Source organism: Lactuca sativa, chromosome 6, assembly GCF_002870075.4.
Source record: "Lactuca sativa cultivar Salinas chromosome 6, Lsat_Salinas_v11, whole genome shotgun sequence".
Lineage (NCBI taxonomy): Eukaryota > Viridiplantae > Streptophyta > Magnoliopsida > Asterales > Asteraceae > Lactuca > Lactuca sativa.
Genome location: NC_056628.2, coordinates 67,579,383 through 67,651,471, shown reverse-complemented (window position 1 = coordinate 67,651,471; position 72,089 = coordinate 67,579,383). Strand labels below are relative to the sequence as shown.

The following is a 72,089-nucleotide window of genomic DNA, read 5'->3' as shown; positions in this document are numbered from 1 at the left end:
ATCATCATCTTCTTCCTAATTGTTCTAGAACAAGACGCCTCCCCAAAGAAGACCCGTCAGAAGGAACAACGATACTCCGCCACCACCACCTCCTCAATTCGATCCTGCTATGTTTCAGGTAGTTGTTACTGCTGCAGTAGCTGCCGCAATGTCACAGATAAATTCTAGCGGCTCTAGCGGGTCGGGAAGTGGTGCCCAACCCCTCAATCTTGATGGAAGCCAGGGACACCAGAAGGAGTGTTCCTACAAGGAATTATGAACGCAAAGCCCAGATCCCTTGATGGCAATGGAGGTGTCATTGCCCTAACTCGGTGGATTGAGAAGATCGAATCGGTCTTCGAGATATGTGCATGTTCCGAACAAGGTGAAGTTCACAGCTTTCACCTTCACCGACAGAGCACTGACCTGGTGGAATAGTCGGGTCAAATCCTTAACCCTGCCAGTAGCAAATGCTATGGGTTGGCAGAGCTTAAAAGAGCTCATGCTTGTTGAATATTGCCCGAGGGGCGAGATGCAGAAACTGGAGCATGAGCTTTGGAACCTTAAGATGAAGGGCTCTGACATTGCCGCATACACAACTAGATTCTGTAATCTAGCTCTTCTTTGTCCGGGAATGGTCACCCCGGAAAGCAAAAAGATAGAAAGATACATTTGGGGATTGACACCCCCAACGCAAGGAAATGCCTTGGCCGCTAGGCCAGCCACTTTTGACAGCGCCAAGTGCCTAACGCAAACTCTCATAGATCACAGAGTTGATCTTGATACAACAGCAGCCGCTCCCGAACCAGCAAAGGCGAGTGGTCGGAAGAGAGTGTTCTGGAAACAGCGAAAGGGCCAGTCTTCGCAGGAGCCATCAAAGAAACAACAAATGGTGGCAGTCCACGCTGCTACCACTCCTACTGCTGTTTCGGCGACTCAAGCACCTACCAGTATATATGCTAGTACCCTTCCTCAGTGCGACAAGTGTAATTATCATCATAATCCCGGTCCATGACGTGAAATGCTCTGCAACAACTGTGGCAAAAAGGGACACACAACTCGGGTTTGTAAGGCACCGGTCCAACCAACCAATCAGGCATCTGGAGCAGGTGTCGGTCAAGACTGTTATGGCTGTGGTGAGGTCGGACACTACAAGAGAAACTGCCCCAAAGCAACAACAAATGGAAACACTGGGAGAGTACTAGCCATGGGTCAGGAGGAGGTAGTCACAGATCCCACAGTTGTTACGGGTACGTTCCTCCTTGACAACTCTTATGCATGCATTCTTTTCGATTCTGGTGCGGAGAGAAGTTTTGTTAGTCATGAATTTAAGCATCTTCTCAAACATAAACCCCAACCTCTAACAGAAACATTTACCGTTGAGAAATCTAACGGTGAGAAAGAGATCACTAACGACATATTCATAGGTTGTACCCTTACCCTGAACGATCATTCCTTTCCCATCGACCTTATGCTAGTTTCCATAAAGAGCTTCGATGTCATCATCAGCACGGATTGGTTGAGTCCCAATCGTGCTAATATCCTTTGCTATGAAAAAGCTATTCGTCTCAATCTTCCCTCTGGTGAAACCCTCATGATTTATGGAGATAAACTCAGCTCGAACCTCCGTATCATTTCGTGCATCAAAGCCCAAAAAAATTTCTACGAAAGGAGTGTCAGGCATTCCTAGCCCATGTCATTAACCAGAAGTAGGAAGTTAAAGACCTCGAGAGCATCCCCGAAATCTGCAATTTTCCTGATGTCTTTCCCGAAGAGCTTCTAGGAATTCCTCCTGAGCACCAAGTCGAGTTTCGCATCGACCTAATCCCTGGAGCTACCCCCGTAGCTAAATCCCCATACCGCTTAGTGCCAGCAGAAATGCAAGAGTTGTCCAGCCAGCTCAATGAGCTGCTCAGCAAGGGATTCATTAGACCAAGTTCCTCACCCTGGGGAGCACTGGTCTTATTTGTGAAAAAGAAGGATGGATCTTTCCAGATGTGCATTGACTATCGTGAACTAAACAAACATACCATCAAAAACCGTTATCCTCTACCTTGAATCGACGGTCTCTTCGACCAACTTCAGGGTACCATCATCTACGAGTCCACGAGAGTGATGTTCCTAAAATAGCATTTCAAACTCGATATGGTCACTATGATTTTGCAGTAATGCCCTTCGGTCTAACCAACACACTGGCGGTATTCATGGACTTGATGAATCGGGTGTGTCGTTCTTTCCTGGACAAGTTCGTAATCATATTCATCGACTATATACTTGTTTATTCCCGAAGTGAGGAAGATCATAAACAGCACTTAAGGCTAGTGCTGGAAACTCTAAGGATGGAGAAGCTTTATGCAAAATCCTCCAAGTGCGAATTCTGGATCCGAAAAATAACCTTCCTAGGTCACGTGGTAATCAAGGTAGGCATACACGTGGATCCTTCCAAAATCAAGGCGATAGAGAACTGGTCAGCACCAAAGACGCCCACAGAGATCCGTCAATTCTTGGGCCTAGATGGCTATTATCGCAGGTTTATCCAGAATTTCTCCAGGATTGCCAAACCCTTAACCACTATAACTCAAAAAGGCGTACCCTTTTGTTGGAGTGAAAAGCAAGACATTGCGTTCCAAACATTGAAGCAAGCCCTATGCAGCGCACCTATCATGTCTCTCCCAGAAGGGACGGAGGACTTCGTTGTCTATTGTGATGCATCCAACCAGGGCCTACGCTGTGTGCTCATGCAGCGATGAAAAGTTATTGCTTATGCCTCGAGACAGCTGAAAGCACACGAGGTCAATTATACAACTCACGAGCTAGAGTTGGGAGCAGTGGTCTTCACATTGAAAATATGGAGACATTACCTCTACAGAACCAAGTGCACCATCTTTACCGATCACAAGAGCCTACAACATATCTTCGATCAGAAAGAGTTGAACATGAGGCAACGACGATGGGTAGAGCTACCCAGTGATTACGAGTGCAAAATATGCTACCATCCCACCAAGGCCAATGTGGTAGCGGATACCCTCAGCCAGAAAGAGTACTCAGGTCACAGTGTGAAAGCACTAATCATGGCAATCCATTCCCACCTATCCACACAAATCAGATAGGCTCAGTTGGAAGCCCTAAAACCAGAGAACGTGGCGGATGAAGCCTTGAGAGGAATGGAGAAGAACTTAGAGGTCAACGGAGATGGAGTCTATTATTTCATGAACCGGATCTGGACCCCAAAGTTCGTTGGTTATAGAGAGGTTGTCATGAACGAAGCTCACAAGACTAGATACTCTGTTCATCCAGGATCGGACAAGATGTACCTTGATCTCAAGAAGCTGTATTGGTAGCCAAACATCAAAGCGGAAATCGCTACCTTCGTGGGCAAGTGTCTGACTTGCGCCAAGGTGAAGGTCGAATATCAGAAGCCCTCAAGGTTGCTTCAGTAGCCGGAGATACCTGAGTGGAAGTGGGAGAGGATTACCATGGATTTTATCACTAAATTACCCAAATCTCTGAGTGGGTACGACACCATATGGGTAATAGTCGACCGATTGACAAATCTACATCCAAGAAATAGTTTGACTGCACGGTGTGCCTGTGTCCATCATCTCTGATCGAGATAGCAGGTTCACCTCGAGATTTTGGCAGTCCCTGTAGTAAGCTCTTGGAACTAGGTTGGATATGAGCACAGCTTACCATCCTCAGACAGATGGGTAGAGTGAGAGAACCATCCAGACCTTGGAAGACATGTTGAGAGCATGTTTCATCGACTTCGGTAAGTCGTGGGACACCCATTTGCCCTTGGTTGAGTTCTCCTACTACAACAGTTATCATACCAGCATCAAGGTTGCGCCTTTCGAAGCCTTGTATGGATGTAAGTGCAGATCCCCTATGTGTTGGGCTGAGGTGGGCGATAAGCAGCTAGTCAAGGTACAAGTCCCCGACATCACTCTCATAGGCCCAGAGATCATCCATGAAACCACAGAAAAGATTATACAAATCCGGGAACGACTGAAAGCCTCACGATACAAACAAAGGAACTACGCCGATAAACGATGAAAACCCTTGGAGTTCCAGGTTTGAGACCGTGTTCTGCTGAAGGTCTCGCCCTAGAAGGGCATGACATCCTTTGGAAAGCATGGAAAGCTAAATCCAAGGTACATAGGACCATTCTAGATCCTTTCTGGGATCATTCTCGTAGCATACAAACTTCGTTTACCTCACGAGCTTAGCAAAATCCATCCAGTCTTCCACATCTCAAATCTTCAGAAGTGTTTATCTGACGAGACCCTTATGATCCCTCTCGATGAGATTGAAATCAACGAGAACCTCAACTTTGTGGAAGAACCAATCGAAATCATGGATCGGGAGGTCAAGCAAACAAAACAAAGTCGCATCCCGATAGTGAACATTCGCTGGAGTGCCAAGCGGGGACCTGAATTCACTTGGGAGCGTGAGGATTCAATGAAACAGAAGTACCCCCCATCTTTTTCCAAGACCATGATTTGTATCTCTATTCTTGAATTTCGGGACGAAATTCCCTCTAACGGGGGGATGATGTGACAACCTGAAACTTTTGTCTTGTACAATTAATAAATTCTATCAATGTTATACTCGATTCCGTCACCTTTTAACACCGTTTGAGGATTCGTCTAAGTGTTTTAGGCTTGTGTACAACCAAGGTTGAGTTTAGGGATGAACTATCAAGTTGTAAAGTAGCAAAACCGGTCCATACACCCTCTTGGGAGGAGTGTACAGTCATACACATGAGTGTGCGCCGCACACCCACCCCATGACCGCACACTCGGGTTGGTGGGTCACTCACCCCTATATATATATATATATATATATATATATATATATATATATATATATATATATATATATATATATATATATATATATATATATATATATATATATATATATATATATATATATATATATATATATATATATATGAGGAGACCCCCTTCCTTCATTCTTCTCTTCTTTTGGCTGCACACTACTACTTTCTCTCTTTAGAATCTTCATCCAAGAACCCTTCAAAGGCTTCAAAAACGTAAGTAATCCATCCCCTAACTAGTTATACTTGAAAAATCCCTTGATTCTTCAAGTTTTAGCATTGTTCTTCACCCCTTGAAGGTGTACGGCCGCACACCTTCATAAGGTTGGCCGTACATACCTTAAAGGCTCTCCAAAGTGAGAGTTTGGCCCCCATCTTCTAGTTGGACTTGGTATATGCCTTAATACACCTCAAAATCAACATCTTGGGCATAAGCATGGAGAGTGTACGGCCGCACACCCCTCTGTACGACCGCACACCCCTTTGTACGGCCGTACACACACCCTTAGGGTCGTACACCCACTTTGATGATCATATTTGGCCTCAAACTTGCAATACCACTAAGTATGGGACCTATAACACTTATTGGATGCTAGTTAGGACCTTGGAAACACCCCAAAAACACATCCCTTCATGAGCGTACGGTCGTACACTCATGGGTCGTACACCCATGGCCATACACACCCTTAGGGTGGCCGTATACCTCCCTCATTCGATCACATATGGTTTCGACACTGAGTTCAAGTATTCCCAGGTCCTTAGAGTGGTTTCCTATCATGTTTAGTCATGAAATACCCTAATCTAATACATATATGTGCTATTATATGTTAAATAGGATCCATTTGTGTACGAAACATCAGTTGACACTCAACATCCATACCGATCTTACATTCGAATCCTACATCAAATAGTGATTTCATACCCCTATGCTTTTATGATTTTTAAACGTTTTCAGGGGGAATACAAGCCAAACACAAAGTTTTCAACAAGTCAAACGTATGCATTTTATACAAATCAATGATTTTTATAAAGCATTTAGATACTTAATCCCTTTTGTAGTATGCGGAGCATAAGGGACGTTTTCTAACTTTAATTGCATAGTTTTCCGAGCAATTCACGAACATAACATTTCAGTCAAACTATAAAGGGTATAGTTTGGGGATTTCATTACCAGTTTTACAAATGCAAACTACTTACATGGTTGAATACATAAACTATGACAGATTTAGTTTATAACATACATTACTACGAGAGTACAACAGTAAATAATTATTTTAGTACAATTATTTTTACTCTACAAAACATACATCGGATTTACATACGAAAGGACAGTACGCTTATATATTATTACTCGTAAAGTCATTAACTTAATTGGGAGACACGTCCTTGGGCGCTTACAACATTAACTAAGTGGAGGACTGCCCTTATGAACCATAATTTCCTGGAGTGAAAGCGTGGCTTTTGTGTATAGATCTATACGGGACTGACTATCCCACACCTTGTTGCTAGCTACAGTCGGACCGGCAGGTCTTCCGGTGACAAATGTCATAAAGGATATCGGTGTCCGTTTCACGTCATATCAAGTTTAAGTATGGTCATAAAACTCGCCAATCGTACGACATTTTTACATAATAATATACTCATGAACAATTGCTTTAATAACATAAGTGTGACACTTATGTCTTTCTATTTCAGAACTATTAAAGCAACAAACACATACCAGGGAAAATATGGGATTTTCCCAGACTAAACCACATACTTTACATACTGGTGGTAGCCAGGGTTTTCAAACGAAACATACTTTACATACTAATGGAAGCCATGTTTTTCAAACAGAACATACTTTACATACTAGTGGTAGCCAGGGTTTTCAAACGGAACATACTTTACATACTTATGGTAGCCAGGGTTTCGATTCAAATCATACTTTCCATATAATGAAAATCAATCATTTATACAAATTCAGTGACTAGTTTTCATTACAAAGACATGCTTATGAACTCACTAGCTTTATGCTGATACGTTTTCAAAATCGCTTGTATTCTCAGGACAACAATAGGCAGGTACCCTCGCAAGCTTTTGGAGAAGACGGAGCATTTTGGAGTCTCGTCTTTTACTTTTGTCATATACTAATGTATACAAACTATGTTTTCAAAAAAATGTAAATATTCATATTATAATGTAATGGTTGTGTTTACTTTTATTCCTATGATGCAATTGTTGTGATACTACGCATGACGTCATCCACCCCTGGACGTTTCCGTCGTTTGTTTTACGGTTCGGGGGTGTGACAATATATATAAGTTGAGTCAGTCTTACTGTTAGTAGGCCTCATTCATGAAGCTGGTCTATAAGTGGAGTTTAAAGAAGCGGCCTATAAAATGGCGGCCATTAGGTATCCACTCTTACCCACCGCTCTTTTGACTAATGGAGGGTCGTTAGCCGAACGGGTTTTATAGGACTCTAAACTCTCACTAAAAGTATAATGAATTATAAAGTAACTAAACCATTTTCTACAAATCCCACTCTTAGTTACTTTACGAAAAATGTGAATTTGATGCTAACCCATGAAATTGTATATTGCACCTTATTGGTCGTTAGTGGAGCGTGTGTGGTTAACCGGCACACTAATGTGGACTAATATTGTTGGCTATGGGTGTCTCGTAAATTATCATTGATTAATGGAGCATGTGTGGTTAACTGACACATTAATTGGGCGATAAATGACATCGAGAGTACCAAGCTAATTTGCATGGTTATTCACATCTCGTTTGTGATCCTCGACATCCTAGTCACACAGTGAGAGCATAATCGAGATTAAACATGCCATTGAATTGTTCAATGAATCTCAAAGATCCAGGAGTTTCATTAGATTGAAACTGGTATATATTTACCTAACTAAAATAGATTTGAATTTGATTACGACATCCCTCTTCAAAATTCGAATCGAAAATATGGATCATAGGCTTAATTTAAAATTGTGGGTTAATAATTAAGGATTTAGTAAACCAACTAACCCGAATTCTTATCTCCCTTTATAGATGTCAAGTTCAGACATCAATGGTCTTCCTAATCCTTCTGGAAATAGTTTTCCTTCTCAATGTGAAGATGATCTTCCACAAGTTGATCAAGGTGAAAGAATGTTAACTTGTTCAAATTGTGGATCTGGAAATCATGCTTCTCTAACTCTTCTTCCACCTTCTCCAGTGATTCTCCCCAACCTACGTATTCTTCAACTTGAAAATTCCAAGGTTACTCAAGCCCTATTGGCTAGTAAACATCAATATGGAAAGTCTATGTGATTGGGGATGTTAGGTGTCGTTTTCCCAAGGGAGTTGGCCATTGACTTGGTTCTAGTTTCGCTTCCTGACTCATATAGTCAGTTCATTAAGGACGTCTATGAGAGGGACCACGACGTGACCTTAATTGCTGAAGCAGAAATGTTGAAGTGTACTGGTCAAGCAAACATGTTTGAAGGATCTGTCCCCCAAAACTTCATGGCCAATAGCAACATTGGTAGTCCAAAAAAGGTTTCTTTTCTCAATGGAAAGGGATCGGCCAATGTCAAATAGTTTGACTATATGGTAAAGAGATAAGCCAGTTTTGAGATAGTCCAATGTGCCATTCTTGAAGAGTCCATATGCTTCTATTACCAATTAAAGGGACATTGGATGTGAAGCTGCCCAAACTACCGGAAAGATCTTAGAGATAGTAAAGTCAAGTTGTATGACTCTACTTCAGGTACATACACTATCTAAATCGATTAATTTCCTTTTCATAGTTTCTTATATTTTCATGTTTTGTAGGATCTAAGAGAAAGAAGGAAGCTTAAGAAGAGTAAGCTAATTCTGATGTGAGAGATGGATTTCAATCACATGGTTCGATGATCAGAATTTGAAGCTACTGCTTAGGAGGTATGATAGATTAATAGATTGCTTAGGAAATATGTAGAAACATGGTTTGCATATGTTTGCATTGTATGGGCAATATTTTCCGCATATTATAAATAAAATGAATTTTTGACTTTATATATCCTTGTAATTACATTTATGAAAATTAGTGGTTATATTTCCATTATTAACACTGTTGGTTATGGATTTGATTCTTAGTTGTGTCATTTGTGGACATGTTATAATCAACAAAGTGAAAAGGAATTCTCATCACCCAAGTTTCAGTTGGATAGAAACTCGGTATCATAAAATTTGAATAGTGTGATGTATGAGAATTTGTATCTTTGCAAGATTAAGGCTAATTCGTTGATCACATGTTTATGTGAGTCAAAGTGAAGGACTAATGGATCTAGTACACATTGATATGGACTATTTAGATCCACCACAAAGGACGATAAGTCTATTCATCATGATTTACTGATAGTTAAGTAAATATGGTTGTACGTATAAGATTAAGTGTAAATCTGATTCTTTGAAAAGTTTCAAAGAATGGCAGAACAAAATATGAAGAATCTATTAGGCAGAAAGATAAAGGTTTCTCCAATGTGAAAGGAAATAAGATTACTTTAGTATCATTTTTATGATCATCTTCATGATTGTGGAACCATGTCACAATTGATCCTCTAAGGACATCTTAGTGCATTTGTATGACTAAGAAGAGGAATCGGATATTGTTGAAATGGTTTAGTCAAAAGATGAGTCGTGCTTCGTATCAAATCAAGTTTTAGAGTCATATTCTAGTAACTACGAATCCCATCTCGAACTAAGTATGATTATGACACCTCATGAAATGTGGAGTAGAAATGTTTTCTTACTGTAGAACATTTGAAATTGGTAGTTGTTTCATTTTGGTTGAAACAAACGATAAACTAAGACCAATTCCATGAGATGTTTTTTTTGTTGAGAATCCATACTAACTTTTGAATATTTGTTTGTAAAGGAATGTTCCTTAACAGAAAAACTTATATGTCAAGAAGTCGGTGAGATTCGTATTGATCTTGAAGAGTTTCGAGAGTCAGTCAAGAATAAACCTTTTAGTTATCACTGGCACACTACCTGAGGTTGATAACCTATCATGTTGACACATTCTTGTTTCTATGCACCTTCCAGTTGAGTTGGCAATTCTTATAAGTTTTATGGGTCTCATTTGACTACAAAAGGTAGAGCACGTTGGTCAGTGATGGTACATTGGTCAATGGAAGTGATCTGCTTAAACAACATGGAAGCACTGGTAGGCCCTTTTGCTGCCAGAAGGAAAGAAATTAAGAATAAAGAAAGTTCAGTCCATGAAAGGAAAAACCAAATTTGATTTTGGTTTTGTCATAAACCTTATCTTATGATTTTAGGTTGATACTGACAAATTCACATGGATAGGAACACATACACCATAAAATCTAAGTGACAAAAGGTTTTACTCTAATTTATGAAAATGATTATGAGGAAACAATTCCGTTAGTAGATTTTAAATCTGATTGATATCATTATGGTTAGAAGTTGTGATAATTGTGTTCTCAAACTCGTATATGATTATGAAATCCCTTTTCATATTCCGAATGTAAGAAATGGCAAAGGATTGTTTAAACATTCAAGACTTACTATTGTAAGTTCTGAAAGGGTTTAAACACACATGTATGCTATCTAATAAAGGTGTATGAGATTGAGAATTCTAGATGAAGACTTATCAAAGCATCACGTATCAAAAATCTGAACTTTAGTGAGAAGTCAAGAGCATTGATTTCTAGAAGTCCAGTTGATTTCTGGGTACATGTCAAAGCAAGTGGGAGCATAATTGTTATGCAGGAGTGAGCATAGTTGTTGTGCTAGTGGAAGCATAGTAGTTATTCTTAGTGTTGTAATTTGGCAATACTAGTTGTAGAAAACAAAGATTTCAAATTTGCAAGTTGCAAAGTTTGGAATTGTTTCACTATGATAAGCTTACGGGAGAAGGAACTCATACTTCATTTCAAATCTAAGAGTTTTATATTGAAATTGTAATGGAACTTAGTCTTGGACATATATGAATATCATGTTGAAATGCTTCAACATAGGAAATTTGATATTTGGAAATATTATAGGAAGAGACTGATCAAGTATCATGTCTTTATGTAAGACATTATGTATCAAATCCCATATGCTTCAGATATAGGATTGATTACATATGCTATAATATTTACTTGTTCTGATTTTCCAATTGCCTATGGCATTTAGAGGGAAAATGACCAGAACTTGATATGACTAGAGTTGTTAAACAATTATCAAGGATAATCTGAGGTTCGCTAAAGATTGGTTGCTTGTAGACAATTTAAAGTATAAATTTAGAAGGACCATATTGACATGTTTCTGATCGGGATAATCCTTGTTCGAAATTGATAGTTATATGGGAATATGGAAATGTTTCCATAATGGGAGTTGGTTGTTAAAATCTACATACGAGTTAGAAACCTTAATGCAAGGAAGGTGTTTGAGGAGTTACCTTGAATTTGATACTTCATTACCATGAAATTGTTTTAAGTAACAAAGTTTCGATGGAGTATTTTGTGACATCGCTGACAAAGTCTTTGTGACTTTCAGGCCACGTCATCACAAAAAGATATTTCATGTAAGGTTAGACTCTAACACATTTAGTGATGAAAAGAATTTGGAATTCTTACTTGTTCTAATAAGAATTTGGAATTGTGAAATGAGCATCATTGGAATTATGTCCAATCGATCTGTTCACAAAGGAAGGACCATATAGAGAGACATAGTATGCATGTTTGGAACATGGCATGACTGATGTTTATTTCAAGTATTTAGTTGATTAATCAAAATATTATACAATTAATAAAGTCTAATTAATATGGTTATTAAATAAAGGATTTTTATTTATATTCAATAGTTTTGAGACCATAGTTAATTAGGTTATTATTCTGTTTCACTTCGCATGTTTTACTTCCCAAATAATTGGATTATTCAAAACATCCACAGTCTATCATGCTTTTGGAAGTAAGTAGTGAATTAAGATTATCATGAATCAGACTGTAGATTGTCAAAGGGGTTAGATATAGAAATATTTTGCTACTGTATTCATGAGTGCTTTGAAATGGGGATTTAAGTATTGGATTAACTCATGCTCAGAGAATTACTTCATGGATTTTATCACGGGTAATTTTAAGATGATAATATCTTATATTCTTGAAAAGGAGACATATGAGTTGTGTTTACGAGTCAGTTGTGCATTGATAAATTTGTAAACGCATCAGTAAAATGATGTTATAAAACGTAATGTTTTGTGTGATTTGATGAGTGAATAGTGCAAGCATATGAGTCGAAGTTTATATGTTCCTTTTTCCCTAACGGGGGAAAAGCGATATATGTGGGGCCCTCGATGATTTGATGATGACATCTAAAGTGCTTGGCCAGACTGGACTGAATTGATGTGATCAATTAGTAGTCTGATATCAATCGTCATAAATCAGAAATTGGGAAACAAACCTTTAACAAAGAGTATGATTATAATCCATGTCTCATGTTCATACGATATTTTATAGAACAGAGGAATATTTGATCACTTATCTAAGGACAAGTCACTAACTAGGTCAGAGTTCGAAAACAACTTTTGGTAGCTCTTTCCAAATAGGTCGAGTAGCCAATGAAAAGGAGCTCTCTAGTTGGGATGTACACGCACAACCTTCTCCTATGAGTCAGCCTATGTTATGCGCCTGCCTTTGAGAACCTTTCAGCTGGTTCCCTTCGCCGACATCATTGAACCTTGTTAGCATTTCTAAAAGAATTGGAGGCATAGATGACTAAGTGACATATGGAATATGGTGACAACAACAGCATGTCGTAGAAGGAGATAACAAGTGGAGCCAATGACCCACTAAGACTAACGTATCTACAACTACATCCCTGAGTGTCATTCAAACGGGGGTGTGAATGCGAGATGCCAGCGGAATGATCGGTCGTACAGAGGATAGGGCTCCTTCCTTGCCACCGCGTTCTTCCTTGTGTGTCGGAGATATAAAGCAAGTGCACCAGAAAAGAACGGGAATTGGGTCAATCTATTCTATGTCGAAGCATTTGAAGCATACTGCACACTCACACGATCTTTTTTTGAATTTATACTTGCAAATATAGTTATTAGACTTATCCAAGTGGTACACTGTTGGATTAAGTGTCTAAGCCCATAACTATAATTGTTATGTACTTGAATTGATAGTAGCAATGTCCTTTTGGGTTGCCTTCAAACCTGGCAATTGAATAAGATAACTGTCAGAGAGAGAAGAATGATTTATTAATTTATTACTTGGTTTAAAAATTAATTTGAAATCAAAATGATTTATTAATGTATTATGGAAATAATATATTAATTAGAAATCATAATGTTTAATTAATATTTAATCAGAAACTAGTTGGGAATTTATTTTGGGATTAAAGAAATTAATTGAAACTGTAGAGACTAAAGGTTACAATATTCAATAGTTGAACATTTAGCATTATAGAACCTCCCTTTAGGAGGGAACGAATTCTAGGGTGTTCCTAGGGTTTCCTTGGGCTCTAAGGGTGCCTTGGATGCCTTAGGGAGGAAGTTAAGGGATTAGGGTTACCTTAGATACACCTGCCTAATCCAAAACCTTCCTAACACCTATATAAACCCTCATTAGGGTTGCATTTCATCCATGCACTCTTAGAAAAGACTTAGAGTCAAAATTTTGACCTACCCTTTTGTCTCTAAAGTATTCCTTGGTTGCTTGGTTTGTTTGTGAGTGATTAAAGGTGCGACACTTGTGGTGTTTGCTACCGAAGGTGTTTCAATCAAGGTTTTTATATTGTTATTAGAATATAACAATCAAGGTATGTATTTTTAATCATTATTATGTCAATTTTGATTATAATACATAGAACCTAGGGTTTTTTCTTTTATATTCAAGTTTGCATGTTTAACTAGTGAAAACCTAGATCCTTAATTTAAGGTTGCATGAACACATTGGATTTGTAGTTATGCTCAAAACCCATCAGTGATGGCTAGGGTTTTCACATCCTCAGCCTTCATCACCTCGTTTTCAGCCTAGAAGAAACCCTAACCTCCACTATTGACCTTGTGAGCTTTTTTAGGTGATTTTAGACTCTTGAAGAAGAAGAAGGTGTTATTGGTTCATTGTTTGAACATAAAGTTGGTAACTTTATGGGTCCTTGAGGTTCCTTTGTGGTCTACTGTCCCATGTATAGAGAATTATTAAGTTTTGGGTTCATGCATGAGAACTTGATCTCATTTTTCTCCATATTGATCTAACTTGAGCTCAAGACATGCATGTTTATGAAGAAATGATTTTTATGATGCTTTGTGGTGAAGAAAGCCTTTTAAAACTTCAAGTGTATAGCCTGAAGAGTTAAGAGCTTAAGGCATTAAGTCGTCCAGAGTTGTTCTCACGACGTGGTGGATTGACCACCACGACATGGCGATGGACAACCATATGACTATTTTGTCCTAATGATGCTACGGCACGACCGAAGGGTGTCCACAACGTGGGGGTTAACTGGAGTTGACTTTGACCGTTGAATTTTAGACCATTTTTTACTTTGGTCAACTTTAGGTATTTAAGGTGTAGATTGAGAGGGAACTCATGTAATGTGTTTAGGTGTGTCGTAGTACTTGACTTCACTGTCAGAGAGTTGTTGTTTTAGCCTGTTGTTGGCAAGGTGAGTCTTCTCACTACAATACATATGTCATAGCATGGTGCATGCCATACTAGCTAAGTCTTATTTGTTGATTTTTGTTATGTGTGTTTATTGAGTTGCAGATAACTCCAAGACTACTGATAGTTCACAGGGTTGATGATAACCCATACGGCTGCTAAGAGCCTATATGACTGCTCATAGTCCTCAGGACTGCTAATATTCCCAAGGTTACTAATAACCCATAGTTGTTTATTATGTTGTTTTGTATGTGATATTTTAGGGAACTCACTAAGCTTCGATCTTACATTTATGGATTTAAATGTGTATCAAGTACCTCAGATAATCTTGGGAAAGCGAAGGCTTGACTGTACACTCTTAGCGACAATTTTTGTGATTCCGTATTTTTATCATACTCTGACTTTTCGGATGATTTTATTTTGATGCTTATGCTTTGTTGACTTGGTTTTCCTGGAAACAAACAATTTTAGTTAAATTAAAAATGAAAATTTTGATTGTGAAAATTGGGACATTACAAGTTGGTATCGAGCCCTAGTTTGAGGGATTTGGATGAACACTCATGTGATTCAAGACTCAAACTAAGGCTATGAGAAATTCTTATAAAAATGTTTTGGAAAAGATCAATTCTTAAGGAAGGAAGTGGAATATGTGATGTGTACAGTCAATCATAGCTCAAAAAGTGATTTCCCAAAATATCCATACTTGACTTATATGTCGTAATTGACATGCTATTAAAAAAGCTGTTAGAAGTGCATGCTAGTTGATAAGCTATGGATCCCATCAGGATTTGCATGATATAGTGCTTGATTTTGTGATGCCTTGTATCCTAGGGGAATGCTTATGATGCTATCCTAGGAGTTGAAGTTAATATTGTTAATTGTTATTTGTATATTATTTATTTGTACATAATTAGGATTTTATAGCCTTAGAATGCCTGGTTTAGCCTTCTTTACTATTCCTTGTTTGTTGTGTACTTCAGGTGGAATCATTAATTCGACCGTCTATCGGATCACGATTATGTATGATGGGTATATGCAGAGCATTTAGCGATATTAGTGGATACTTCGAGCGATGTGGGAATGTGGTTAGGATTGAACCTAGGATGAGTACCTAGGAGTTTGATGTGGATCTTTGGAGCCTTTATATGTGTATGCTAATGCACTTAGTATGGAGTAGCTTATTGACTTGAGCCCTCGGGAGGAAACTATGGGTCAAATACATATAGGTATGGAAGGTAGTATGGTCCCATACTACTGAAACTATAGGATCTGTATGAGATTCAGGAAGAGTCTTGAGACTACTAGGGAGCTTGTAGGAGTGTGTATTGTGTATGTATATACTATGGCCTGATTTTGACATTTTTCCTCACATGTTTCAGTATGGTGGTGACTACTCGAGGTTCAGGCTCTAGCGATCCGGAGAGGCCAGGCACCCATGATAATTAGATCCATAGGATCATTGCCAATGAGGTGGCCGCATCAATGAGGGAGGTGATCTCATAGATGTTCGAGTCTATTAAGACCATGTTGATCAATTTGTTCGACGAGCGCTATGTCATTGTTGTTGTGGTTACGAATGTTGTTGTAACTATAGTTGTGAAGGCCACAGCCACAACAGCCATTGTCGCTACGAGGCCACATAGGGGTGATTCGATGAGTATTAGGAATTCAACAACATGAAGCCCTCGAAGTTTGATGGGACCAAGGACCCGATTTCTGCGATGAGATGGATTTCTGATGTTGAGGGATGCTTTTACACCTATTCATGTCACGAGGACCTGAAGGTTCGATTTGCGTTGAACCTTCTTTGCTTAGGAGCGAATTACTGGTGGAAGTTTATGACTACCGGTTATTATCCTGTGGAATGGGCCATAATTACTTGGGAGCGATTTTCTAAGAAATTCTATGATGAGTATGTTCTATTGGTGGAGAGAGAGCGACTGGCTCAGGAGTACCTATCGCTTAGGCAGACTACAGAGTCGGTGACCAAGATCACTAGATGTTCCATGAGAGATGCTTATTTTGCCTAGAGTATGCTTCTTCGGAGCAAGTATGGATGACCCAGTACTTAAGTATGCTCAAGAAGGATATCAAAGATTTTGTGACAAACTCCCAGTACTATACATTGGAAGAGTTGTAGTCAAATGCTAGGAGGAGGGAGATTGAGTTGGAGAAGCATGTGAGAGAGGGTAAGGCAGAGACCCATAGGAGAGAGAAGATGCATGTTCCAATACAATCACATCTAATGACCAAGTAGCTCAAACCCGTATATTTGAGATCAAGAGATTAGAGACCACACTTGTAGAAATTATGATAAGGGTCATGAGGGGACCTGTCGGGCGGGGTCGGTCAGTTATATGTGTAGCAAGGAGGGACATTTTTTGAAGGATTGTCTGAAGTCTTTTCGTATCTTCTTCCGCTGTAATCAGACAGGCCATGTGAAGGTTGGTTGACCATTTCTTGCCTCAAGATCAGTATAGACTTCAGGTCCTACAACTTTGCACATCACTAACGGATGCCAGGGGAAGCTTAAGGCCCCAAAGGCCCCATGACGAGCTTTCCAGTTGATAGAAAAAAAAAGGCTAAGGCATTGCCAAACGTCATTACTGTTATGTATTCATTTATATTTTGTCAATTTATATTTCATGTATGTTTATATCCATGATTATGTATGTACATTCCTAGTGAATTCATTACACGCATTAGTGTTGTTTGACTCGGGTGTGATTCGAACTTTTGTTTTGCGCTCATTTATTAGGTATTTCTATGTTCCCCTTGGATTATTAGATCTACGTCTAGAGGTCGCCATCGTCGATGACCGCACGATTTCAACCTTGGATGTTTACCATGACTGTGTGCTGGAGATTTTTTGTGTGGGATTTCTGATAGACCTTATTCATATTCCACTAAGAGATGTATGTGTGATCATGGGTATGGATTGGTTGACCTGGTTTTGAGCATTGATCAACTGTGAGCGTCAGTTACTGGTAGTTCGTACCCCAAGTGAATGAGGTGACTATCTGTAAGGAAAGCACTAGAGTTGGTTCAGCATTTTGTTCAGCCACCAGGGCTAGGCAGTATCTTCAGCATGGATGTTCGAGTTACCTTGCATATGTGGTTGACACTCGAGTTAAGGATAAAAATTTAGTTTCCGATGTCCCTATGGTGAGAGAATTTCTTGATGTCTCCTGAGAGGCATGTGGAGTTTAGGATCGACCAGATCCCTAATCCTGCCTCGATTGTCAAGGCACTATATCACCTTGCTCCACCTGAGATGCATGAATTGTCCTCGTAAGTCTAGTAGTTGTTGAACAAAAAATTTATTCGACCTCGCAACTCGCCATGGGGAGCACCGATCATTTTTGTTAAGAAAAATGATGGTTCACACCAGATATGCATTGATTACTGGGAGTTGAACAAGTTGATGGTGAAAAATTGTTACATACTGCCGAGGATTGATGACATTTTTTACCAGTTGCAGGGAGCATCTTGGTTCTCCAAGATCGATTTGAGGTCAAGCTACCATCATATGAGGGTTAAGGAGGATGGCATTCAAAAGATGGCTTTATGTACTTGTTATGGTCATTAAGAGTTTATGGTGATGTCTTTTGGGCTCAACAACGCACCACCGGTGCTCATAGATGTCATGAACCGGGTGTGCATATCGATGTTGGATCGATCGGTGATCACTTTTATTGATAATATCTTTGTCTACTCTAATACCAAGGAACAACATGAGGGGCACATCTGTGAGATTCTAGGAGTTCTACGAGTAGAGAGGTTGTACGCCAAGTTCTCCAAGTGTGAGTTTTGGTTGCGTGAGGTTCAGTTTCTGGGGCATCTCGTCAACCAAAACAATATTTTGGTTGATCCGGCCAAAATTGAAGCAGTGATTTAGTGGGAGGTTCTGAGATCTCCATCTCAGATATGGAGTTTCCTTGGATTGGTTGTGTAATACATGAGATTTATTTGGGATTTCTCCAAGATTGCAATTCCTCTTACCAGGTTGACTAGGAAGGACGTCACTTTTCGTTGGTGGCCTAAGCACCATGTAGCTTTTGAGACCCTGCGACAGAGGCTGTGTGAGACATTGGTTCTACCCTGATGGATTTGATGACTTTGTGGTATATTGTAATGCATCTATTTCAGGAATGGGTACCATTTTGATGCAGAGGGGTCATGTGATTGCTTACTCCTCGAGCCAGATAAAGCCTCATGACAAGAATTATCCTACTCAAAATTTTCAATTAGGGTATTGGTATTCCCCTATCAATATTTGGCGCCATTATCTATATAGGGTCCATTCTACTATCTATACATATCACAAGAGTTTGAGGTACTTTATAGATCAGCCAAATCTGGATATAGGGTAGTGCGGGTGGCTTGATGTGGTTAAGGATTACGAAAGTGAGATCTTATATCACCCAGGGAAGGCCAATGTGGTGGCCGATGCTTTGAGCCGAAATACGGATGGTACTCCCATTCGAGACCAGTGTTTGAGGATGACCATCATGTAACCACTTTTGGATATGATCATAGAGGCATAGGATGAGGGATTAAAGAGGTAAAAGTGAAAGAAAGAGAAGATCAGGGTTCGGATTGATAGATTCATCACCGACAATCGGGAAATATTGTCCCGGTTTATGCGTGTTTGTGTTCCAGTTTTGAAGGGGAGCCACCAGACATTGCTAGAGTATGTGAATAAGTCTAGTTTCTCGATTCATCGTAGATCCAAAAACAATGTATCAAGACTTGAGATTCAATTGTTGGTGGCCTTACATGAAGAATTAGATAGCATAGTTTTTTGAGAGGTTCTTAACCTATCGGAAGATCAAGGTCGAGCATAAGAGACCACATGGTAAGTTAAAGCCTTTAGAGGACCATGTGTGGAAATGGGAGCAGATCACCATGGACTTTATCACCAAGTTACCGAGGATGACCAAAGGACTTGATGTTATTTGGGTTATTGTGGATCGTTAAGAGTGTCCATTTCCTTACTATTCAGGAGAGCTCATCGACCGATAAATTGACTAACATTTATATTCGAGAGGTTGTAGCTCATCATCGGGCGCCTAATTCTATAGTATTAGATCGAGACATCTGGTTTACATCTATGTTTTGGAAGAGCTTCCATGATGATTTAGGTACCAGGCTGCATTTCACTACAGCATACCATCTGTAAACTGATGGCTAGAGTGAGAGGACTATTCAGAACCTCAAGGATATGTTGAGAGCCAATATTGATTTAATTATTTATGTATTTGTTTGATTAAGTATGTATTATTTTTCCTCTTGTATACACATATATGTATGTTTAAGACTCTTACAAACCATTCTTGATAAATATAATTTATTTTCATTTGTTATGAGTTTGGTATATAAATTTGTGTAATTTATATATAAATTGAAATCCATATGTTAGAAATGTAAAATTTATTAATTTGTTAAATCTTGGTTTGTCAGATTAAAAATTGACACATATACAACGTATGTTTATGAGATATATAAGGAATTGAAGATTTATAATATAAATGTCCAAATTGTCATATATGTAGCAATTGGGATTTAGAAAAATGATATATGATTAATATAAATTTTCTAAAAGTGTTTGCTTAATGTTCAGGTCATGGTGATTCCAAAAATGCAGATGGAATTGAATTCTGTTATACTAATCTTTGTGAAATGACATTTAAAGTTTCGCGTTTAATTAACTTGAAAACGTCTGATTTTTGACTTTTATAAATATTTTTATTAAAATATGTCAAATATGAAATTACATTTAGGCTTTAGCCTAAGTCCAAAATGCTTTTGTAAATTCCATTTGAGGTGTGCAAGTCCTTCAATAAATAAAAACAGTTTTGATAGTTTTGACAATTTTTAAGAAATCAGTATTATACTGGTTTTTGATTCTTAAAATGGTTGTATCTTTTGCATACGAACTACGTTTTGGACGTTCTTTATATTTTCGGAATCAAAGAAACACATACTACGAGACTAGAGTGTTTGTATGGCTCACAACTGCTTAATACAAAATTTCAGTTTTTTTAGACGTATTAATTAGTGTTGACGTTTAAGGGGTTTGATTTGATTTACAATTTACACATTTGGAGGTAAGGTATCATCTGAAATCATATAATAATTGAAATAAAATTATTTATTTTACTTTAGATTGACTAAAACTCAATAAGTCAAATTATCACGAGATTCACGTTGAATTGGCCGGCTATAATTTTTGCCCTAATTCCAGGATGTCACAGACTCACATTGATGTGAGAAGACTATCAAATGATTACACTAAGTTACATGCTATAAAGATTAAATAATCTTACAGTGAAGGATTCGGCCCTATTGCGCAACTCTCGTTTGATTCTAAACATTGTAGGGTTAGGTCCTTTAGTCGAAAGATTATTTAAGTTTTGTTCCACATAATTGTATTCATGAAGTGGATGGCTGACATTGATTGGACTTCTTCAGCAACTGATGGCAGGGGAGGTAGGGAAATCCTAGGAGAGCCTAGGAAGTATTTTAGTGTGATTGTTTCGTTGTTGAGCGGGTATTGAGAAGTATTATTATGGGTAGGTGTTGGAGGACTCGAGAGGATCCTTGAGGAAAGTATGGATATGTATGGAAGGTAGTATTGAGCCCGTACTACTAGAAGCACGTGATCCATACTCGAATCAATGAAAGTTTTGGGGATTCTAAGGAATGGTCGAAAGAAAACAGCATGGTTGGATACCATGATTCGTGGCAATAGCTCTGTATCTGTCTATCTTGGTTATGGTTTCTCGAGGATAAAGTCGGGTCTGGTAATGGTTTTGGGGCCCCAATGGCGAAATCGATTTGGGTGATTGGTGCAGACCTAGATGATCTTGTTGGTTTCGAGGTCTCGAGGGTGTTGGCTCGAGGATGTGTATTCGAGTCACGGGACTCATGTATGGAATGACCGTTGTAATCAAATTGGAAATTGTAGTTAGGAGTATAATGGTTCATTGATGGTTTGGTATGTCGCTATATATGGTGGCGATTTTGCCCTTCAAGTTTTCTGAATTCAGGGAAGGAGTGAGCAGGCTTGTGACCTTCAAAGTTGGGATGTAAGCCTAGCTTGGGGTCTGTTGGTCGCAGGGTTTGGCGATAGTATGCCAGTGCAGGAGTGTGTGGGTGGATTGATGTGTTATGGATGACTTGTGATATGATTAAGGGTTTGTGTTCTGAGGTTATAGCAGGTCAGGTATCAGATCGTCGGTTGGGATTGTAGGCAAGGAGAGTATGTTTTGGATTGCAAGTTGGTATTTGCTTATGCCTTGGTGTGAAATCCTTAATGTTAAAGTGGTCATGATTGGAAAATTTCAGAGGTCTTCATCTAAATTTCAGGATTCTCTTATGATTGGTTTGATCCTTACTTGGAAGTTCATCATGCGTGTGTTATACGTTCTTGGGTTAGGAAGGGTTATACCTGGTTCAACCGGTTTAAATTATCATTTGGTTTCAACACCGGTGGGTGGTAGATCATACCCTAAGTGCAGGAGAACTGGGTATTATGCCTGAAGGATCATCGATCTGTTCGAATTCGTGGGATTGAGGAATAGTTTTAGAGATCTATGGTGCGAGTATGTGGGACTCGGTTCAGGATTTAGTTAATTAGATGTAATGGCAGTGTGTCCTCGATTATTGGTTGCATCGTTCGTCTTTCAGCAAAGGTTCTATGAAAGTTTCAAGTTGTGTCAGTGGAATTTCAATGGATGTGTCAGCTTATCATCAAGTTAGTATGTTTTATGTTCCTTTAGTCTTTGGGTATGCTTACCCTCAATGGTGGTGTGGAATTTTGGTTCATAGCAGGCTGGGTTGGGTGGCATTCAGGATCACTTTAAAAGTCTTCTTAAGTTGGTTGCTTATTGGTGGAACCTATTCAGTCTCAATTAGGTATGGATTTTCGTTTCGATCGATCATGAGGATGTCTTTTGTTAACGTTTGAGGCATGTCTTTCCATAGAATTTTGGTATTTCTGCTCTTATGGATGAGCTCATGGGTTCCCTAAGGATGTGCATTGTAGCAATTCGTTGTGTGTATGTAGGTTGGACAAGATAGCATTGGGGCTTGGTTTAATTATGTGTATGGTTCTTTTGGGAGATAGCCTTTGAATTCAATCAAGGGTGCAATCGTTGTCCTATTCTCGGGTCGTAGGCGACCATGATTTCGTCGGGCTCTGTATTGGTAGCAGCTAGTATTGTGAAAGGAATTGGGCATGGTATAGTTACGGCTTTTTTATGCGATTAGCATTGGGAGGGACGTTGTTTAGGTCCCTACAAGGTGGTGGAAATAGATTGAGATTATGTTGGCCCATGGTGTGGATCGCGAGTTACATGAAAAAGATGTAATGTTGACAATCGGCTTAATATAGGGAGCATTCCAGGCATAGGTTGCGGGCCCAGTGATCATGATTGTTGATTTCTTCTGATTATGGTACTTTCGGTATGGGTGCATTGATGGATGTCGAGAGGCTCACAATCAGCGAGTTTGGATAAAGGGGACAGTTAAAGGTTGTTGGGATTATGAGTCATATATCAAAAAGTATATGGGGAGTGGTTGCATTATAACTCCTGTTTGTTCGCAAGTTGTTTTTAAGGGTTGATCGTCAAGGTTGGGAATTGGTTATTGCCTCGGGTGTGTGTTTCTAGTTAGGGGTACATCCGAATTGTTAAGAATCGGAGGTAAATGTGGAATTCTTGGAGTTCTCATCTTTGCTCGTAGGAGCAATGGTTGGAATGGCGTGTCAGGGAGTCACTAGTTAATTAAAGGCTCTTGGACCATCTTATGGATTTGGGGTTTAGTGGGAAATTCATGATTATGTGGTTGGGTTCTTTTCTTGTATGGTTGGTAGTGATCATACTCTCAGGAAAAGGGTGGATTTATTGAGCGGGTAAATGTCAGTCGTGGATTGGGTTCCGGTCTCGGGAAGCATATCGATACAATTGATTCGGTGTTGTAGCGTTAAGAGCCCCGACTTTGTCGATCTCTCTCTATCCATGAGGTTGTGGAATATGTTGGCATTGTTTGTGCCTCTCTGTAGTGGTTATCTATTTGGGGCTCGTGTTTAGAGCCACCCTGTTTTCAGATGGAGGGTTTAACAGCAAAGGATGGTCAAGGGTCCTAGATCCCCAGTGGATTCAACAAGGTAAGTTAGGATCGAAAAGGTTTCGTATGGTTCGGATTGTGAGGAATATCATATCATTTGTGGTACGATATGATTGTTCTTTCTTAAGAATCAGTTGAGGTAGTGGATGTCATAATTGTGTAAAGGTGGTGGTGGCTTCTCCAGTATTGAAAGTTAGCAAGTCAAAGATGGTATAGGTAGGCAGCCACAGAATTGAGCCGACTTTTAGTTCGGATCGGGTCCTGGGGAAGGACCGTCTGAGTGACCCGAGATAGATATGTGGAATTACTACTTTCGGTTATTCACTACAGTAGACTTCGAGGACAAAGTCTAATTCAAGTGGGGAGAATTGTAACATCTGGTTTTGAAGTACTTCCATTGTTGATCATTATATTGGGGTGTATTGTGTTTTGGTCCCTTAGTTCCATAAAGTATGCATAAGGGCCTTGATGGCATTTTTGTAAATTGAGGCTTTAGAGCACGCTATGCATATGTGGTGTATGTTGGTCGTACATCATTGTATGCTCGACATACTTGCCAATTAAGGAAACCCTAATTTTTAGGGTTTGGCTGGTATTTAAGCATCCTTATGGCCTTATTTCCCTTCACCTCATCAGCCTACACCCTCTCATTCATGGTTGTAACCCTAGTTCACCTTGAGAAGCCATTTATAGCCTAAAAGTGTGTGTTTGTGTGCTTAGAAGAAGAAGGAAGGAAGCCAAATTCATCTTGAAAGAGTGAAGCACTTTGGATATGGGACTTATTTTTCATTTGCAACCTTGCAAAGGTAAAAAGCTTGCTATTTTATCCCTCCATCTCATAGATCTAGTGTTGGTTCTTTTATGGAGCTTTTGGGTCCCAAAATGTTAGATCGTGATAATGGCATGTTCTTGAACTTTGAGTTGTCCTTTTAGACCCTAGGAGGGGTCTTAAGTCATAAAACGGGTTCCAAGTGGTTAGTTTTGCTTCATGCATATTGTAGAATGTCTTAATGGAATAAGACCTTATGTTAAGCACTTATTGGACATGCTAGGTCATAAAGTTGGAGACTTTATGACTCCTAAAAGTATTTTGGCCATGGATCTGAAGTTTGGACATAAGAGCTTAAACCATTAAGCTCTTAAAAATGGATTTTAGGCTTGCGAGGGTACGCCCCGCATAATCGGAGTATGCCCTGCGTACGAGGTCAACCACCTCGATGGTGGTTAACCTGCGAAGCTGCAAATGCCCAGTATACCTCCGGAGTACGCCCCACGTATGCACCTTGAGTGGACTTGGTTGAGTTGACTCGGTTGGGTTGACTCGGCTAGCTTGACTCGGTTGACTTATGAACTTTAACCAAGTTTAACCTCAAGGGTATTTTGGGGATTTTGGTTGTGATTGATCACTTGGATCGATAGGTGTTGGTAGGAGCTGAGATTCAGAGTCGGGACCTCATCAGCTATGGACCAGATCGAGATGTGAGTTTTCCGTACTATACTATCGGGTCGAAGGCACCAAATCTGTCATATTGGATTGTTATCCTGGTCTATCGTATGTTGGTATGTTGTAGTGATCTGTTAGATCTGTATCCTGGTATATAGGATGATGTTATGCTTAGTGATCTGTAAGATCTATCTGATTGTTTGTTGATTGGTTATATGTTAGTTGGTGGTTGAGGTTTTACTGCTATATACATGAGCCAACGGATTGGTGGCATTCCAGCCTGATGGTTGATTGGCCCGAGGGTATTCCATCCCGATGATGACTGACCCGTTGTATATTAGCATTCCAACCGGATGGTTGATTGGCCTAGAGTATTCCAACCTGATGGTTGATTGGACCTAATATGATAGCATGGTATGTGGTGAGACTGGATTACTTTGTGCATCAGTCAAAAGGCCTAGGATATTCCAACCCACTGGTTGATTGGACCCGATATGTTTGGTATTCCAACCAGATGGTTGATTGGACCAAACTGCTTATGATGCGAGGGTAATCCATCCCGAGTATGACTGTGCCCATCATAGACATGCCTGTTATTCAAGCCCGGGGCTGATTAGGCCAAGCATGAGTATTTGAGCATGCTAGTTTGTATATGTTATCTATTTGTGTTATGGTATTTAGAGGGAACTCACTAAGCTTTGTGCTTACAGTTTTGGTTTATGGTTTCAAGTACTTTAGTAGACTGTGGCAAGGCAAATGTGTGATCGTACACATCCTTGGTTTTACAACCGATTGGATCTTGGGAGACTCTGATTTTAAATAATGTTTTAAAAACAATGGTTTTGTAACATTTCTATTAGTAAAAGGGTTGTTTTTGAAAGTTTTAAATTTGTCGAGTTTTCGGGGATGTTACATATTCTCATAGTCATTGGGCTAGAGTTGCTAAGTTCATTCACGGGGAAAATGTGTATATTGGGAGTCAAGTGCCTCTTGGTAGAAGTTCTATTTGGGTTAACATTTTGAAGGCGGTTTATCAGTTACGTAACAAAAGGGCCGATCTTTTACGATATCGTAATAAGAGTGTTACGGATGGTTCCTTAACCTCTTTCTAGGATGATTCTTGATTAGGAGGTTCCTCTTTAAAAAGTCAATTTCCTAGATGTTTTAATTTGGAAAACAATAAGCAAATTATTGTTAATGATAAGATGGTTCATGCTTCCTTGTTAGAGTCTTTTCATAGGGTTCCGAGGGGAAGGGTAGATTAAACCCTTCAAAGGGTTGGTTTTGTGGATATGCTTGCTTCAGTAAATCTTTCTTCTGCTGCCGGTACTACTTCTTATAGGTCATGTTGGTCGTTAGTTGGTTATGGGGAGTTTTCTGTAACTATGGCTCATTCTGATTAATGAGAAGCTTTTGTTGACTGCATTGTCTCCGACTCCTACAGAATGGTGTAGGTTGATTTCTATTAAGGTTAATGTGTTAGCGTGACACACCTAGATTGTCAGGGTGTGGATGTTCCCTCACTGCAATGTTCTTTTTGTGATGTTTATATCGAAAATGCTAGTCATGTGTTCTTTTCTTGCTCTTTAGCAGTTGATTTCTAAATCCAAATGTGTCGGTGGTGGAACCTAGATGTGATTCCTATTTTTTCTTATTTGGATTGGCTTGCTTAATTCAATTCTCTTCGGGGGTTGTGAAATTTTTTTTGGAAGGTGTTTTCTTTTCCTCTTGGTGGCATTTGTGGAGCTTCAAGAATGCTCGGCTTTTTGCTTCTTCGAAGCCAAGTGGGGTGCGTCTTTATGATAATTTTGTCTCGGTCTTTTATGTGGTGTAATGCTAGGTCTAGAAAGATATTAACTCTTTTATGTGGTGTAATGCTAACTCTAAGAAAGTAATTAATCTGAGTGGGTTGGTTAAAAATCTTCAATTAGGTGTTACTTGATATTTTGTTTGGTTTTTGGGCAGTTTTTTGTTAGTTTTTTTAATAAATCATGTCGTTCTAAAAAAGAACAAAAATATATAAATAAATAAATAAAACTTCATAAATAAGATTTTATAACTACAATTTATAAAGAATTAAGAACATGAAAATGAATTTTAAGGCATATATAAAGAAATGTAAAAGGAATATCTAAAATTGCAATCTAACCTTCGGGTGGAGCACGGTTCAGTTCAATTTTTGACTAAAACCGAAACCCAACCAAAACATTAGTTTTTGACTTAAAAAAACCATTAGTTTAGTTCTTTTTTTTCGTTAACCATGCTAATCAAAAATAACAGAAAATTAATTTACTATGAATTAATACAAAACGACTAAATACATGTTTATTATATATTTTCATTTTCATTTGATCTTTTAATCACTCCTTCACCTCTACCCACACTACCCATCCGACCTTTAACCCCCTCACTGATCCGTGTTCTAATCTTATGTTCCCATAATCATTGAATACTTGCTTCTTCACCTCACTCTACTAATTACAACACTTGAATACGTTACAAGGTTAAAAAAAACATGCATCCTTACTAATAAAAAAAATTTAAAAATAACGTACATTGACGAAAATATAGAATGAATGTACAAGTTACCATTATCTGAAGATTATGTCGCGTTTCATCTCTTACAACTCCCATTGTTCAATATCTCCGACATTATAGGTGATGGATTCGACTCAAGACCCATTGATGTAGTTGTATTTGTTGCTATGGTTGCAGTTTCAGACGAAATTTGTTCTTCATCATAAAAAGTGTCGGTGATGTCATTGAAATCCCAATCGGTTAAATAACTTGGTTTTGTTGTGACTGGACTGATGATAATATCCCCTGAAAGCATTGAGATTACACGTGACATTGCAGGTCTTAATGATGGTGATGCTTGAACACACATGAGGGCGATTCCTATCATACGAATAGCTTCTTGCTCATCAAATGATGTCAAAGATGGGTCTATGAGGTCTAGAGTTTGGTTGTTTTCGTATAGCATCCATGCCTGAAAACATTATAAGTCATTTGGTTATTATGTAAGGAATGGACTTGTTGATAATAATTGAATAGTTCATTTCATTAGAATGGAATGGACCAATACACAATGAATTTGTTTCTTTACATTTATCTAATTAGCCAAGGGGTCTTCTTTATGTTTCGCTATGAATAGAATGAAAATTTGCGTAAACCATAAAAATATGTAAAATCAACAAAAAAACATCTCCTAATTAACAAAATGGAAGGAATCACATTCCTTATGGTTTCTTGCAAAACAAACAAGTTTTTTTCATTTTCATCTTATCGAATGAACAATTCCATTCCTTCCTCGATTCCATCTTACCAAACACTAGCTAAACAATTTATTTTCATCTTACCCATTGTAGAAGATATTTCTGTTCGGGATCCAGTTTCTCCTTATAATTCGGCCTCCCACTAACAATCTCAAGACAAACAACTCCAAACCCAAAAACATCAGCCTTTGATGTTAAATGCCCACGCATTGCATACTCCGGTGCAAGATAGCCACTAGGTAGAATAAAGAAATAAAAACAATTAGGGCGTCATTAAATAAAAATACTAAAATGTGCTTAAAAAAGAACTCACATAGTTCCTGCGACCCGGGTACTGATGTGGGTTTTTTTATCATCGTATAGTTTTGCTAATCCAAAATCAGAAATTTTGGGGGATAAATCGGCATCAAGTAAGATATTACTTGCTTTCACATCGCGATGCACAATTCTTGGCCTTGATTCTTCATGAAGATAAGCCAATCCTTTAGCTGTTCCTAAACATATATTAAAACGTGTTGGCCAATCAAGGCGGACATCGGTTTTCCCTATAAGATATCAAGATGGTAAGATTTAGATTTTGATATCTAATTGTATTGGTATTTATATCAAATGTTTTTATTTAAGTATTTTAAAATGTAATATATATACATAAGATGGTAAATTGGTATTCACTCTCATTTAGATAGTTCGTTCAGTGAAAAAGAAAAAAAGCAATCTTTTTTCATTAAGGATTTCTTGGATGCATAAATAAGTTATCTATACATCATATAATATGCATGCGGAAAAAAGAAAACAAGCCATAAGTGTTGTTTGGATAAATGATGTTTGTTCGGAGTCGGTGTTCTATATAAAAAAAACTTTCTTTTTTGAACTAAATGAACTAGTTATCTATACATCATAGATAAATTGTTTGTTGAAGTTATTCAACCCTAACACCTTCTTTTTAGAAGTGATGCTAAATAACAAATGGCTAAACCTACATTTCTCCAAATTGGTAAAGTGATGTGAGTAAATGATCATTTTACCCTTCATTTGATGTAAAAAGAAACATTTGAATGGATAAACCAACATTTCTCTAACTTAACTCATTTAAGCCGCTATGCATGGTTAAGCCTTAAAGAGGGGAAATTGCAAGAACTAGCAACATATTTTACTTCTTTTGAACAATATAGAACATGTACTAAATTTGTACCCGTAATACAATGTACTTATATTTCTTTTCTTAATAGCTATGTATTTGCATTCTTTTACCAAAAATAGCAATATGTAACCTATAATAACAACATGCTTACATTTTCTTACATAATATCAACATATTTGCAATTACTTACTCATAACGATAATGAAGTTACATTTCTTTACAAATAATAGAAATATGTTACAAATAAAGTAAGATGACCATATTGATAAAGAAATGTAAGTACGATGCTATTGTAGGTAAAAAAAAAATTAAAGCACATTGCTATTATCAGGAAAGAAATGTAACTACATTGCTATTATGAGTAAGAGATCGAAGTAAATTGTTGATATTGATAGAAAGAGTAAAGTATGTTGACATTTACCGGAATCAGTTGTGTCCATATTAACTCCATTTCATCAAAAAAGAACATGTACTAACACACGGGATCAGTTGCAAATTTTTCATTTTTTTTTTTTTTTGTTCAAAGAATGTGAGATATTATCAGTAAAAGATACTAAAAGGCATATAAAGATTTTTCCATACCAAAGAGTGCTTGATCAAGGCTTTTATTCTCAAGGTACTCATAAACAAGAAGTCTTCTAGCTCCTTCAATACAAGAACCATGTAACCTCACAAGATTACAGTGTTGGACAGATGAAATGGTTGAAACTTCAGTTATAAACTGACTCCTTCCATGGTGGGATGCTACTGAGAGTTGCTTCACAGCTACTATATTTCCATCATTTAATATCCCCTGTGACATAATAATAATAATAATAATAATAATAATAATAAACCTCATTATCTTTTTTAACAAAAAATTTACTAGCAGTTATTGACAAAACTTAATAGAAATTATGGTGTGGATCAAACCTTGTAAACAGGTCCAAAACCGCCCTCACCAAGCTTATTTGAACGACTGAAATCTGCAGTTGCAGTTCTCAGTTCCGCATAGGTGTAAGTATTTATTTTGGGCCCCATTCCAAAAATATCTAGCAAAAATTAATAAAAAAGTAAAGATAAAATGACTAGAATATATAATTGATTGCATAGAATGGGTATGTTTGTGCGAACGATGGAATAGAATGGATCAATACATTTCATTATCATGTCTCGTTGGTTTGAAGGAACGTGGTGAGTCGTTCAAGCATGTTTTTTGTTATGTTACTTAATGAAATTAAATTGATAAATTAAAAAAAATGATATTTCATAAAAATGAATTTTAATCAAATATGATATATAACTAAATAAACTGCATTAAAAACTTATTTCAGACAAGATATAATAATAATAATAATAATAATAATAATAATAATAATAATAAAGGTTTTGTTTATCACTTCAAAAAACTGTTTGCAAAAATAAAAGCTTATATAAGTTATTTATAGTTATTATTAGAAGATATTTATAGTTATTATTAGAAAATAACAAATAACAATATAACTGAAGTTTTTTGGGAAAAAAAGTATATGATTGTTATCGAGGATTATATAAAATAAAACATATATATATATATATATATATATATATATATATATATATATATATATATATATATATATATATATATATATATATATATATATATATATATATATATATATATATAACATTTCATTCCACTAATAAGAGGGTGTTTGGATAGCGAAAAAAAGAGGGTGCTTATTGTTTACTGCTTATTCCCACCACAAACACTTTTGCAAAAATTGTTTAAGCTAATTTATCCAAACACCCCCTAAATAAATAAAGAAAGCACCCCTCCTATACATAATGGAAGTCAACCACGAGAAGGAATCACATTCCGTCCGGAATGCTATGTTCCATTCCTATATGACAACCAAATAGGAATTTAATTTTCATGGCTGATCATCGATTTCATTCCCTCTTCAATTGCTTTTAAGTAATAATCAATATAATGGTTACCTTCTTCTTCCCTATCTTTTGACCTTCTCTTTTTCAAGTATAATAAACCAAAAACTAAGAAAACAAGGCATAAAGATCCCACGCCAGCTATGATACCAATTATCATTCCAGTTTTATTTGATTTACCCTTCACTTTGAAACCTGATTTAAAAAAAAAAAAAAAAAAAAAAAATCAGAAATCATTAGAATTGACATGAAATAAAAGAATATGTATGCATTCCATGATTTTTACCAGGAGTAACTCTGATGGCAGAAATTATCGGACCATAATCTCCCTCTTCAGGTATACAGCAAGTTCCTTTTCCAGCCCAAAAAAGATGGATTTCAATATGATTTTGTGTCACTGAAACATCATAATTCTTTTCTAGAGCTCTTCCAGTGCCTCCTGCTTCTTTTGATATATCAAAGTCCTTTTGTCGGCGATTTCCCTTGAGAACAAGAAAGAAGAAAATTAGAATGTACTTGGGTTTAATTGTGGATTCTGGGGAATCAAAAGGAATTGGAACTTGTGATTCCATTCCATCTTGTGTTTGTTTGATATTTGGACGGAATTTAATTGTGTTGGATACCCTCGTTTTATATATTCAAATATAATAACACTAGCTAGTTGTTAGACTCATGTATTATATGGGTTAATTTAAAAAAAATTAGATATAAATGTCAAAATATTTGAGAACTTTGAATTTATAAGAAAATAAGAAAAACAATGATTTATTGTAAAGGAAATGTTTTTTATATTTTAAATTTAAACATATAATTTAAATAAAGAAAAGATACTAATGGGCTTTAATTTTGGGAATTTTGAAATTTAAAGGTTAAGTTTATTAATGAAATTAATATCCATTTATTACTACATTTATTGCAATTATTACATTAAAATATTATGTGAAATTTAATAAAATAGAAAAACTCTTAAAATGACATGTGGAAAAAATTTAATTCAAAATAACCACAAAATGACATTTGGCAAATTGAATGAGAGCGTGACAAGTGGCAAAAAAAACTTTCATTTATTAGAAAGGATTAAAAAAATATATTCTAAGTGAAAATTTAAAAATTAGTCAATGTTTATGGTTGAGCTCCATTTTATTTCCTGAAAACCAAACTCATGATATATTGCAATTCCTTACACAAATTTCATTCCTTCTAAAATTACATTTTGCAAACCAAATGTCTCCTTCGCATTTTGGCAATGGTAATTCACAGATTATCACAAGATTTGAAGCAAATGATTCAACCAAAATTCTGTGCAAATGCTACCCTAGTAAGATTTAAGGCCACTTGTTTCCTTATTAAAAGCTATATTATTTTACAAATTCAAAATATGTCTAGACTTTCTAACTTCAATTTATAAATAGATCTAGTTAGAAGGTGAAACTAGATTTTAAGCCATATAGATCTGGTTTCTTGTTTTTTGTATTTCTTTCATTTACCATGCTTATGAATATTAAATATATGTAGAGTTTAAGATTGTCTATCCAAAAGAGCAACCATTGTGGAGAGAGGAGGATTTCAACATATTATATAGAGATATAAAGGACCGTACCGCACCAATGTGAGATACATTAACAATAAAATCTAGCAGAAAACAATTCCTTTTTAATGAAATGGTGATATTTTTTTTTGTAAAACCACATCACTTAGGGTGTGTTTGGTTATGGAAAATTGTTTTTTATTTTCTAAAAAAATGTTTTCAGAAAATAAAGTTGAGTTTTCATTTTCAGTTTTCAATGAAAATTTTAGAAAACGCGTTTGGTTGGAACCCGTGGAGTTTTCATTTTCCATTTTAGAGATTTGGAAAACTTTGTTAAACTCTAAAAAAATCATTTTTCTAATTTACATACAATTTGGAAAACTAAGGTTGTGTTTAGTTACGGAAAAACAGTTTTTATGAGGGTGGAGGTGGGGGTGGGTATGTGTTTATGGGTGGGGGTGGGGGTGGGGGTGGGGGTGTATGTGTGTATTTGTGTGTGGGTGTGTGTTTGTTTGTGGGGGTGGTTGTATGTATGTGTGTTTTGGGGGTGGGGATGGGTATGTGCTTGTGGGTGTGCATGTGTTTGTTTGTGGGGGTGGGTGTGTGTATGTGTCAGGGTAGGGTGGAGATGGGTGTGTGTTTGTGGGGATGTATGTGTGTTTGCATGGGTGTGGGTGGGGATGGGTGTGGGTGTGTGTGACAACCCAAAGTTATTTCTGTTACGTAATCCCGTTTCACTAACGGAATTCGGCGTTATATATATATTTCCGTAATACTTGGAGTCGTCAATAGATAAATATCTATTTAATTATATCTCCTTGACATTATCATATTAGTATAAGTAAATATAATTGTAAGTGTTAACCCCGTTTAACCAAACAAAGTTATATTACTTTTAATCACTTCACCCAAGTAAAAAGTATTAACCCTGTTAAACTTTAGCATCGGGTAGCCGTGTACCGGGTGCAATACCCGAGGCATATTTAAAGAAATTGGATGTCACACTACACCCTTTTACCACCCCAAACATACTCTCTCTCTCACTACTTTCTCTAGACCCGAACCCGACACCAAAACCGCGAATTCCGGCTTCCAAACGTAAGGGTTTCTTCTCTAGCTTGTTCTAAACGTACTTCATTGTATTTAGGACACAAAAATCATAGGATTTAGTGGAAATCATGGAGTTTACGGCCTAAGAAGCCCCTTAGGCCGTAAACACCCCAAAACTTGACAAATGTCCCGTTTTTACTTCCTATAAGCTTGTATACTAATTAAATGATATACCTAGATGAGTTTGGACATGAAAACTTAAGATTTTAAAGCCTAAAAGGGAGTTTACGGCCCAAGCTTGTGCTTAGGCCGTAAACACCCAATTTCCATGTCAAAAAGCCCCAAAAACTCACCCAAGGCATTCTAGAATTTTAGTTATAATTCTTGGAAATGCTTAGGACCATTTAACAACTCATTTTGAGGGACAAAATGGAGTTTACGGCCCAAGCATAAGCTAGGACCGTAAACTCCCCCAAACTTAGCCAAAATGATGGTTTAAGCCCCTAAACACCTTTATACCTTCACTAGAAATCATTAGAAGTGGAATAAGGGCCTTAACATCATGAAATGGGGAGTAAACAAGAGTTCACGGCCAAGCCATGAGGCTTACGGCCGTAAACTCCCAAGGAGTGGCCTTTGGGCCGTAAACTCCAAGGGAGTGAACTCATGAGCCCCTTGTTACCCCCTTTGGCCTTGTAAAATACCTTAGAACCCCCACCTCTTGCATATGAAACTAGATAGCATTCAAAAATACCCCTCCCATGAGTTTACGGCCGTAAACTCATGGGGGACAAGGCCTCCCAACCGTAAACTCACTTAGGGTGGGTTTTAGGAGAGTAAACTCCAATGTGAGGTCACACACTCCTTCCCTACAACTCATTGACCTTCTAGTACTCAACCATTAAGCCTATAATCAAGCATGAATGTTTAAATGCTTTAAATAGAATATAAGTCACTAATTACTTTCAAAACACTTATCCTACATGTTAATAGGGTCTTAAAGGGTGTACAAGTCCTTAATTGACACCAAACACTCAACCGACACTTTCACCCGATTTACCCGAATTACTCGGTTTCAGGTGAGTTCATACCCCTTTAATGAACCTTTCAAATGTTTTATATGTTTTAGGGGGGGAATACAAGTCAATTATACATGTTCATGGAAATTAATCACATGTGATTCACTATCCGTAGTTCAAATCACATGTGATTTACCACTATGTTTTATAAAAGGATTTTCGTTTTCAAAACTATTTTGGATTAATAAACTATTTTCTAAATGTTCCTTTCTGACAAGATGTTTATTAAATAAAGTCCTTATAAAATGTAACCACACTAATATATTTATATAAGTAAGACTTGAAGGACTTAGGACCGATAGCTCGCCTTATTTCCTGTTCTTGTTTGATTGTGGGCTTAGGGTAGTTGTTATCTGTCCGAATGTCGTTGATTTCTTACTTATATATCATGTATATTAGTGTTAGATACGAGTATTTTCATTTCATCTGATGCTTAAACCACTAAATTGACAAGAACCATACACACTAAGTTAACTATAATAGGTATAGTTAAGGCCACTGCTACTCGCTATAACTACTACTCTACACACTATAATACCCACTATTACGAGACTATACACTAGTAAGAGATCACACTACGAGTTATACAAAAGACTACTACACTATAACACAAGAGAAAGTACTAATCCGAAGATAACACACTAACTCACTATGAGATACTCTATTCGCTACGCACTACGCCCAGAGTTTTCCGCCAGGAAAACGACGCTACGTGTATAGATCTATACGGGGCAGACACTAATAAATCCTGACTGTTAACTTCAGTCCGAGCCGTGCAGGCCCAGGGATGCCGATACTTCACTACACTGTGCATGACCGGGAAGGTCATGGGGTCTGCTATTATACACACTATTGGTAACATACAAAGAATACACTATAACCACACTAAAACACTAACTAAAGGCTAAGTTAATATCCCGAAGTAAACAAGTATTTAACACTAAAGAAAGTTTGCACCACTATTATTGACTTCAGACATAATCTACCGTATTGCATTACTTATTGGAAATTCACCATTATACTTTTACAATAAATGGTTTTCAAAGATGAAAATGACATGTTTCTTATAGGTTTTCACTTACAATGTATTTCTGGAAAATATAGGATTTTCTACTACTTATGAGTGTAAAAATTGCAGCTTTTCATACTATCAGTTCAAATGTTGTTTATATAAAAACTCACACTAAACTCTTATGAACTCACCAGCTTTATGTTGATATTCGTTTTCAAAACAACTTGTATCCTTAGGTCAAAGATAGACAGGTACAGGTGCGGCATTTTGGAGAAGGTGGAGCATACAAGATTCATCTCTTATTTTTGTAATACTTTTGGTGCTTGTTAAACATTACAAAACACACTTGTAATTAAACTCACTATGTAATGCAATGGTTGTTTGTTTCTTGTTTTTACTATTATGCAATTGTGATGATACTGTACATGACGTCCTCCACCCCAAAACGTATTCCGCCGTTATCGGTTTTGGGGTGTGACAGTGTGTGTTTGTATGTTTATGTGTGTGTACGTTTGTGGGTGGGTGGGTGTGTATGTATGGTGGAGGGGGTAGGCTTGGGAGTGGGTGGGTGTGGGTAGGTAGGGGTGTGGTGGGTTGGGGGTGTTAATGTGGGGGTAGGTAGAGGTGGGTGAGATAGGAGTGAGTGTGTGTTTACATTTCAGAAAAATTTTGGAATTAGGAAAATGTAAAAAACAATAATTATCAGTTTTTCAAAATTTTCAAACTTCTTTAAATTTTAGAAAACATAAAATGTTCATTTTCCATGAAAAATTTAGAAAAGTAGACGACCTAAATGCATTTTCAAAATACTCATTTTTCTTGGAAAATTTTTCCGGAAAACGGCTCAATTTTCCACGAATAAACGTACCCTAAAAGTTTTCAATTTTTTAGAAAACTTTGGAAAACTGAATGAACCAAACACGTTTTTAAATTTTTCGTTTTTCTTCGGAAAATTTTTCCACAACCAAATACACCCTTAGCATTTTCCAAAAACCAAAAAATAGCATTTCAGAAGGAAAAAAGTAGTAGTTTTGAAGGATTATTTAGCAAAATTAGTAGTTATTTTGTTCTATGTATTCAAAAAAATGTTTTTTTAGCACTGTAGTACTAACCTGGATGTAAATATCAAAGAGGCGCCTGGGATGACCCTTCCAAACACTGGTGGTTAAATTGAAGACAGTTTCAGCAAAGAATAAGGTTATAGTATAAGGACCATTTTGAAGGCCTAAACCATAGTATCTAAGGGACCCTGGAGACTTTCTTGAAGTTGTGAAAAGCTCAGGGTATCTTGTGTTGTTGACTTGGATTGATGTAGTTTGTATGAATGAAGGGTCATTATTAATTCTGTCAATTACAATTCCCCCATTGCTCACAGCCCATTTTTCTTCTTGTATAAAATGGGAAGCGGGACCAAGTGATGTAGCATTTTCAGCATCGAATTGTATGCCATTCATGGACTTCATATCTGAACCTCCACAATTGATTGCAAAGCTGAAATCTTTAGCAAGAAATAAAGATTATTAATTAGTAATGGGTTCACCGATAAAATGGGTTACGTCCCAAAATTGGTAACAACTATTTATTTTATTTTACAAAATATTAGTGTTACTAAACAATACGATAAAGTGGTAACCAACTATTTGTTTGTGTCGACAAATACCATTAAAAATCATTGAAATAATGTGAACAGAAAGTTATGGTTGCTTACCTTTCTAATTGATGTTTTGTATAACTCAAGCAATAACTTTAATAAAATAAGTTGGTAAGAAAGTAGTCAATATAAGAATGCCTTAGTTGTGATTAGTGAAAAGAAACAATGAGCAACTTACAAGGTGTTGTTGTGTTCCTATTGCAAGGAAAGTCTCGTTGAAGACAAACTAATCCTGGAAAGATACTGTAAAAGGAAACAAGACATAAAGAAACATTAAATTAAAAAAAAAAAATAAAATAAAGTAAAAGGGGTTCCACATCTTTAAAGGATCCATAATACAAGTTTTAGGAACGTTATTCGATTGGTTTGTTCCGTTCGGCTTGATTGATTTTTTTTGCTTCTAAAATATTAAACAAAACCGAACCAAATAAAGTTTGGTGGATTTAGTTCGCTTTTAGGTTAAATCCAAATAACTAAAATCACAATTTTAAGTCAACATTTTGTAAGAAACATAAATGTAAGTGTGAAACTTAGTATTATTTATAGGGTAAATTGTACAAAAGTCACGATGTTTTCATAGAAATTCAATTTTTATAGTGTTACTTTTTATTATAATTAGTCACTGAGTTTTCTAATTTTTACAATGTTAACCAGTAACCACTTAACCGGTTAACCCAGTTGACGTGTCGGTCTCCAATGACATGACATGCAAATATGGCACTATTTGGCTATGTGACATTGGCATGAAATGATGATGTGTCAAATTTGTAAAAAAAAAAATAGCACAAAATATTATACTAAAATTTTCAAAATTACAAATTTTTAAATTTTTAAATTTTTAAATACTTAATTTTTTAGGAAATATTAATTTTTTAAATAATTTTATTAATAATTTAGGGTCTCCGATTAATCTCCAATTAATCCCCGCCTAGTCCGATTAATCTCTTATCGTCAGTCGACTGCCGAGCGATTTTTACAACCTTCAATTTTGGTTTCTAAGTTTTCATATGTCCGGGTCCATTCAGGTCGGGTCTGGACCCACTTTCACCCTATGTCGCACCATAAATAACATGATCGAACAAATCTTCTCCATGCTCTCTTCCTCCAAGTTTTTGGAATTTTCTCTCCCGTGTCCTACATACATTATCAATATCACACATTCCACAGCCATAGAAAATAATACACCAACCGATATACTCTATCGACACCCAACATACTCTCACGTTCGAACTTTTTATGAACTTTTTATTGCTTATGTTATCCAAACATATCATCCACCAAATCACATAAGCTTTCACTAAACTATATTCCTAGCATATTTCTCATGTATCCTCCCAATTATTATGGCTAACTTTTCTACATTATCTCAAATAACACTCCTATAATCTTTATCCATTAACCTTTCATGAAAACACTATTCCTTTCTTATTAGACAAATGTTATAAATATTAGGCATTAATTACATGTTTATATTCTAGAGGGATCATAGTGTAAATATATTTATTAATAATATTTATGTAATCGTGACATTCTAAGAGATACAATACAATTCACGTTTACCAAGGTTAACTTGGTATCAGAGCCACTATTCCCTAACCCTAAAATTGGTGCCACAGCAGCCCTCGCGATCCTACATATCATCGACCGCACCAGACAGCAACAATCATCAACATCAACCTGCACATGTTTCTGTTTTTTCTTCCTCTCTTCTCTTGTCGATCAGTACCTATTATCCTCCTCTTATTTTGACATTAGCCAATACAATGGCGCCTCTCACAGCATTCACCACTGCCGAGAAAACAGCCCACAACCCTCATAAATTTGCCTTTACTTTGTCCCCAAACAACTATGGCTACTGGAAAACTATGTTACAGCCCTTTCTGGTTACAAACAACATGTTCGGGTATGTTAATGGCACCATACAGTGCCCACCAACCACCATCGTGTCCACCACTCATGCAGGAAAAGAAGGTGACACCGTGACCACATCCACATCAACCACTAACCCTTGTTACAATACATGCGTCTCTAATGATGCGCATGTTCGAATGCTTATTCTGTCTACCATCTCTGAGACGTCTTTTCAGCATGTTCAAGGTGATACATCTCATGATCTTTTGTTGTCTTTAGAAAGTGCTTATGCTCCTCATACTTCTTCTCGTGAATATACTTTTAAAACCCAACTTATGAAAATCACAATGAAAGAAGATGAGTCCTCTTTTGCTTACTTAACCCGTGCTCAAGAGTATTCTAATGCTCTTGCCAATATTGGCGAACCAGTTAAATAAAAGGACCTTTTCATGTTGGTTATCTCTGGCTGATTAGAAGAATACAATGGCTTGAAATCTACCCTTTTAGCAAGACAATCTCCAACAGCCTTTGCTGAACTTCATGGTCTACTGTCCGACCATGACTACATGATCACAAAGACCTCCACAGTGGTGCCACCAGCCCAAGCGTTCATAACCACCACTAGACAGCCCAGTTCCATGGCTGATGGTTCGTCTCTATCACAAGATGAAGCAATCCAAGCTATTCAAAAACTTGCACAACAGCTAGGGTTACAGCTCCAGCCAACTAATTCAACATCAGCCCAAGCTTTTTACACAAATCGATTAGGAAACAGTCGTGGGCATGGCAACTACAACAATCCTCTACAAGGAGGAGGTAATCGAAACCAATTTAGTTGGGCATCTAATCAAAATACTGTGTATGGTACATGTAACAGGTGCGGTATTGGTCATGTTCCGTCTCAGTGCCCAAATCGAGATCCCTCCACCATACGTGTAAGACAACAACCATCTGCTAATTTCGCAAATTATCGATCCCGGGCCTCCTCGACCTGGGTCATTGATACTGGCTCCAGTCATCATGTTGCATCTGATCTCTCGAGCTTTGATCACTTCGAGGCATACCATGGCCATGACAACTTACATGTTGGCAACGGTAAAGGTTTACCCATTCTTCATAATGGCTCCTCTAAACTCATTCTCCTAACAAAATTTTTTATCTCTCACAAATTCTTCATGTTCCAGAAATCAAACAAAACCTTCTTTCTGTTAAAAAATTATGCGATGATAATAATGTTTATTTTGAATTTCACACTTATTTTTTGCTGTGAAGGACGAGAATACTCACATTACCCTCCTCACAGGTCCAAGTAGTGGCGGCCTTTACTCCTTCCACCTTTCGCAGTTGCTGCCTACCTCGTCTAAAGTTGCTTTCTTCGCTACCTGTGCTTCTTCCATCACTTGGCATCAACGAATTGGACATCCCCATCCACAGTTGTTGAAGTCAATGATTTCTAGATATAGTTTACCTTTATCAAACAATTTTTTCAATTCACCTTGTGATTCTTGTTCTATTGGAAAATCTTCAAAACTTCATCTATCATCTTCTAATTTTAAAAGTTTTCATATTTTAGATTTACTCTTTTGTGATGTTTGGGGACCAGCCCCAGCTACTTCTTTTGAAGACCATCGATATTTCTTACTATGTGTTGATCATTTTTCTAGTTTTTAGTGGATTTTTCCCTTAAAATCCAAATCTGGTGTCTTTAGTACATTCCAACAATTTATTCTTACAATAGAATGACAATTTCAAACCAAACTAATATTTGTTCAAACTGATTGGGAAGGTGAATTTCGAAACGTCTCTAAGTTTTTCTCATCTCTCGGCATTACTCATTGACTGTCTTGTCCTCACACCAGCGAACAGAATGGCGTTGTTGAGCGTCGTCACCGTCATGTGGTCGAAACCGGCCTGACTCTTCTTGCTCAATCTGGTGTTCCACAACGGTTTTGGCATTATGCTTTTGACACAGCCGTTTATCTCATAAATCGTATGCCTTCTAGAACCAACTCCAATAACTCATCTTTCGAACATGTTTTCAAACACAAACCTGATTTTTCCTTTCTTCGTGTGTTTGGTTGTCGATGTTATCCACATCTTCGCCCGTATAACAAGCATAAAATGGATTTCAGATCTCCTTTGTGCGTTTTTCTTGGATATAGCACCTCCTACCATGGTTAACGGTGCTTTGACCCTCTTTCTGAACGCCTGTATATCACTCGTCATGTTCATTTTCATGAACAATTCTTCCCTTACCAAATCAGCCCCCCATCTCCACCCACATCTTCCTTTGATCCTTATGCATCCTCTTATCCTAATCCTGGACCTGACATATCCACTCCTTCCAATACATCACCTACACCTCCTCCATCCCCTATAACTCCTACATCACCTACACCATCTCCTGCATCATCTTCTTCCCCTACATCTCCACACGAACCTCCTCTTCCGCCTCTCCTTTATACCTTCGCAAAACGCCCTAAAACTACCACCACCTCTCAAGCAGAAAACACCACATCTCAACAAGAAAATTCTACCTCCCAACCCGACACTTCCTCCTCTTTACCTCGTCCTCATCCCTCTAATTTGCATCCTAATCCTAAACCCTCTCAACCATATAATCCTGCCTCCTATCATACATACTACTGTTCCTACCGAACCACACACCTTTAATGTTGCTAACAAATCGCCTCAATGGCGTCAGTCCATGGCTGACGAGTATTCTACTCTTCAACGCAAGAACACCTGGTCCTTTGTGCCTCCTTCATCGAATGCTAATGTTTTTGGTTGTAAATGGGTCTATAAGCTCAAACGGGATTCAATTCGGGCAATTACACGTTACAAAGCGTGTCTAGTTACAAAAGCTTATCGTCAGCAACATGGTCTTGATTATCATGAGACTTTTAGTCTCGTTATCAAAGTGACTACAATTCAGGTGGTTCTATCCTTGGAAGTCTCACACAATTGACCCTTACGACAACTTGATGTTCAAAATGCCTTCTTACATGGCGATCTCACAGAGACAGTCTACTTGCAACAACCATCGGGTTTTGTTGATCCAGACAAACCTGATCATGTTTGTCTTCTCCACAAGTCTCTCTATGGACTTAAGCAAGCTCCCCAAGCGTGGTTTCATCGTTGTCGACTGCACTTCATGCTCTTGGTTTTCGTGGATCTAAAACGGATCCTTCACTTTTTATATACCCCTCTAACGTTGTTCTTTTGTATATGCTTGTTTATGTTGACGACATTATTCTCACAGGAAACAGTACTGCTGCTATCGACCGGGTTGTTCAGAATCTCGCACTTTTGCTCCATAAGATTTGGGGTCGTTATCTTATTTTTTGGGGGTTGAAATTATTAAACAAGGGTCCGACATTGTTTTGTCTCAAAGAAAATACATACTCGAGCTACTTGAACGTGTGAATTTGTCTAATACCAAATATGTGCCATCTCCGATTACTACCATCGTCAATCTTGCCCTTGGCGACAGTCCACCATTTGAAGACCCGGTTAAATATCGCCAAATAGTTGGTGCACTTCAATATGTGACTCTTTCATGCCCAGATATTTCGTTTGCGGTAAACAAAGTGTGTCAATTTATGCACTCTCCAACTCAGAATCATTGGTCTGCGGTTAAATGCATTTTGCGTTACTTACTTGGCACAGTAACAAGTGGACTTTTATTTCAACGCAATTTTGATAGTGTTATTCAAGCTTACATAGATTCCACTTTTAATGCCTTGAATGCTTTCTCTGATTCTGACAGGGCTAGTTGCCCGGATGACCGTCGATCCACCAGAGGATATGTTATATATCTCGGTTCTAATCTTGTCTCGTGGTCTGCTAGGAAACAAAAGACTGTCTCGCGATCATCAACAGAATTCGAGTACAAAGCCTTAGCTAATACAATTGTTGAACTCACATGGCTTCAAACTCTTCTACAGGAACTACGATTTTCTACTCATATTGTTCCCATTCTATGGTGTGATAATCTTGGTGCTACATACCTATCTGCTAATCATGTCTTTCATGCCCGTACCAAACATGTTGAAGTTGACTTTCATTTTGTTAGAGAAGAGGTTGCCCAAAAACAACTTCTGGTTCAGTTCATCAATACAGATGTCCAGATCAGACGTGTTTACCAAACCGCTACCTTCTCAACGTTTTCAGTTCTTGCGGTCCAAGCTAAGAGTCGCTCCCCAACCTTAGCTTGCGAGGAAATATTAGACAAATGTTATAAATATTAGGCATTAATTACATGTTTATATTCTAGAGGGATCATAATGTAAATATATCTATTATTCATACCTTATGTAATCGTGACATTCTAAGATATACAATACAATTCACGTTTACCAAGGTTAACTTTTCTCTCCAACATTTATAAGGACCGTACTATTTCTTACAAATTCCTTAACTACCCCAAACCATCCACTTTCCTCACTTACTTTCCAAAACTCTCCAAAACAAAAACCGCTCCTCACCCCACTGTTGTCGGTCCTCAAGAACTGGCCCACCATAGCCAACCCACTTCGTCGTTGTAGCCCAATCTCCCTCTCTCAACACTCACCAGCCTCCTTTTCAATCAGCCCAATGTATCGTATCCTCTTCCACCATCGAGCCACCATCAAAACCAAAATAACAACCAATCACCATCCTCATCTCTTTTACGGTTTTACCTTCTTCTGCATCGCACCTTATGCAAACAAGATCTAAAGTGGTATCCACAAACCTAACTGTTTTTTTACTCCATATACTTAAACCATCTCTCATTTCCCTACCAATCATAAATTTAACATGCATGATCAAAAGTAGAAGAATGCCATCACTGTAGAATATAATGCACTACTTAAACCAAAATTGCTTTGCTTAAACAGGAATTGGTTCCACATCCCACCGATATTGAGATCATTAGGCACATAGTGGTTGTTTTGGCACATGTTTCATATTGATGGTACTCTTAAACGATACAAGGAAAGATAGTTGTGAATGGAAAATTACATTAAGTTAGAGTAGATTGTAATGAAAGTTTCATCCAGGACTATACGAACTATAAGATTGGATATGGTCCAAAACTAACCAATTCACCAACTTGATATCAAAACTGCATTTCTGCATAGTAACCTCAAGAAAACCATGTATGCACCAACCATTGGGATTCTTTAACCTCGTGTATACTAGTTGTGTCTACAAACTATGAAAATCACGTTATGGCTTCACCCAAGCCCCACAAGCATGGTATCAACATTTTCTCAAAACCTGCTAAAGATAGGTTTCACATATGTAGTAAGAGTGATACCTCACTATTTACCTTTTGACATGGTTTACATATCACATACCTCCTCTTTAATTTTGATGACATTGTTCTTACGACCTCATTAACAAAGTTAGAGACATAAATCAATCACTGATACACGAAAATCCAAATTTAAAACGACTAACTTAGGACAACTATCTTATTTTTATGGCAAATTGGTAACTCATTCAGCTAAAAGCATGTTCCTAACCTAATGTAAGTATTTCAAAGAGATCATCACAACAGTTGCCCTAGAACTTTGCAAACCGATAGTTACATCGGTTGGCACTACTTTGAAGCTAAGTGCTTCCATTAAAAAACCTATTACTTACCCATCTCTTTATCGCAACTTGGCAAACACACCATAATATCTTACTTTTTCTATGCAAAACATAGCATACAAAGTTCAACAAATATGCTTGTGTATGTATGCTCCACGCATTCCACACTTTAGAGGTGTAAAACGCATCAGACAATACCTTAAGGGTACTCTTGATCACATTCTCAACCTCTACTATTGGCACCTACACAACTTATTTTCTATACTGACGGAGACCGAGGAATATTCCCTAACACACGACAATCCACTTTTGGTTACTACATATTTTTGGGTGACAACATCACCTCATGGTCTGCAAAACGCCAACAAACTCTTTCTCGCTCAAACTGTTGTTGACTGTTAATGGAATATATTTTTAGTATATTTACCATATTTGTTGTAATCCAATCCCTTCATTATCGAGATTGTTTTGTATCACTTTATATAAACCCTTTGATGATTAACGAGAAGACCTATTGGATTAATCGGTTTCCTTATTTTAGAAGTTTGTTTTGTCTAGTTTAAATAAAGGGCATTTTAGGAAAGTAGCCATATTTAAGTTTTTTATCTCCTGCATAGCTTCAGAATTCAATTGGGATATTTAAGAGTGAATCGGGTGAGAATGGCTCGGCTTGCAACCTTAAAGAGAGAGGTTGAAAGTGTGCGCATGAAAGAGGGTGAAACGATCGATGATTTTGTGACGAAATTATCCGATTTAGCCTCAAAAGCTAGGAGTCTTGGTTACGAACTTGAAGAAGCTGATTTGGTGAAAATCGTACTTGATTTGATGCCTTAGTCATTTCTTCAAATTGTGGCTTCAATAGAGCAATGTTTCAAGTTGGATTCGATGTTATTTGATGAAGTCATTGGTAGATTGAAGGCATACAAGGACCGTATAAGAGGAATCGAGTAAGTGGAGGACACTCAAAGTGGGTTGATGTTGGCTAGTGAGGAAAGATCACATGTTTGTAAGCATTATGGAAATGGAGGTTCAAATCGGGATTTTGGACGTGGCCGGGGAAGAGGTCGAGGGTTCGGGAGAAATTGAGATGGTAATGAACGTGTCCGAGATAAAAGTCATGTTAAATGTTACAAATGTATTGAGTTTGGTCACTATAGCAACGAGTGTCCTAAATGGGAAAAACAAGAGGCAAATCTACTCGAAAAGGAACCGACATTGCTGTGAACGAGCGGTATGACCAAACCTATTAAGGGGGTGATTGTTGGATTAATCAGTTTCTTTATTTAGGAGTTTGCTTTGTCTAGTTTAAATCAAGGGCATTTTAGGAAAGTAGACATATTTAAGTTTTTTTATCTCTTGCATAGCTTTAGAATCCAATTAGGTTACTTATTTATGAGTTTATTCATGTTCACCAAGTAATTATTTTGTTTCAATTCTTCCATCGTTACATTTTTCCTTCTACCTATTACAAGCTTGTTTCTTTTTTCTTGTAATTGAAGCAAGTTCCAACCAAGTGAACTTACAAGACCATGGAATTATACCTCTGTTTATTTCGGTTCCATGAAAAGAAAGTTAATCTTTACAGTTAGCTAAAAGAAAGTTAATCTTTATAGTTAGCTATATGACATCTTCCAACATTGATTATGCCAAATATAGAGTGAGAATTTAAATGGTTACCTTATGTTTGTGTTGTCAAACTTAAAGTTATTAGCCACCAAATTCCTGAAATAACAGGCAAAAACTTCAATACATAATTAATTAATAGGATTATAAAATTAAATAAAAGAACTCATTTTTGAAAATGAAGAAAAGTGACATTAAAACAGAAAAGTAAACATACAATTGCGGCTTAACCGATCCAAATGAAGGAATCACCCACAGAGGAAAAGATCCAGAAAGTTCATTATAAGACAAATCTCTGAAATATAAATTTTATTAATTCAAGAAAATGAAAATGTAAATCAATTGAAATGGTAAACATGTTGAAATACCCGTAATCACTAATCAACTTACATATTCTGAAGTTTCACACTTTTTTCAGGAAGAAGAGAACCAGACAAGCTATTATTTCCAAGAAACCTGACCATACCAAACACAATAATAATAATAATAATAATAATAATAATAATATGCATTAAAGATAACTTACAAGGAAATGAGGGAAGTCAAATTCATTAATGTTTCTGGAAGTGGACCACTTAAATTGTTGAAACTTAAATCCCTACCAAAAAAAACATGAACGGTAATTATCTCCTGCCTTAAATAGAACTATGTAAACTTATTTATTAGAGTGTATTTGGTTCCAAGTAATCTAAAGGAATTGGAATTCTAGATTCCATTCCATCAGGTGTTTGGCTAGCAAATGGATGGAATTTAATTCCGTTAGATTGCTTCAAACTTCATATTTGAAGGATTTCACCATTACTAGGCGTAGATATGGAAGGAATTCAATTCTGTTAATACTTTTTTGTTACCTTCATTATATATTTTTGAATAAATAAAAAACTATTACTAAAAATGAAATTCAAAAAAAAAAAAATATTATTATCAAATTTCATTCCATTTCGTGCCAACCAAAGACATGATAGATTACAATTCCTTTGATAGATTTCATTCATTCCAAAACATTATGTGGAACCAAATTAAACGCCTCTTGGAGTTTTGCATAAAAACTTACAGTGTAATTAGGTTTTGCAGTTGATTAATGTCGGCTGGAATACGACCAGAAACTAATGCATTTCTTATAATTCTGGTTGAAACATTAAAAAAAGGTTAGTAATTTGAAATAAATTTATAAATTACAGGAAATAATATATACAGATATCATTGCATCTCAAATAAATCCAAGCTTCTTACAAGTTAGTTAGATTCCTCAAGTTGGTGATAAAGTGAAGAGATGAACTAAAATTCTGCAAGTCACTTATTCGCCTGTAAAATTTCATGTATAAAAGTAATTCATTTTATATAGACAAATGAGATATTAAAATTTTGGTGTGAAGTGAGAAACCATCATGACATATTTCCATATACAAACCCAATATTCGGTAATGATTTAAAACCAATAATTTAGTATTCATTTATTTTAAATGAATCATAACTTGCTTCTTTTCCTTTCTCTCCAATTCTTCCCAATTTGGGAGGACAGTTTGTAGGGAATATTAGTATGATCTTCCTTTCCTTTCTCTCCTCTTTTTTCCAATAAATAAACTATGGAGCATTATTCATTGGACAATGAGAATGAAATAAATTCGTTTATGTTTATCTGATTCACGGAAGAATGATTGAATTGTGATGATTCATTTATTTAACATTATTGTTATGATTCATTATAATTCATGTATTTTAAATGAATCATGACGATGAAGAGAAAAAAACTGTAACTCACAAAGAGGTCAATGATGTCAAATTTGAAAAACTAGCTGGTATAGGACCTTCAAAATTATTCCCTTGAAGTCTCCTAAAATATCAAAATAAATAAATAAATAAATGATAATTTTGTAGCTTAAAATTGTGTGCTATAAATAAAACCATTCTTACTCACAGTCTCAATAATTTTGTCCAGTTTCCTATAAAAGCAGGTATCTTTCCAGAAAAAGGGCTATCTGATGCCCACCTGAAAAACCAACAAATAACTAAAAAAAAAAGGGCAACTTGGAGGAAATAGCAACACACTTATATTTTTTTTACCAACAATAGCAATATGTATATAGTTACATTTTCTTTACACATAATAGTAATATAGTTACAATTCTTTACTCATATTAACATCATACATACACTTCTAATAAATAAAGTACAATGACCACATTGATAGCAAAATGCAAGTGCATTTGCTATGATAGGTAAATAATCGATGACATTCTGTAAATCAATATAAGTATGTTGCTATCATGGATAAGAAAGAAAACACATAGACCATATACTATTTTTTGCCTTAAAAAATAAATAGATTAATGAATGGAGAGAAAAATAAATAATACATGTGACGTAATTCTCGGAGGTTGGCAAATGTTGGGGGAATCTCACCACCACAACCACAACTGTCCATATATCTGCAAATTTTAGTTAAAAATTAAAAATGTATGATTTAGTTTCCATTCAGATAGATAAAAAAAAAAAAAGTTATTGTGTCATGTTATGTATAATTTAAGTATTGTAATAAAAACGTACAGGCCCTGCATTTTGACTAGGTTTCCAAGTTCAGGGGGAAGACTGCCTGAAAAATTATTGGAACTAATTGCCCTACAATAATATTATAATATATAAGAAAACAATAGAAGAATTATAAATACATTACAAAACTTGATCTAAATTAGCAAATAATATTAAATGGCACTCACAGCAAATCTAGTTCTTTAAGATTTCCAATCTCTTTGGGTATTGTACCAGAGAATTGATTGTGGGAAAGTGACCTGTTCAGACAAAATAAAAATAAATAAAATCTTTTTTTGAACAAAAAATAAATAAAAACTAATAAGAGAAAAAGGGTAATGTAATCATATTACATAAATAAACATGCTACACTTACAAGACCACCATTGCAGAAAAATTTCCAAGGAATGTTGGCAAGGTACCAGTGAAGTTATTCTGATCAATTTTCCTGAACAAGTGAAAGATATTATTAATAATTTTGAAAAAAGAAATTTGAAAAAACAGTTATTGAAAGGTTAAAGAGAATTGCGTACAGATGAGTAAGATAAGTTAGAGCAGCAAGTTCATCAGGAATAACCCCTTTCCTGCTAAGTTTACTGACTTTCCTGGAAACAAGAAGATGAGAAATCTCAAGAAAAAGCATTTGCAGAAGACAAAAACATGTAAAAAGTCCTTATTAGGTAAACTGATTCTATCATTTCAACTTTAATCAAATGATCATATAGATATCTAACTGATTATAGCATTACACATTCATTTTTTGTCTTATTATAGGCTATATTGAAATTACATGTTCATATGACATTGCATACAAGTGGTCAAGTGGGGTTGCTTTTTTTATAAACTTAAATCAGAAAAGTGATTCAAGTTGATGAAAGACTTACAATTTGGTAATATGGCAAGTGGTGTTGCTGTCGAAGGTACAATTGCATTCGATTTGCGCGACGCCGTTATCCTTGTCGAAATCTGGTCCAAGTGCTGTTCCGCTGCATGGTTCTCCGCTTATGTTCCATTCGTTGTTCGGGATTCGAACATCCCATTGGTCAAATATCGAATTCAAAGCTCTTACTGTTCAATCAAAAAAAGAGAGCGATGGCTTATTGATCGATGGTGTAGGGTTTCGCTTAGTATTATACTGCACAGCAGATTGTCATAATCATTTCTAAAAGGTGTGCAAAGACGTTCCATGGTACAAAGCTTGATTACAACGTCTCGAAGACCTTTGTGGCGGCGATGTTAGGCGTGGCGCCTCCGCCAGGGCATGAATTTTTTTTCGAGGCATGTTTTTTTTCTTTTTTTTTCCACATCAGGCATGAAAATATTGAGTTTTGTTAAGTTTCTGTTATTAGGTGTTATATACTTCTTCTAAAAGGAAAATTTTGATATATTTTATATAAATCTATAGCTTTGTGATTTCTTTTTTTTTATAGATATACAAAATTCGTCTGAAGTGATGTCTTGAAAAACATCATGGCTTATATAGCTTGAGGTTTAACTTTATCATAATGTCGCGTCTCACACCGATTAGAAACTTAGTCATAATACATTATTGGGATTATCGGGATGTTGTCACAAAAGCATTTACGTTTGTCAAAAAATACGGTTATACCCTAACACTTTTTGGTGCAAAAGAAACTTTGCAAGCTTTTCTCTACTTTTTCCCCTTTACCTATGTTAACAGGTTTCTGTGTTACCATAAAATAAAATTCGCAAAATAACCCTTAAGTTTATAAATTTTTTACATTTTTATCTTAAGTATGTTTTTCCATGTTATACCTATTAATACACAAAAACGTTTTATACAGGAAAAAATGTTTAACGAAACATTGTATATATGTTATTTTTAAATGTTATATCTTTATATATAGATTTTTTTGCCTATTTATACGGTTTATTTTTTATAATACTTTTTAGAAGTATAAATGTGCATTTAGAAGTATAACTACACCATTAAAGTAGAAATAAGTATTTTTATGTTTTTTAGAAGGGGTTGATACTTCCACGTTAACTTTTTATCTTTCCACTAATATTTATATATATCGACACTTATACCTTATTTTAATTATAATTATTGAAGTAATCGAAAGCTCCACCTTTTTTTTTCAAAACCTACGTCTACTCCCACACACTCACACGTACAGATCTTCATAACCATTCCATTCACCGTAAAAACATTATTATCCTCCATACTCTTGTTCGATCAAACAACAATAACTAGAAAGACTCTCAAATCGATCACCTCTCCTTTCACAATTTCAATATATTATGGGTTTACCTTTGTAGTAGCTAACTCTTTGAGGATTGTGGGATTGTGTGTTTAGTTCTTTTGATTAAGGTGTGTTTTCTTATTATATAATTATTATGTGTGACATTCTATGTCCAGTGAGATAGGTTTTATGGGTATTTTTAGGGTACGATTGTGTGTTTATGTTGGTTAGTCTACTTGGTGGTATATGTTGTAACCTAGGGGAAGTTAGATATGTACCGTCAGGCCTACTAGGCAATTGTTAGAACCTAAGGGAAGTTCATTATGTGCCTTCGGGCAAACTAAGAGAACAGTTGGAAGCTCAACAGGTCTTAGGGATGACGGATATCTGCTTATAAATGGTGAATAAATGGTTTTTATATTGCTTACTGAAACTATACTTTTACAATGATGAATAAATGGTTTTTATATTGCTTACTGAAAACAACGTTGATATTATATTCTATCTTGAAAATAAAAATTTTGATATGAAATTTGAGACCTTACAACTTTAAGCCATGCAAAACCCAAATTAACTTTTTGGAACCTTCATCTTCGATCAAAACACCACACCATGGATTATTGGTTCCATCTATAATTTTTATATCAATGGGAAAAATCAACCAAGGTCAAAAGCCTCTTTAAACCAAAGTCTTCATGAGGGAACTGTTTAATTTAGAGAGATAGATTCGTGGAATTCACTTTCAAGATTTTTCTTATATCTTATAAAGAACAAGGTACAAGGCTATATATACAGATCTGATACAACTTACTATCCTATGATAAGGGAATCTATAAGATAAGAATACAAGTTTAGGATAACAACATGTGTTGAACTCTAGCTCTCGCCAACACTCCCCCTCAAGGTGGAGAATGTATATCTATCATTCCCAGCTTGTCAAGAGAGCTGTAGAACACTCTTCCACAAACTGCCTTAGTTAGCATATCAACTAGCTGGTCTTCTAATCCTACATGTGGCAACTCCACAGTTTTCCGTTCTAGGTGATCCTTGATGAAGTGTCTGTCTACCTCCACATGCTTTGTTCTATCATGCTGAACTGGATTATTTGCAATCTTCACTGTTGACTCGTTGTCACAGTAAAACTTCATTGGTTCACTTAGTTTTACTCCCAGATCTCTAAGTACTCGCTTTATCCACAACAATTCACAAGTCCCGTTCACCATGCCCCTAAACTCTGCTTCTGCACTTGATCTCGAGACCAATTTCTGTTTTTTGCTTCTCCAAGTAACCAAGTTACCACCGACAAACGTGAAATAACCTGATGTGGATTTTCCATCAGACTTATCCCCAGCCCAATCAGCATCGGTAAAAGCACTTACATCACAAGTTTTGTTTCTTCCAAAAAAATAGACCTCTTGCTGGAGATCATTTCAGGTACCTTAGAATTCGAAAAACAGCATTCATATGCTTCTCGCGAGGGGCATGCATGAACCTACACACAACAGACACAACATATGCAATATCCGGTCGGGTATGAGATAAATAAATCAGTTTCCCAACTAACTTCTGATACTGATCCTTGTTGGCGGGGACCTGATCTTCAGTACTTTCCAAGTGATGGTTTACCTCAATAGGTGTGTCAATGGGTTTACAGTTTAACATACCCTTGCAACTTCGATTCCTAAGAAATATTTCAGATTTCCTAGATCCTTTAATTCAAACTCAGTTGCTAATATTTGTTGAAGTTTATTTATCTCCTCATCATCACTTCCTGTCACAACCATATCATCTACATAAACTATGAGGATTGTCACCTTCTTTGATCTCCTTTTCACAAACAGAGTGTGGTCAGCATCACTCTGTTTATAACCAATTTCTTTCATGAATTTAGAAAACCTTCCAAACCATGCACGTGGTGACTGCTTTAATCCATACAGTGCCCGTTTCAGTTTGCATACTTTTCCATTTGCATTGATACCCGATGGTGGTTCCATGTAGACTTCCTCCTCCAGAATGCCATTCAAAAAAGCATTCTTAACATCAAATTGTTTCAATGGCCAATCTTTAATTGCAGCAAGAGATATAATAATTCTAATTGTATTAATCTTTGCCACTGGTGCGAATGTTTCCCCATAATCGATCCCATATTTCTGAGTATACCCCTTTGCTACGAGCCTTTCTTTAAATCTATCTACTTTTCCCTCTGCATCGAGTTTTACAGTGAATACCCACTTGCAACCCACCATTTTAACCCCATGAGGTGGGTTAACCAAGTCCCACATGTTGTTCTTTTGTAATGCCTCCATTTCGTCATTGATTGCCTTTTTCCACCTAGAATCCTTAAAGGCTTCCTCCACATTCACCGGTATAGTAACAGCATCCAATTCCTTTACCAACAGAGCATGTGACTTATCAAGACGGTGTTGTGATACATAATTATTGACTGGATACTTTCCCTTTGCGTTTAATTATGGTTCATATTGCCTTTTTGGTTTCCCTCGTGTGCTTCGAGAGGGATACCTTGGTGTATTTATGTCTTCAGCATTCGACACTTCCCCATCACTTTCAGTTTCACGAGATATATACCCATCATAGACTATATTTTCATTTTCTGATGGTATATTTACTCCACGTTCTTGAGTTACTTGTTGAGTACCTTGTGTCTCACTAGTACTGGTGTTAGTATCAGTGTTAGTATCAGTTTGGTTCATACCGATATCAGTTGGTCCTGTTTCATTTTCATCAGAATCAGAAGGATTCGTTACATTGACTGCCTCCATGCCATCAGAAAAGTCTGTTAGGAAATCCCCATCATTCGTACCCTGTACCACAGTTTCATTAGGGGTCACTTCAACGCCTTTCTCCCCCTGAAGTGGTCCCTCATGATTAAAGTAAGGTACAGATTCGTGAAAGGATACATCACATGACACATGCACTTTATTGTTACTTGGATCAAGGCATCTATACCCCTTCTTCAGGTCTGCGTATCCGATAAATACACATCGAATTGAGCGTGGTTCAAGTTTGCCAATACTTTGATGTACATAGGCGGTACATCCAAACACTCGTGGTTCAAGGTTTTGTTTTTGAGTGGTGCCAATGATATCATGGAGTTTTTGAATTGGTGTAACAAACTCTATAACTTTCGAGGGTGTTCTGTTCATAATATATGCAGCCGATCTGACTGCTTCACCCCAATATTGACGGGGAACCTTCATGTCAAATAAGGATGCGCGAACAATTTCAAGAATGGACCTGTTTCTTCGTTCTGCAAGTCCATTTTGTTGCGGTGTTCTTGCACATGATGTTTGGTGTCGTATTGAGTTAGATTTACAATAGTTTTTCATTTCTAAGCTCATGTATTCTCCTCCATTATCTGATTGGAGAGTATAAATATCTTTCCTATATTCTGTTTTTACGAGATTGTGGAGTTCTTTGAAGGCATTGAACACCTCATCTTTTGTCTTAAGAAGAGAAACCCATGTTACACGAGTGCATTCATCAATAAACGTAACAAAATAGCGAGCACCACTTGGAGTTGCAATTGGGGTTGGACCCCAAACATCCGAATGTATTATCATAAAAGGAAACATAGCTTTATTATCACTAGGAGAATAAGAACTTCTTTTATGTGTTGACAACTCACAAACACCACAATTAAATGTATTGTCTGATAAATTCAAAAACAGGTTCGGTTTCAATTTCCTAAGGTACGAAAACGACATGTGCCCAAGACGGCGATGCCATAATACCGCCAATGCTTTATTTGACTCAGCTACTCCAACATGATTGACTTGGCTCCTATAGTCTTCTTCCATGTAATATAGCCTCCCTCTTCTAGTACCATAACCACGAATCTGATGGGTCCTCGCATCCTGGAATACACAATCATTCATCCAGAAAGTCACATAGCAGTTTAGTGCCTGAGTGATTTGACTTACTGATATTAAACTAGTTGATAGAGAGGGAACTACAAGAACTGAATTCAGTTCCATAGAGTTTGATACATTAATTGTGCCCTCTGCTATGACATGTTCAACACCTCCACTCGCAGTGTATACATTTTCTTGTTTTGGAGTATACGAAGTAGATAAGCAATTAGGATTATTTGTCATGTGATCTGTGGCCCCGTATCTATTACCCATTCAGGTTTTTTAAAGTCAACGTGAGACTTACCAGAGTTTGTTGATGTGTGAGCTGCAATGGGTGGGGTTTCAGGGCTCATTGTTGTTGCCACCTCAGCTTGGCCTTTTCCAATCTTCTTCCTGGGTTTCTTCGTGAAGTCCCACCAGTCTGGATACCCTATGATCTCGTAACACCTCTGTTTTGAGTGTCCTGTCTCTCCACAATGAGTGCAAGAGAGATTGTTTCCTCCTTTTCCATTTGTGCCCTTATTCTTCGTTTGATAGTTTCGAGTGGCCACGTTCACAACGCTATCTGGTTCAACTATTTTGACTTCCATAGCTTGTCGCTGGTTGTGGTCCTTTCTGATGTATGCATAGCAGGATTCAAGAGTGAGTGGTGGATCTTTTCTCAAGGATTCACTCCTTGCTTGATTGAATTCTAAATCTAATCCAGCCAGAAATATGTGGACTCGAAACCTAGACATAGCCTTGTTGACTGCAAGGGTTTCCGCTACTGAATCCCCTTCCCCAGCAAGCCTAGTATCGATTTCTTGGAAAAGACTTACTAATTCATTGTAATACGTGGGTAATGGGCGTCCATTCTGACGAGTACTGAACGACCTTCGATTCAATTCAAACAGTTGTGTCTCATCTGTTCCATCGTAGAAGGTTTTAGACACTGCATCCCAGATCTCCGCTGCTGTCTTCAACCTAATGAATCTCCGCATCAAAGTTGGACTCATCGAGTCAATGAGCCAGCTTTTAACTTTGTTATTCTCTGTAGTCCACGTTTCGATTGCCTTCTCGTTCGTTGTGGGTTTTATTGATGAACCAGTGAGATACCCGAGTTTGTTACGTGCCCCAATTCTCATCTCCATTAGTTGAGACCAGAGAGGGGAATTGTTATCGTCAAGAATGACCCCGGTGGGAAACGAAGGATCTTGGACATTGTTGACGATGACCTGATTCGATGGACCGGACCCTTCTTCACATTCGCCCATGTTGCTTCGGCTTGAGAGATGTCCTCAATTCGATTGAGATTTCTGCAATCCAATGGATCAGTGACCTTGCTCTGATACCATGTTTAATTTAGAGAGATAGATTCGTGGAATTCTCTTTCAAGATTTTTCTTATATCTTATAAAGAACAAGGTACAAGGCTATATATACAGATCTGATACAACTTACTATCCTATGATAAGGGAAACTATAAGATAAGAATACAAGTTTAGGATAACAACATGTGTTGAACTCTAGCTCTCGCCAACAGGAACTAAATAGCAATCAAAGAAGCTTCTTTGGAGATTAAAGCATCAAAAATTTATAGAAAAAATTTCCACCGCAACACTACCTTCGAAAAATAGAGATAAAGACTTGTACTAACCATAACAAGTATTTCCATTTCCCAATATCCACTTAATGTTGAATGATTTAAGGTTTTCCATTAGGATAAAGAAACAATCTACAATTGTCGATTATAGAGAAGACTATGCTAAATCCAAAATAGCTCCAAGAAAAGATGAGCACTTACCACTGATTAGCATCTTATTATGGGATTGATATATAGTAGTTTAGTCCATATGTTCAGTGAATCCATATGATTTAGTGATTGAAACTAAAGAAATGGCTACGGGTGGAAACTCTCGACCTAACCCATAGCCCGACACTGACCCAACCCTACAATAAACAGATTTGGATTGAGATTTTTGACCCGTCAACCTGTCAACTCATTTATTTCATGAGTTGGGTTGGTTACCTGTTTGGGTTCGTAGGTCAACCCACCAACTCGTATAATTACATTTCAAAAATAGATATATTTAATTATTAATGAAAAACTGATTTGATGATTTCCTTCCGTATTTGTATAATCATGTGCCTAATTTTTTGCAATGCCCTAAGCCCTAATCAAAAAAGAAAACACACATACTCATGAGTCACGATTCACGAACGAAGAACGCATATTCTTTAATTGTGTATAAATTAATTTTGCATATTGTTTCTATTTGAAGGTCATCATGAAGAAGTCGGTGTTGGAGGAAGAAATGGGAATTCTAGCATGAATGAATTATCAAATTCGTTTTTGGATATTTTTGAACAATTGCACTTTGTATGAATGTTTTCATTTCTCAATTTTATTTGGAGGTTAAAGACTTTATGATTTTATGTTGAAAACCTTTTTTATGTTAATGACTTTAATCACTTTACGAATTTATGTTGAAAAAACATTATTTTTTGAAACTGTGTTTGATTATTTATCAAACGGGTTATGCAGATTAGGTTTAACCCACTAACCTGTGAACCCATATATTTTAACGGGTTATATGGGTTGAGATTTCCAATCCGTAACCCGCCAACTCGCCAACATATAGGGGTTGGGTTCAGTTTATGTTTATGTTTTCTGACGCGTCAACCCTTCAACCCGAACCTGACCCGATTGTCAGGCATTGAAATGACACTCATAAATGGTTGGATATAGATAAAGTTGGATTCTTAAAAAGAAATTATAGATTGTATTGTTGTTGTGTTTGTGTGTTTGTGAAAGAAAGGACACTAGTAAAAAAAGGGTATAGCTAAAGTGAGGGTATAAGGGTATAATTTTCAAGAAATGTAAATATCATTGGATGGATAAAAAAAACCATGTAGAAGAATTACTCCCCTTTTAGAAATATTAATATGTTTTTTATATATATAAGTACGTTTTTTTATATATTTAGAAGTATATCAATGAAAAACCAAAGAATATTAAATATATAATTAGTTCTTTTTATTATATCGTGTTTCTATATTTATTTTATTACAACATTTTACTTCAACCAATATTATTTAATATTATATATATAGGGCTAGGTTATAATGTGGATGGACAACTATTGCGTGGACGTGTGGATAATGTTATTTTAAGAAAATTACTAAGAGAATATGTTGTTTAGTAATGTGAATACGTTCAATCTTACAGAACTATTGTTATTTTAATGGATTCTCACAAATTCTAATTCATTTTTGTTCTCATTCACCGTTTTTTATTTATTTTAATTCTTATAGTAAAAATGCTTAATAATTAAAATAATTATATAAGATTGAACGTATTTTATATCATCAAACAACATATTTTCTTTGTAATTCTCACAGAATAGCATTATCCACACGTCCACACAATAGATGTTAATCCACATTTGAATATCTATATATATATATATATATATATATATATATATATATATATATATATATATATATATATATATATATATATATATATATATATATATAATTAATTTCACCGAAAGAAGAATTTAATTATTCTAACTTTTAAAAACAACTGAAGTATAATCTTTAATTATTGAATTTAATTTTTGACAATTTAATAAAGTATAATCAACAAAATTACATTATTTTCTGCAATGTAATTCATGATGTTAACAACATCAATTGTGAGCTCCCCTCTTAGAAGGATAAACAGTTCACTAATTAACACATGTTTTGTTTTTTATATTTATTTTCTAATATAATTAATACTATATAACTAGTATTTTTTTAATTTAAATAATTAATTATATTATTAATTATTTTTATTTTATTAATTTATTTTTATTTATCTTTATAATATTAAATATTTTTATTTATTTATTTACCTCTTATTTGAATACATAGTTTTTTATGTTTATTCTAGTTTAATTTAATATTTTTAATAAAAATAATTACTATTCAAGTGTGTAAACGTTTCATCAACGTTTAAGAAAATAATATTTCTTAAACATATTGCTATTCAAGATTATTATTATTATATATTCTTATTATATCTATTTTTACAATTAAAACATTACTTTAATAAATTTATGTTTGTTTTTTTATTACAATTTTAAATATACTCGTGTGTTAAAATTGTTATATATATATATATATATATATATATATATATATATATATATATATATATATATATATATATTGGTTTAAAAGGTTACGGAAATCTTTATCCGATTAAAAAACATTTTTTTTTTGGAAAATCTTTTCATTATTTTTTTAAAGGATTTTTACAATTGGAATAAATTTGAATTTCTTTTAAAAAGAAGAGATTTTAATATAGGCTAATTTGAAACCGAAATTTTAAACATTTTGATTATCGGAATCCATAAATAGCTTTCATGTTTATTTAACACTTTTGAATGAGGTCAAATATGAACTGATTGTATCAAAATAAACAAGATGTTTGGGATAGTTTATTTTAAATTATAAGAATTTTTTAACTTGTTAATTTACTGATTTATAGCGGTATCAAAAAGGGTGTTTTGAACAAGGTGTTTGGTAAACTTTTGATAAGTCCGTAAGGAGTGACTTATAAAAAAACAACATATCTCCGGTGTGGAATCGCTATAAGCTATAATCTAAAAAGTCTAGCAAAACACTAGTTTTGGCTTATACCGGTAATAAGTTAAAAATCTCCTTAAATAAGCTTAGCCAAACTCCCTCACAAGATCTTGATGAAAATAATTGATAATTAAGTTGGATTATCTCTCTTCATAGGTAAATTAGTTTAAACTCATAATTGGTGTAATGAGTATGAGAGAGTGGTAATAGTATAGTATAGTACCTTCAGAAGGATCAGTTCGTAAAGTTTGAGCGTTGGATTTCTGAAACATGATGATACAGACGCCAACAAAGATGATCAAATTCCAAAAGGAAATTGAACAAAACGGTGGTAGTTGTGGTTGAACCCTAGATGGGAACCCCATTGTCTCCGTTAACCGAGAGCAACTCAGAAGATGGGTGAATTCAATATAGAAGCAGGAGGGTTCAAATGTGTAATGGTGTATCTATCTGTGTACAAGGTTTTTGAATCGATTCAAGTGGAATTGGTCTCTCACATGAGGTGTCAAAGTTGAAGTAGATGGTAAATAGTAGGGTTGACCAAAGACATTTGTCAACTTGATAATTTTTTTATTTTTTGAGAAAGTCAAACTGTTTAATTGAATTGAAACGACCAATGGTAGCAAAGTAGGGCTAGAGATGACAAAAGATAGGACAACGACAGTGGAGTTTAGTAAAAGGAATTAGAAACAATTCATTTATAGTTTAATACAAGTGTCATTGCTATCAATGAAATCATTTTTAATTTGGTTTTCTGGTAATTATGCCAAAGTAAAAAGTCGTTATTCAGTTGCCAATTGGTTATAAGGTTGATAGTTGATACTTATTTATTTTATAAAAATTAGTAATGATTTGAATACAGCTCCTCCTACCACTATCATGATGATTTGTGTGATTAGTACAAGCGTACAACGTTTGTCAACTTCCCAACCACTACTACTAATCTACGATTTTGATAACGGCTTTTAAAACTTATACTACTTTTTTTTAGAACAGGCAAAAAATTTATCAACCAAATTAGGCAAGACGCCAAGCTGGAAATAGATCCACCAAGTAGAAGCAGTGGAAAAAAAAAAAAACACCAAAAACAAGACAGTTTACAAGATGGTGAATGGGTTACAACAACATTTCACCCAAACTCCATTTCTCATTTTGCCCCTATGTTTTACCCATCCAAACGCCGATGAGATCACGTTATTAGTTGTTTTAGCCGGTTTTAATGGAATGTTATTAAATAATATATCGTTCCTCGCCCTCCGAATACACCAAATACACCAAAGCGAGCAGCTAAAGGTTCCGCTCCTATCCATGTTTCATACTAGAAACTAGTATGATTGAGTTTTTAACTAATTTGTTGATAGGTTTCCTATTCCTATCCAGATTATGAATTGCTATGATTACATTCTTCCATACCGTGTCTTTCTCTTCCTTAATTCGCCATATCCATTTAGTAAGTAGTGCAAAGTTGGCAGCCCTCAATGAACGAACACCAAGGCCTCCATTTTCTTTATGAGCAATCACTTTATCCCACACTACTCAGTGGATTTTCCCTTTTTCTTCATCCTCCCCCTCCCCCTCCCCCCCCCCCCCCCCCAACCCCACCCCACCCACAAGAACCTTCTTCTTATTTTTTTCCAATGTTTCAATTACCCCGATTGGGGCCTTAAAGATGGAGAAATATACAAGGGAAGGCTACCGAGCATAGATTTCACGAGTGTAAGCCTCCTGCCCAATGATAGAGTAGCAGCCTTCCACGAGGATAAACGTGTTTGGACTCGATCAATCAAAGGTTTCCAATTTTTTATTAGGCCCATGTTGGCCCCCACCAGAATAACCCTTGCACTAGCAGCCAAGTCACGATCAGAGACATCAATACAGTATAATTTGGACTTTTGGAAGTGTTCACCTTTAAGCCGGACACCGCATGAAAGCACTTTAAAATTCTCGACAAGTTTTTGAAGTTGGCTCTCGATCATTCTCCAGTAAAAACCGCATCGTCTGCATAAAAAAGGTGTGACAAATAGACCACACTTATGGGGAATGAAATACCTTGTATTATTGATTTTTGGAACGCTTCTTTAAGGGCAATGTTGAGTCCCTCCATTGCAATAATAAACAGGAACGGGGAGATAGGATTTCTCTGCGGGGAAAATGAATTATAAGCCCAACGAAGTTTTCAAACCGTTCAAAAAACCTCAATTATGTTTTGTCTGTTCAAGAAAATCCAACGAACATAAGATTTTGTCTAAAAAACCCAACTAACTTACACTTCTCATTTATGGTCAACCGGATAATGAAAGTCAACGAATGACATGGCTTATGACGTGTAATTAAATATCAGAAAATGACTTGTAAGACCAACGAAGTTTCAAAACTGTTCACAAAACCTCAATCATGTTTTGTTGGTTGAAAAAAACCCAACGAACTTATGCTTTTGTTCAATTCTCATTAGAGGCAACCAGATTCATTTGGTATACAACTAGTTGGCAAATGACATGACATTATATTTAAATACATGGAATAAAGAGATTAGAATTGCCCTTTATATATCGATTTAGCCCTAAAAAAAATTTCTGGATGATCCTCCGTTCTAGATGTCCAAATCCAAGAAGAGCGTCCACATCCATAAGGGTTTTCATCATCAAATATCTTCTTTGTAGATATTGAGTTGGACATCAACGATTGAGAGGAAGAATAAGAAGTAGCTATTACAAGAGTTCGAACACAGACACCGTTTGTTTTTCTCTTCTCGAAACCCTAAATCGATATATAAAGCGTATTTCTAATCTATTTATTTCATGTTATTAAATATAATGTCATGTCATTTGCCAACTAGTTGTATACATAATGAATTTGGTTGCCTCTAATGAGAATTGAAAAAAAGCGTAAGTTCGTTGGATTTTTTTCAACAAACAAAACATGATTGTGGTTTTTTGAACGGATTTGAAACTTCGTTGGTCTTACAAGTCATTTTCCGATATTTAATTATACGTCATAAGTCATGTCATTCGTTGACTTTTATTAGCTGGTTGACCCTAAATGAGAAGTGAACAAAGTGTAAGTTAGTTGGGGTTTTTTAGACAAAATGTTAGTTCGTTGGGTTTTCTTGAACAGACAAAACATAATTGGGTTTTTTAAACAGTTTAAAAACTTCGTTGGGTTTATAAGTCATTTTCCCTTTCCCTGCGGGACTCATTTAGACATTACAAATTCATCCATAGGTGAGCCGTTGACAAGAACAAAGGCCAGTGCGGTGGTGAGGTGATGAGACAGCCGGATATCCATGATCGCCATTTAACTCCAAAGCCCATTTGTACCATAATTGAGTCTAGATATCCCCCACTGTATTGAATCGAATGCTTTATCGAGATCAAAAATTTGTATGCATCACATGTCATTTTTTAAAGTTTATATTTAATTTTTGAGCTTTATTTTTTAAGATGACATGTGGCAGCCTCTCATATTTTCCTTTAATTACTTTACACATAAAATATTACATTGTGATTTAAAATAATATTAATATTATATATTATTAAAGTTTTATTTCAATTTACAGTAATTTTTAAAAAACTTTAAAAAAAATTAGAATTTTTTCCATTGGATACCATGAGTTGTCGTTGGTTTTCATTTTTCTACTACTTTATATTTTTAAAATTGGTGTAGTATATAAAATACAATTTGTTATTTATGTATTTTCTTATTATCTTTTACTCTATTAATTCTCTTTTAAAATTTTTAAGTTACGTTTTAATAGATCAAGATTACAATTGCATCCCATGATTTAAGCCATGATCTTAGCTCCCAATTAACATATGTTAATACTTTTGATTTTTTTCTCATTTTCAACTAAGCTTAAATATTGATTTAAAACTTTTTTGACAAACGGCATATCATCTTTCTATAAAGCAATTTTCAGATTTAATCAATTTAGACTTAGATTTTACATGTTCCAAAATCACAAACATTATTGGATAATGATAAGAATTAAAATTGTTGGATAATGATAAGAATTAAAATAGAAAATAAATAAAGAATTCATCCTAAAAAACTCACCTAAAATCTGGATTCTCCGTAACTTGATCTAGCTAGCTTTTTCATAATACCATTTGGTGCTTTAATATAATTTTTTTTCTATTCGAGTCATCTTATCATTTCAGAAATCTTTAATATTTATTCTAATTATTTGATTTTTTTTCTTTTGATCGATTCCGGTTTGTATGACATTTTGTGTGAATCTAATAAAATACACTATTAATAAATGTAAAATAACACAACGACCCTACTATGTATTTCAATTTTACCATTTCAGTCCTTAAAGTTATTTTATTGCCCTTTAAAGGAACGAAGTTGATGTCGACCTGTTTTTTTGGTCACTACGACCTAATCTACTAGGTTACATAAGCAACATAAGCATTTAAAGTTGATGTGGCTTCACTCTCTATATGATTTGGCATTTTTTTAGTAAAAACAACATAATAATAAAACTTGGGACACACTTCTAACGTCCCAAAATTCATAAACCAAAAATTTTTGTTTTCATATTAAATAAAACATCAACCAAAAGTGTTTATCAAAACCAAAGGGAAATCATAATGTATTCATAATCATCTAAAACATATCAGAGACAAATAAGTGAAAAGTCATGGTGAATGCGATGTGCTCATCCCGAACTCTTCCCCTTCTATGCGAAACTACCTGAAACAAAAACTGAAAACCGTAAGCACGAAGCTTAGTAAGGTCCCCAAAGTACCGCATATCATACATATATGCCAGCTGTAGGTTGTGTCGGTTCTATTTTACCCCGAGTCTATTTCAACTCATATGTCAGCATAAGACTTTATCGGGTCTATTTCACCCCACATACATATAACAAATAGGCACACAGGCATAACACACACAGTAGGATTCATAAAGACTACAAGCACATAACACATCCTAGTGTCCTACAATATAGTGAGAAAACTCACCTCAGTGTGTTGTCAGTCAAGCAAATGATCAGGTTGTTGAACCGGAAAATCCCCGTGCTAATCAATCAAATAAAACCCCAATTAATAATTGGGCCATAAACTATAATCGGGAATCTAGTTCATTTATCCAACACCCAGGATAAAAGAGCATTTTACTCTTTCCTCACTTGGCCCAATATCCGAGGTCCAACCCAATGGTATTAAAAGCCCAATATGGCCCAATTCCTAAAGGATACCCAAAGCCTAATATGGGCCCAAATCCAAGAAGGCCTAAAGTCTAACAATGTCCCAAAGTCAGAAAGACTTGTGGCCTAACAAAGGCCCAACACCCTAAAGCCCAAAGGCCTAAAATCCAAAAGTCCACATGTCCGGGAACGCTAAGTGTTCCCCTAGTATGCCCGATGTACTAGGTGGATTCACCGAGTTGGTGGGTCCAATGTGTACGCGCATCGTACACACTCAAACGCCTGGTGTATGCTGCCTTCAACACTATTCATTCATTAAGTCCTTAATGCTTAAGACTAAACGTCCAAACTCCAAATCCAAGCCCTGGGGAACGTATTAATCCATAAAGTCATTAACTTTATGCCTTTACATGGCTCAAAAGGACCCAATCCCTAGGTTTAGCATCCTACTTTCACCAAATAGACATAAACATATGCATGGTTTATCCTCAACCATCAAGATGTTAACTTTATGGACTAGGGACCTCAGAAACATCAAGAGAATCAACTCCTAACTTCTGGAGTGGAAGAATTCCCACTAGATCTCATTCATGGGAACAAAAGTGACCAAAAATCCATAATGAATAGATCTAAGCATACAATGAGCAAGTTCCAAGCTTTATACCTCAATGAAGCTGGAAATGATGAGTGGAGTCTGGATCTACAAGCTCTCCCTTGGTAAAAGCTCCTTCTTCAAGACTCTTCTTCCTCAAGGCTCACCAACACACACTAAAACACACAAAAAGAGGGTCAAATCTTCTCTAGAGAGGTTAGGGTTTCGAAATGAGCCTCAAAGGGTAATGGAGGCTGAGAAATGGGGGATCATGGGTAATAATGATGCTTAACTAGGGTCCAAACCTTAAAAAATAGGGTTTGTCCATGGACGACGTACACCCAGCGTATGCACACTTTCCTCAAAGTTACATTTTACATCCCTTGGGACCAAACTGCAAATTATGTACACACAAAGAGTCAATAATGAAAATTACCTTGAATCGGGTGTTATAATTCTTTCCCACTTGAATTAGACTTTTTTCCTCGAAATTTGCTGCTGCAAATAACTCTGGTTAATGCTCCATCATCTCGTCCTTATGTTCCCATATCCATTTAGAACCCTTTCAGTGATGCCACTGCACCTTCACTAGATCCACCACCTTGTTTCGTAGAGTCTTTGTCCTCCTGTCAAGGATCACCACTGGTCTCTCTATATAATTCAGGTGACCATCCACCAAAATGTCCTCCAATGGAACCACTACGGAATCATCAACCAGACCCTTTTGCAGCTGAGAGACATGACTGAGCTCCTCTGACAGATCCAAACAATACGCCACCCTGCCCACCAAGGCTAAAACCTTGAAAAGGACCTATATACATGGGGCCCAACTTGCCCCGCTTCCTGAATCAAATGACACCTTTCCAAGGTGACACCTTCAGGAGTACCATATCTCCAACCTGAAATTCCAAGTCTGGCAGGCATCTGTCTGTGTAGCTCTTCCGCCGACTCTGTGTTGTCTGAAGTCCATCGCGGGCCTGCTGAATCAATTATGTCATCTTAAGTACCACCTCGGTACTCCCTATGTCCCACTGACCGACCTAGCCCCAACATATCGGGGTCCTACAGTTCCTCCCGTAGAGCATCTCAAAAGGATGTCGATCAATGTTGATGTGATAACTATTGTTATACGAAAATTCCGCCAAAGGAATATATGTATCCAAACTACTGCCAGACTCCAGAACACATGCCCTCAACATATCTTCCAAGATTTGGTGTAACATCTCAAAAATTAGAATCAATTTAAACTTTTTCAAATCAACCATTTACTAATAAAAGTGTTTACAAAACCATTGTTTCCAAAATATTATTTAGGACATAGTCTCCCAAGATCAACAGTATAAAAATCAGGATTGTATAGCCACGCCTTTGCATTGCCACGGTCCTCTGAAGTACCTGAAACCAGAACCAAAAATTGTAAGCCAATGCTTAGTGAGTTTCCCCCAAAGTATCACCACACAATAAACATATCATATAAAAACAAACATGCTAGGTCCAATCAGTCATCGGACTGCAATACCCACAGGTCTACATCCATCGGTCTGAATTACCCCTGGCCCAATCATTCATCGGACTGGAATGCCAATATACAACAGGTCCACTCAGTCATCAGACTAGAATACCAATATACAACAAGCCCACTCAGTCATCGAACTTGAATACCCTCGGCTCCACTCAATCATCGGACTGGAATACCCACAGTTTGTTGACTCACGCATAAAGCAGTAAAGTCTCAACCCAACACAATATGCCGACATATAACAGATAACAAATAAAATCAACAGACAGATAATCATGTAAACTGAAATCACAGGTAGTCCTACAGATCTACCGGTCTATGCATATCAGCAACTATCATATAATCATACAGGCCTATCCCATACTTAACATATCATAAATTAATGTATAATAGGATATCAATCCAATGGGCTAGCCTTGGTGCCTTCTACCCGTAAGTACAGTTAGGAAGACTCACCTCTCAATCTGAGCAATAGCTTATGAGGTCTTGACTCTTCATCTCAGCTCTAACTGTCACCTATCCATCCAAATGAAAAATTCTCAAACACAGTCCAAAATACCCCAGGTCAAACTTGGTCAAAATCAGGTAAAAGTCAAAATTCCAAAAAGTCAACTGAGTCAACCCAGCTGAGTACGCCCAGCATACACGTTGGTTGATGAGGCGTAGGCGTGTTGACCACATACGCGCAACGTACGCCTTGTACGCCCAACATACGCAATTGGCTGCCAACACAACTCATTAAGAGCTTAATCCTTAAGCACTTAAATCCATTTTTCAGATCCAATTCCAAAATTATGTCCTTGACCATAAATTTTCCAACTTTATGGTCTTGCATGGCCATTAAGTGCCCAACACCAAAGATCCTAACCTCTTAATCCATTTAGACAACTTAGGCCATGCATTAGATGAAACTAGTGTCCAAGAAAAAAAATTGTGACTCAAGATGCTCCAAAATCTGTGAAAGGACAACTCAAATGGATTAGAGTAAAACCCCCACTCATAATACCAAACTTATGGGACTAAAAGGACATAAAATAAAGCCCAAAACAAGATCTAAGTATAACTTCACCAAGTTCAGAACTTTATACCTCCAAGTGATGTCAAATGATGATGTGATTATGGATATAAGGTGCTTCACTCCTCCAATATGGTCTCTACTTCCTTCTTTCTTCTTCAAAGGCACAAAACACACACACACAAGCTCAAAAATGCTCATAAGGTAGATTAGGGTTTGCAAAAACGTTTTGAGAGGATGGAGGCTGATGAAAGGAACCAGGTTTGAGAGTTAATGAAGAATAAATAGGGTCCAAACCTAAATATTAAGGTTTGGGACTTCACCCCGTACGCCCAGCATATGCAAATGTATGCCTAGTGTACGCAAACGTACGCCTAGCGTACGTGGCTCCGCTCCATAATTCAAAAACCGGTAATATTAGCCCCTCCCCCCTAACCACAAATCTTACATTTTAAGGACCAAAATGTAATAAATCTAAATATAAGGGTCAAAAGTTAAAGTACCTCAAAACAAGATTTTACTTCTTGATAGTCCACTTACTCTATCCATCAGTCTGTGGGTGAAAAGTCGTGCTCAAATGCAGACGTTTACCCAACTCCTCATGGAATCTCTTCAAGAACCTGGAAGTAAACTGAACATCCCTATCAGAGACCATAGAAATTGGGACCTCATGTCGCACTACCACCTCCCGAATGTAGACATCAGCCAGCTTCTCCACCGAAATACTCTCCGGGATCGGAATGAAATGCGTGCTCTTTGTCAATCGATCCACGATGATCCATATCAAATCCACTATGCGCGCCGTCTGTGGTAACATAGTGATGAAATCCATCGTAATATCTTCCTATTTCCAAAAAGGAACTCCTTAAACACTTCTCTTGCATTAAAGTTTCCAACTTACATGTAGACTTTTCAAATATCTCCCATTATGGAAACATTTCCATATTTCCATATAACCATTAATTCTGATTAAGAACTATCTCAATCCATAATTTGGTTCATCCAAATTAATATCATACTTCTAATTGTCCGCAAGTATCCAGTCTTTTGGTATAACAATAAAATGTTTAATAACTTTAGTCACTCAAAATTCTAGTTATTTTCTCTCACAATGATCTGAGCATTTGAAAAATTAGAATAAGTGAATATTGTAACATATATAATCAACCCTATATCTGAAGCATATGGGAATTAACTCATTATATCTTATATAAGGATTTGATATATGTTTAATCTCTTGCTATTTCCATATATGGAATTTTCTATGTTGAACCATTTCAACATGATATTCATATATGTCTATGACTAAGTTCTATTAAACTATACAATCTAAACCTTTATATTCGAAAAGAAGTATGAGTGCTCTCTCTCTTAAGTCAATTATAGCAAAACAATTCCCAAACTTTTGCAATTTTCAAATTGAAAATTTTGTTCCCTAAAATCAGTATTGTCAACATGCAATAGTAGCATAACAATTATGCTTCCACTAGGATAACAATTATGCTCCCACTAGCTTTGACATGTACCCAAGAAATCAATTAGACTTCTAGAAATCAATACTCTTGACTTTCTTACTAAAGTATAAATTTATGTTACGCAATGCTTCAATAAGTCTCCAGCTAGACTTTTTAAGCTTATACACCTTAATTGGATAGTATATATGTGTATTTAAATCCTTATATGTCTTGAAAGTTCAAATAATTCCTTTTCATTCCTCAAAATTCGAAATATGAAGAGGAATACTGTAATCACATTGTGAATTTAAGAATGTAATTAACACAACCAATATCTATATTTATATTTAACAGATCTTTTAAAATCTACTAGCAAAAGTATTTCATCATAATCATTTTTATGAATTAGAGCGAAAACTTTTTCACCTATATTTCACGGTATATACGTTCCCATCCATGTGAATCTATCATTTCCAACCTACAATAAAAAGACAAAGTTTAGGACAAAACAGGCATATAGCAAACAGACATTGAGGCATAACACATACAGTAGGAGTCACAAAGACTACAAGGACATAACATATCCTAATGTCCTACAGTATTGTGAGCAAACTGACATCAGTCTGCTGTCAGTCAAACAAATGATCGGGCTGCTGAATCGGAAAATCCCTACGCTAACTAATCCAATAAAACCCCAATTAATAATTGGGCCACATACCATAACCGGGAATCTAGTTCCTTTGTCCAACACCCAGGGTAAAAGACCATTTGACACTTTTCTCACTTGGCCCAATATCCGAGGCCCAACCCAACGGCACCAAAAGCCTAATATGGCCCAATTCCTAAAGGATACCTAAAGCCCAAAATGAAACCAAATTCAAGAAGGCCCAAAGCCTAACAATGGCCCAAAGTCAGAAAGACTTGTCGCCCAACACCCTAAAGCCCAAAAGCCAAAAGTCCACCTGGCCGCAAACAAAAAGTGTTCCCCTAGTACGCTCGGGGTACTAGGTGGATTCACCGATGGAGGGGGGTCAAACGCGTACACATAGCTTACACACTCGAACGCCTGGTGTATGTTTCCTTCAGAATTATTCATCCATTAAGTCTTTAATGCTTAAGACTAAATGTCCAAACTCCAGATCCAAGCCTTGGAGAACGTCTTAATCCATAAAGTCATTAACTTGATGCCTTTGCATGGCTCAAAAGTGTTGGAATAGTGTCTAAGGCTGCAACTATATTAGGCAAGTATTTGACCCGGTTGTACATGGTCCTTTTGGATTGCCTTCACTATAGCAACTTGACAGGATGATTTATTATGAGAGAATAAATATTATTAATATATTATGGGAATAATATAGAGAGTAATAATATTATTATTTGATTAATATAAGTCATAAATTAATTAAGAATTAATTTGGTGACTTAAAGAGATTAATTGAATAAAGAGGCATAAACTGTCAATTGTGTGATAGTTATACTTTGGGCTATGAATCCCTTATGGATAAAGGGTGGCCGGTTTTAAGGACTTTGGATAGGCCTTAAAATCGTCCAAGGCTTATCATGAAAGGGATTAGGATTGCTTAGGGCCTAAGTTATCCAATTAGGGTTTAAGGGTGAAACCCTAGGAGCCTTACAAGTATAAAAGGACCCCAAGGGTTAAGGAAATCGAAACTTGTGCTTTAGAAAGAAACCCTAGCCAATTTCTCTTCCCTCTCATTTCTCTCAAATCATCCTCTTGCTATTTGGTGTTTGTAAGCCATTAGAGGAGTGACAATTGTGACTCTAAAGCTCCAAGGACAAGAAGATCAAGCAAGTGATTCAAGGTAAACTTCTAATTTTGATTTCATAATGTTATTATAGTCAATTAGCCATTAGAAGTCTTGGATTGAATGCATGTTTAATTAGAGAAACCTAGATCCAAGCATTAGGGTTTGCATGTGCACATAGGAATGTTTATATGGCCAAAAAACCCATCAGTGGTATCAGAGCCTAGATTGGTTTCTATTGAATTGATGCATTGGTTGCTTGTTTGATGCCTTCAAAATTTGATTTTTGTGTTTCTGTCTGATGGACTCGGCGAGTCCCATAGTAGACTCAGCGAGTAGGCTCAACTCAGCGACTCCATTGGGGTACTCGGCGAGTCCAAGCGTCAGAAAGAGCAAATGTCGGGATTTCTTGCTGTTTATCTTTGAGATACTTGCCTTTATCATATTAGATCAATATAAATCTGATTTTATGATATATATATATATATATATATATATATATATATATATATGAGTATATTCTTGGTCTAATTGAAGATATTTATCAATTAATAAAATATTTATTTCCTTATCTGATAATTGGTTAATTATTTTAATTAAATTGGTAAATTGTTTTGCAAGAAATTATTAAATAAATCAAATA

The 72,089-nt window shown here is 36.4% G+C and overlaps 1 protein-coding gene across 1 annotated transcript; it reads right to left on the bottom strand.

The window, feature by feature from the left end:
- Positions 1-27,527: 27,527 nt before the first annotated feature.
- Positions 27,528-60,443, bottom strand: LOC111877515 (probable LRR receptor-like serine/threonine-protein kinase At1g56130). Its single transcript, XM_023874041.3, has 24 exons — positions 60,172-60,443; positions 50,135-50,318; positions 49,784-49,855; positions 49,627-49,698; positions 49,439-49,510; positions 49,269-49,340; positions 49,079-49,150; positions 48,640-48,711; positions 48,484-48,555; positions 47,955-48,026; positions 47,776-47,847; positions 47,248-47,319; positions 47,112-47,177; positions 46,939-47,016; positions 46,776-46,820; positions 37,846-37,910; positions 37,129-37,514; positions 31,634-31,829; positions 31,402-31,542; positions 30,352-30,470; positions 30,022-30,232; positions 28,612-28,843; positions 28,383-28,533; positions 27,528-28,012 (listed from the first exon to the last, which is right to left on the bottom strand). Exons 1-24 carry the CDS (start codon positions 60,311-60,313, stop codon positions 27,638-27,640), a joined length of 3,111 nt encoding a protein of 1,036 aa, XP_023729809.1. The 5' UTR covers positions 60,314-60,443; the 3' UTR covers positions 27,528-27,637.
- Between the last annotated feature and the right edge of the window lie 11,646 nt (positions 60,444-72,089).

Bases quoted from the DNA above. Each gene is read 5' to 3' on its own strand.
- LOC111877515 (XM_023874041.3), bottom strand. From the start codon at position 60,313: ATGGGGTTCCCATCTAGGGTTCAACCACAACTACCACCGTTTTGTTCA. The intron at 49,341-49,438 runs GTGAGTGCCATT...ATATTATTGTAG, and splicing joins CTTAAAGAACTAGATTTGCT to GGCAATTAGTTCCAATAATT. The intron at 47,320-47,775 runs GTAAGTTTTTAT...TTTTTTTGGTAG, and splicing joins CTGCAAAACCTAATTACACT to GGATTTAAGTTTCAACAATT.